General features: G+C 44.1%; 2 protein-coding genes across 2 annotated transcripts in view; one reads left to right on the top strand and one right to left on the bottom strand.

Moving 5' to 3' along the window:
- The window catches only part of ELF5 (E74 like ETS transcription factor 5), a 23,378-nt gene extending 17,085 nt beyond the window's left edge, over positions 1–6,293 (top strand). Inside the window, exons 5-7 of the mRNA XM_080930827.1 lie at positions 3,060–3,122; positions 4,473–4,668; positions 5,109–6,293. Of these exons, the coding sequence (XP_080786953.1) occupies positions 3,060–3,122; positions 4,473–4,668; positions 5,109–5,205 (356 nt within the window). The 3' untranslated portion in view covers positions 5,206–6,293. The remainder of the gene's footprint in view (positions 1–3,059; positions 3,123–4,472; positions 4,669–5,108) is intronic.
- A 3,852-nt stretch (positions 6,294–10,145) lies between these two features.
- On the bottom strand, positions 10,146–41,890 carry CAT (catalase). Its single transcript, XM_080930982.1, has 13 exons — positions 41,741–41,890; positions 31,355–31,526; positions 29,244–29,354; positions 27,995–28,125; positions 26,940–27,044; positions 25,535–25,660; positions 22,988–23,179; positions 22,369–22,521; positions 18,244–18,382; positions 14,465–14,595; positions 11,676–11,783; positions 11,444–11,527; positions 10,146–11,179 (listed from the first exon to the last, which is right to left on the bottom strand). Exons 1-13 carry the CDS (start codon positions 41,804–41,806, stop codon positions 11,114–11,116), a joined length of 1,584 nt encoding a protein of 527 aa, XP_080787108.1. The 5' UTR covers positions 41,807–41,890; the 3' UTR covers positions 10,146–11,113.
- Between the last annotated feature and the right edge of the window lie 19,058 nt (positions 41,891–60,948).

The following is a 60,948-nucleotide window of genomic DNA, read 5'->3' on the forward strand; positions in this document are numbered from 1 at the left end:
GAGACAGTAGGAGGAATATGCCTTCCCTTCATGCCACACCAGGTCCCCAGCTGCTTGGGTACAGATGTCTGTAAGGCTGGTGTTTGCAGACCTGCAGAGGTCTTTCAGAGTACTGCAACAAGCCAACAGCTCACCTCGGTGAAGGCTTTAATCAGGCACCTCGGTCATGAGGTTGGCAGTGATGTGACTCCACCTCCTCTGTCTCAGGCTCTGCCTCAACCATTAGATTAAAGAGAGAGATTTAGAACCTCCTCACCCCATGAGGGACTTCAAAGTCACCTGGCCTGGAAGAGTAGGAGCAGAGTAACCTGACCCAAAGGACAGTCTTCACCGTCTCTTATGTAATCCCTCTGCTCTGTGCCCTGCCCCCATCACATCAAATAGACCCCATGCCAAGCTCAAGGGACCACAGAAATTAAAAGCTTGCTTTCCATGGCTCTCCTTGTTGTCCGGTGAAGGCTTTTTATCGGCTCCTGGCCAGTGACTCGCCTTTGTTTATTGTTATGGCTCCACTTGCTTTTTTTATCCCCCTAAAAGATTCAATGGCACAGTGGGGAAGTCTAGAGATAGGGACAGACACACGGCACAAAAGAGCCAGTGACCACTGTTTGGACCATTTGTTAAGTGCTCACCGGGTGCCTGCGAAATACCTCGAGAAGGACATGACCTGGTTGTGAGGCTCAGCTCCAGGGTGGATAAGCTACACTCAAGTCCCAGCTTCACACCTGAGCAGAATCTTAAACTCTCTAGGCTTCAAACTCCTCCTTAGTAAAATGACATTACCCAATTGAAGGAGCTAGAGAAAAGACTATAGTAACTGAAAGGGTCTGCAACCCCATGAGAAGAACAACATTATCAACCAGCTAAGCCCACCACAGCTTCCCAGGGACTAAAACACCAACCAATGAGTTCACTGGAGAGACTCATGGCCCGAGGTGCATATACAGAAGAGGATAGCATTGTCTGGCATCAGTGGGAGGAGAGGACTTTGATCCAGCAAAGGCTTATTTTCCCATTGTAGAGGAACACCAATGTGCTGAGGTGGGAGAGCGTGTTTGGGAGAGGGAGCACCTTCATGGAGGCAATAGGAGGGGGAGGAGGGTGGGATTGGGGAAAGGGAATAACATCTGACATGTAAATGCAGAGAATATTCAATAAAAAATGAGGAAAATAAATAGATAAAATAACAATAATGTTAGCATCGCCCACCGGCATTGAGGGACCATGATGCAGCATCTGAGGCCTCTAGTGAGTATTGAGCATTTAATGGAAGGCTCCATGAAAATAACCTTTGGAGGAGGAAAGGTGATGTGGGTTTTAAAGGAAGAAGAAACACGATGTGACTCAAGAAACACATGGGTGCTTTTAGACCTCAAGGCACAGGGGTGGGGGTTTGGGGGCTGTAGCACAGGACATGGCTGCCCTTAGGTCCCAGAGAGGGGGCCCTAGCCCAGGAGGTGGGGCGAGAGTCCGCTGGGTGAGTGAGTGAGTGAAGAAAGTCACACTCCACCAAAGCCAACTAGCCTGAGATGAGAGAACGTCAGGAAGCAGAAAGAGATAAAGCTAGAGGGCTGGTGGGTTCCACTCTATGAACGGCCTGCTTAATGTGACAGGGGAGTGATATAATCCAGTGGCATAGAACACGGGGCCTGGGCAAGAGTGTACATAGTACATCCTTTCCTCCCAAGATCACGTCTATCCCTTTGTCCCATTAGTACATATCCTAGACTTTACAGTCAGCGTGAGTAACGTGGTGCAGAGGCTAAGAATAACGTTCATTTAATACCCACTGGACGCCGGCACTGGGCTAGGTACTGAGTGAATGCATAGGCAAAGACAAATCCTGCCCTCTAGTGGACACAGACTGAAAACCACTCAAATCCATGTGCCGTGTAGGTACTCAAAGGTCATTAAGAAAGGGAAGTAAATGATCCTAAGTAGAGGCCCAAAGGCACTGTGTAATTACAATTTTCATAGTGGGAGGAAACAACCCCTGGAAGGTGAATCTTAGCCCTGGGTATCTCAGAATATCATATAATTAACCACAACACTCTGTGATTCAATTCAATATTGAGTTAACTCTCTCTTCCTTCACGAATTCTCATCTCTTTGTCTTTACTGTGGCCTTTCCAGTCTGCTCTCCACAAGAGGGATCTTCTTAAAACATGGGTCGTTGAGGTAGGAGCGTAACCCGTTAAGTAGTTTGTGTAGCCTGAATGAAGCCTTGGCTTCCATCCCCAGCACGGCATACACTGAAAAAGGCAGTGTACGCCCGTCTTCCCAGCACTGGGTGAAGAGGTGGAGGCAGGAGGGTCAGCTTTCAGGGTCATCCTAAACTACAGTGAGTTCAGCTTCAGTGTGAGCAATCTAAAAACCTGCCTCCACAGCAGGCAGGGTGCACAGGGATCTCGGATCTCACTTATATAAAATCTCAAACTACCAACCAGCCTCCAAAACCATGTCTGCCACTTACCCGGGTGCAGTAGCAGCCCCCACACTCCCAGGTCAGGGGGTGTACAAGCTTCCTGGGTGCTCTAGCATGGCAAGAACTTCGAGGACACTGCCCCCACCACCTAAAATGCTGCTGCTGCTGTTGCTGCTGCTCTTCCTCTTCTTCCTCCTTCCCATCTTCTCCCTCCTCCCCCTTCTCCTTTCTCCCTCCCCCTCCTCTCCCTCTCTCCTCCTCTCCCTCCTTTCCTTCTTCTCCTTCCTCTTTTCCTCTTCCCACTGGTTCATAACGTAACTGTCTCCTCCTGTGAGATCCTCCCTCAGAAAGAAGTCACTCCCTTACCTCATTCTCTGTACAGTGTCCTGTATTGATCACATTTGAAGCAACAGGTGACTTGTCTGTTCCACCTGGGCTTCACCTGGTCACATGAGCAGGGACTGTGCCTGTGTCCTCTCTCTTGTGTTCCAGCAGGAGCCCTGTATGAGCACATCTCGTCCCTCCATCTCCTAACCACTCCTAACCACCTCCTCCCACAAAGGCCAGCAGCTAACTTCCGATCTTTGGGGTACAGCTTGAGGCTCCTCCACTACCATGGGTCCTTCTGTTTCAGATGCTGATTCCAGTTGCTTGAAAACAAGTGGCATCAAGAGCCAAGACTGTCACAACCGAACAAGTAAGGGTCTAGACACCATTTTCCTTCCCTGAAGCAGTTGCCTTTGAAACTGTTTGAGTGGGACCAGTCCCTTCCCCAGGGAGGCATGGGGGACGTCCGTGGTTGTCTTCATATACGTGATCAAAATCATGATGTTCACTTGGACACAGGATTTTAAGAATTAAAGAAATGTTCTGACTGCGTTCTATTACTGAAGGAGGGTTTTGTTTTTCCTGATCCACCCCCTGGCCTTCTCACTGAAGTACCCAGGGGAGGAGAAGGAAGGGAATTTGGGGAATTGAGTGGTCCATAAGCCTTTCTCAGCCCTGAGATCTGCCCAGAGCAGAATGGAGCCACTTACCACGCATTAACCCATTAGACCCTCAGCTCACAGTATAACACAGGTACTTCATTACACCTTTGGCACCTACAGCAACAAAAGAGAATCTGGCATTTCCAGATCCAGGAAAGCAGGGAGTCATAGCCCAGACAAGCCTTATCCATGCCCCCAAAGGCACAAGAAAAATACCAGCTCCCCGTGATAAATGAACTGCAGGATCTTAACGCAACCGTCCTGCAAGGAGTGAGCTGGTGAAAAGCCACAGGGCTGGTTGGGTAAATCTGGTGTCTCTGCATGGGGACTTTATGGTAGTTCATCAGAAGACAGACAGGCTTGGTAATCTCCATGCAGAGCGCTGCAAGTGAGAGTTGTCCAGCCCAGCAACAATTCTCTCACAGGTTAATAAGTTACCTCTCAGTATACATGCATATAGATATATATCCATATACATGTATATACATAGACATCCTTCTCTCCCTCCCCACTGCCTTTTAGCATTTCTTGTTTCTTTTAATTTTTTATGGCTATAATTACATCATTTCTCCCTTCCCTTTTCTTCCTTCTCATATACTCCTCCCCATTTTCCATTCTTCTTCAAATCTAGTCTCTTTTTTCACTACTAGTTATTGAATACATACACATACACATATACATACACATACACATATGCATACACATACACACATACATACACATATACATATATCCTGTTCAGTCCATGGAATGTTACTTGTATGTATATTTTCAGGCACTGGACAACTAATTGGTGTCCTCTTCTCTGGGGAGAGACACCTCTCCGACTCCCAACATTCCTCAGTTGCCTGTAGTTCTTTGTGTAAGACTGAGGCCTCATGGGCTTTTTTATATGCAGTTTGGCCTATTCACTGGTGTCTTCTTTGTCCAGCTCATGACTAGGCAGTCATGTTGGTGACACTTGATGGGTGTTGCTATGAGACACAGTCTCTCAAAAAAAAAAAAAAAAAAAAGACAGTTTAAGTGAAAGCTAACTTTATTCTGCTTCCTCCCCAAAGGCCTCCAAAGTTCTCACCTGTGGGAATTTGTCAGAGACTTGCTTCTGTCTCCTGAAGAAAACTGTGGCATCCTGGAATGGGAAGACAGGGAGCAGGGCATTTTCCGAGTGGTTAAGTCGGAAGCCCTGGCAAAGATGTGGGGACAGAGGAAGAAGAACGACAGGATGACGTATGAAAAGTTGAGCCGAGCCCTGAGGTAAGTGAGCAGCACCAGATGGCGTGAACCTGCAAAGACAAGTTATATAAATTAGCTGGCCAGAGACGGCTGGGCTTTCACAGCTCCTCCTCCCCCACTCTGTATGAAAGGGTCATGAGCTAAACCTCTTCTTAGTTTCAGATGGGATTATGGGTTCTAAGGTGACCCTCCATCCTGTTTGGCCTTGGCAGGGTTCCCCAGGGGGATCCTAGACATCGGTTTGCACACACACACAAACGCATGTTGAACTCACTGTGGAGAGGTTCAGTCCTCAGAAGCGTCTGGGAAGGGTTTAAGTGTAAGCTGATAACAGGGTGTGAAAATACCAGGGTAAGTTAAGCCCAACCTGTCACCTGAGAGGGCCAAGGCGTGTTTATATGCTGTTGTTTTCTTGTGTTGCAAACCTTCCCTAGATTTCTTTCTTTGGCTTGCTTTCACAGATATTACTATAAAACGGGAATTTTGGAGCGGGTTGACCGGAGGTTAGTGTACAAATTTGGAAAAAACGCACACGGGTGGCAGGAAGAGAAACTATGATCTACACCGGACACCAGGCTCACTTGATGGATTTCTGTTGTTTGAAACAATCAGATGAAACTAGACATTTGAAAGTCCTCCTCCTCCTCCCTCTCCTCCTCCCTCTCTTCCTCCCCCTCTCCCTCCCCCTCCTCCCCTTCCCCTTCCTCCTCTTCGAAACCTACAAACACACTGATAAAATTTCTGCATGTCTCAGTTTACATTTGAATTCAGTTGTTGTCTATTGGGGTGATGGCATCAGCCCTTAAGCAATGGTCTGCATCCTGAGGGGGAGGAAGGGATGGTCCTGTGGCAATTTGGTGAGACACTGTTTCCTTAATGAAGTGTTTGGAGCCAAGGTAGCCAGTGTTGTGGGTGCTGTTTCCAAAGAGGGCCCATTACACCATTGAGGACACATGATCCTCCCATTCCAGAGGTTCCGAGTAGTCAACTGAGGCAGCTCGCCTGTGGTTAGTTTTTAGGAGAAGGTAAGATATAAGACATCCTTATTTTACATGTGAAATTATCACAGTTATATTCCATAGACGGTGTTTTAATAAAAATAAAAAACTAAGCCACTAAACTGGGACCTAATTGAATGTAGCCCAAGTTAATAATAAGTTTCTTAATCAGATCACCATTTTTGACCACTTAGCCACAGCCACTTGATCCATGGCCAATCCTTCTGAACTCAACATACTTGTAATTAGTCACATTGGGAATTGCTATTGAGACTGTTATACCTTCCCCTCACTAGTGGCCAGTATCAGATCCACAGAGACCTGTTTCTAAATCACTGCTGTGCCTATGATTCAAACTGTCAACATGTTCAAATCAGAATGTATTGATTCTCTCTGAGGCTAAGAAATGTCCTAACAAGCCACGACAGCCGAATATATCAATCTCTTTCCTTTTCTAACCTGATGAATACTCGAACTTCCCAACATTACATCAATAAATGTTCATGGGTTAAAGTCTGCACTGACATTTCCTTGTCTGCCATTGGCATACAAAGTGTTAATGACCTATAACATGGTGGAGTTCCCTGAACCCTAACTTGCCCAGAGCTGGGACTGTCTTATGACAGGCACTGAATAGCAGTGCAGGCTGAAGACCTCAATGTTTAGAGTTTAACCTCAAAAGTAACTTGTTTTTTTTTTTAAAAAAAAATGTGAATTACTGTAAAATAATCTATTTTTGGATTCGTGTATTTTTCAGGTGGATATAGTTTATAAACAATGTGAATAAAATATTTAACATGCTCAAATGTCTGTGTATTGTTCAGTTCTGCAACCTGAGAAAAATTGATGGCTCATTTTCTAGAAGCTGGGAATGGAGATTTTTAAAGATCCCTCTAAAATCTAAGAAATAAGAATTCTGACTGTGACCTTCAGATATTATAAAAATTTCTACTACCAAATAGGGCTAATGGGACCAACAAAGACATTCTTTGTAGATTTACATTATTTAATGTGTATGAGTATCTGGACTATGAGCAGATGGCCAGAGTGCATACCTGTCAGTCAGGGTTTCTATTCCACAAAAAACATGACCAAGAAGCAAGTTGGGGAGGGAAGGGTTTATTCAGCTTACACTTTCATATCGCTGTTTATCATCAAAGGAAGTCAGGACTGGAACTCAAGCAGGTCAGGAAGCAGGAGCTGATGCAGAGACCATGGAGGGATGCTACTTACTGGCTTGTTTCCCTTGCTCAGCCTGCTTCTTTATAGAACCCAGGTCTACCAGCCCAGGATGGCACCATCCACAATGGGCTGGGCGCTACCCCGTTGATCACTAGTTGAGAAAATGCCTTACAGCTGGATCTCATGGAGGCATTTCCTCAACTGAGGCTCCTTTCTCTGTGATAACTCCAGCTTGTGTCAAGTTGACACAAAACCAGCCAGTACATGGACTGACTGAGTGCATGCCTGATGCCCATAGAAGTCAGAAGGTATCATATTCCCTGGAACTAGTTATGGTTGTAAGCTATCTTGTGGGTACGTTGAATGGAACCCAGGTCCTCTGCAAGAGCAACCAGTATTCTTCACTGCTGAGCCGTCTCTCCAACCCCAACAAATACATTTTTCTTTTAAATTCATGGTGTTTGTATTGTGCTTTGCTTCTTTTAAGGTTGTATGTTATTTCTTGGTGAGAATTGTCTTATTTAGGAATTTAGACATACACACACACACAAACACACACACAAACACACACACACATCACCAACACCAAAAACTTCTTTAAATAAAACTAAACAGAGCTGAATCTTAGATTTTTCAGTTCTTTTAGGCATACATTTTTTGAAACTAGGCTGAAGTTGCACCTTGGGACAAGCACTTGGTCTCTCTCCTCTTCCCACCTCTTAGAGGTGATGTGGTCAGCTGTTGCTTATTCTAGTTGGTTTTATTTGTCCATGTTGGTTTTGGCTTTTGATTTTTCCAACATTTTACATTTGGAACCTGTGATCTGGAGGCAAGTACCATGTAAAAGGCCTGAAACAAAGCCCCCAAATCAACTGAAGAGATTATCCAAGGTGTACATGCTAACTGAGAGCTTTCAGACTTTGTCCAACTCATGGCAGAACCAAGAATAAAAGAGGGTGAGGGCCTTGGGTGGACAGAACAGGCCAAAGTGACCAGTAACACGTGGCTAAGGCACACTTCTCCACCAATACAAGGCAGCTCACCAGACAACCTAGATAGAGGCCAAGATAACCCCTCCGCTGCTTACAAAACTTACAGTTTACAAAACCATCAAAGCAGACACACTGTCAGTTCCCAGCCTGCCCGAGACAAACCGTCAAAGTTTGGCTTAAGACAAGAGCAGTGCACGGTGAGTCCTGACAATGCTGGGAACCAGAAGCCAAAAGTCAGGGCACCCCCACAGCACACTGAATCGATAGGCTCTAGGAACAGAGCCACTGTAAAAGTAGCTTCTACTCATCTGGTTAGTTGCAGTTAATGCGACTGTCATCCCGGAGGCTTGCTACTGCATAAGCTCCCCCGTTCTGGTTCCTTCTGAACTCTGGCTGGCTGATTCAACTCAGCTGTTCTGGCTCAGACTCCTCTCCAAGCTGGCTGATTCCGTCTGGTTTCTCTTAGTTTCTCACTTCTGGCTCCTTCTTATTCTCTGGCTTCAGCTGCCTCTGCTGACCTGCACTGAACTGCAGGAACTCAGGAACAAACTCAACCCTACTGCACTCACTGCCCTGACTGCCTTCCAGCTCCTTAACTCTGAACTGTGCTGAACTGGCTGACTAGAACTCAGAGATCCACATGCCTCTGTCCCCTGAGTGCTGGGATTAATGGCATGTGCTGCCACATCTGGACCTAAGCTTTTCTTTACCTAGAACTTGTCTGTCCCAGGCTAGCCTTAAACTCAGAGATCTGTTTACTCCTGTCCTCTGGGATTAAAGGCATCTCTGTATCCCAGCCACTGTAGCAGTGTTTCTGAATTAAAATGCCTCTATGAGCCTCCCTAGGTTTTGCAGCTCCCGGTGGCTACCTTGGCCCCGGCCTTCTGCAGAGCCTGCTCCTTCTGTCCTCTGCTCTCTCCACTGTCACCTGGAGTGCCCGCCTGGACTATCAGGAGGCATCCACCTTGCAATCCTTCACCTAAAGATGTGGAGTCCATTAACTCACATCCCCTACACACAGCAAATGCTCCTCATCCCATGCCCTCTGCCTCAGCCAGAGAACTACCAATGGGCATAACGTGATGGCTTGAAGAGCTCTCCTACAACCCAGATTACATTCTTGGCTCTGCCAGTACTACGGGTCTCAGGGGAGTAGGCACCTCACATAGTTGTACTAGCCCCAGCCAGTACCCCAGCCTGGATCAGGCCAACGGGACCCAGGGCTGACACATCACGACTGTTGTTTGAAGCCACTGGCCTATACAGCAGGCATGACCATGTGTGTAGGCGCTGATGAACACTACCTCTCACTACATCCTCCTTAGGGATTCAGCTGCGCAGCTCTCAGGGCGTAACCTCGATGCTCCATGACTAGACAGGAAATGAAACCTAATGAGGGAAGGGAGCCGCATCAGTGTCTCTATCTTTGAAAGTCACAAGACATTTCCACAGAAACACCGAAGATGCTTCCTAGTGTTAGACCGGCAGTTCTCAGCCTGTGGGTCATAACCGTTGGAAAACACGCATTGCTGATCGTCTCAGGGACTCCCAACCATAAATTTACTTTTGTTGCTACTTCACAGCAGTAATTTTGCTACTGGCTGGTGTCTCTGTTCCTAAGACTATCAAAAGTGTGTTGTCCAGTTGTCGTGACCCACAGGTTGAGAACCTCTGCGTTAGACAGAGAGAACATGCTGGAACACATGGTTGTTAACTACCAGCTTATGTTAGAAAATAAACTATAAAGCAGAACAGTAGCTCCTAACCCCCTGACACTCTATGTATAACCCATATACATATACTTCCTACTGGCACACAGAACTCATCTTTAGAGTTTATCTTACAGACTTAATATACAGAGAACTATAGCAAGCCCCTTCTCCAGCAGGACTCAGCATTGCGTGTAAACAGGCAGACCCACTTTCTGTGTCTACACACAGCCCAGTTTCAAGGGGGACGCGGCAGTAAAAAGACAGCTCATCTCTACCAGCCAGGGACCTCAGAGTCCTCCGAAGCTACCGGCAGTTGTGAGACACACAACGCAGGCCCTGGGTACCAAAGTCACGTCCTCTGTAAAAGCAGTGCAAGTTGGTAACGTCTGAGCACTCGCTCAGTCCCCTGCAGGTTTAGGAATCCGGAAAAGCAGGCTGATGAGCAAAGGATTTAAGAACTTCCAGTCAGGACTGACAGTTGGCTTGCCAGGAGGTCATTCCGTGGCAGACACCAAGTCTTCTGGCTGCTGGAACACTCACTGTTACAGCAGACTAAGTGTTCTCTGGTGTCATATCCCACATTATGCAGAGCCAACAGACCGCAAACAGCACCCTTCCACGTAGATCATTTTATTGTAAAAATGTAAGCAAGTACAAATCACCCTATGTGAGATCACTGTGCGGTAGCATAAACAGAATTTCAAGTGGACAAAAAGAGAGTCTGATCGACTGCACAGGAATCAACATTAAGTTCCAACAGTGCTAAAGTTATTTTTGAAAGACATGGTACAAGTCTGGTTTTGCTTATAAGGACCTTAGAAAAATAAAAAAAAAAATTCTGAGCAGGCCATCTTTACCATCCCTTCATTTGAGTTCATGTGTGTGTGTTCTGTGTGTGTTGTGTATGTGTGTTGTATGTTGTGTGTGTTCTGTGTATATAGTATATATGTGTGTTGTATATTTTGTGTGTGTATGTGTGTGTTCTGTGTGTGTAGTATATGTGTGTTTTGTGTGTGTGTGTATGTGTGTAGTATATGTGTGTTGTGTGTGTGTTGTATGTTGTGTGTATGTGTGTGTTCTGTGTATATAGTATATGTGTGTTGTATGTTTTGTGTGTGTATGTGTGTGTTCTGTGTGTGTAGTATATGTGTGTTGTATGTGTGTGTTGTATGTTTTGTGTGTGTGTGTGTTCTGTGTGTGTAGTATATGTGTGTTGTGTGTGTGTGTGTGTGTTTGTGCGCTGTTTGTGTTGTATATATACCAGGCCGTGAGGTAACATGAGAATGCACCAATCATCTAATTAAATCATGTTTCTGGCCAGAAAACCTTTCTTGTAATCATTTTAAATGAATAATCCAAACAGAAGTCCTAAGTAGATCCATGTTTCTGTTAAAGGATTGTTAAGCTCTAATCTTTAATTTCCCCCTCGGGAAACATCATCAAAAGCATGGCTACCATTCGCTCTAGAAGCCCGAATTATGTTTTAAAGACGTCAGCGTGGGAGTCTGCGCTTCAGCGGGGGAGAATCCATCCAGCGGTGATTACAGGTGAGCCTGGGGCTCTGCTCCCTCAGGGAGCACCTTCACAGGTTAGCTTTTCCCTTTGCAGCCATGTGAGAGCCAGCCTGCACGTAGGTGTGAATTGCATTCTGTGTCAAAGAAAGAGAACACAAAGACAGCCAGTTAGGCACCTGGGGTTTCTCTTAAAACAACTCAGAAATCCATTCACCATGAACGATTTCATACTGCGCGGGGCTAAAATGAAGCATACGAGTTGTGCCAGTAAGTTCCTTAGAGCTCCAAGGAAATGCCTGATAACTGATGAACCGAGGAGACAATGCCAGTGGAAAGCAAGCTGTATCCGACACAGCCCAGCACGGGCTCCTCCACCAGCCACACCACTCAGGGCTCACCTTAGGCTTCTCGGAGTTGTATTTGTCCAGAAGAGCCTGGATGCGGGCCCCATAGTCAGGGTGGACGTCACTGAAATTCTTGACCTGGAGTCAAAGGAAGATACATATTAGCACCTCCTGGACAATATCCCAAAGAAAGAGTCACCTTTTCATTGCTAGGGTTCTCCCACACAGCCGCACTACCTCTAGGAGCCAGCAGGCGTCACCCTTCAGCTATCAAAGCCAGACTCACCGCTTTCTTCTGAATGAAAAGCTGAGCATCTTTCAGGTGGCTGGCAATGTTCTCACACAGGCGTTTCCTCTCCTCCTCATTCAACACTTTCGTATAGAATGTCCGCACCTGTTCAGCAACAAGAGAGCAAAATCATTCAGTCAATCAGCCAATCAACCATTTTACCATGGATAAAATTCACCCAAGAGTCTACATTCGAAATGCACAATTAAAAGCCACTGAAAAATTAGAATGAAAACTGTCGTCTGTGTCGAATTAATTGGTTTTGCATTCATTTGTTGGTAATAGCTTATAACTGATTTCCTTCTCTGTGCAGATATGTATGTGTGTATGTGTGTACAAGTGTATGTGTGTACATGTGTGTGTCCAATTTTCTCAGGATTCGTTGCTCCCACTTAGCGTCCACATGCTCAGTCTGGTGGGCAGTATCTTTCCTGGTCCTCCGCACGACACCGAGACCAGCTGTAGCCTTCTGCAATCCACAAAACCTACCAGTTGAACTTTGAACTCCTCGGAGGCATCACATCTTCACGGGGAAATATTGGTCAAGATGCCCACAGGACATAAACTTCCCGTGCACCTCCACTTGCTACTGTAACTCACTCTCATTACTGGAACTTAAAGATAACGTGCTTAGCTGAGCTGCAGTACCTCTTAGAACATTCGATATAGTCTGTCTATGGAGAGCTGAAGGTAGGCAGCCATCTATGATTGATTATTTATTTATTTATTTATTTATTTATTTATTTATTTATTTGTGTGCACAAGCATGTGCACGCATGCGCATCCCACGGCACATGTGTAGATGTTAAAGGACAACTTGTGGGTTCTTCTGTGTGGGTTCCAGAGATCAAACTCAGTTTGTCAGGCTTGGCTGCAAAGACCCTTTATCCACTGAGCCATCTCATTGCCCAAAAAGTAATTTCTGGAAGCATTTCCAGTGGTTCACCGCAGCTTCTCATGGGAGCTCATTCTTGGTCATTAAGCCGTTGCCTTGTTCTCTGAAGCTTTTTATTTTTTTTGAAAAGGAGATATATTTTCTTTTATGTATATGAATGTTTTGCCTGCCTGTACTAGAATATACGCCACATGTTTGCCTGGTGCCCATGGAGGTCAGACAAGGGTGTCACATCCCATGAAACTGAAGTGTTGGATTGTTGTGAGCCACATATGGGTGTTGGGAATTGAACCCTGGTCCTCTGCAAGAACAAGTGCCCTTAACCACTGAGCCATCTCTCCAGACCTTCTTCAAAGCATTTAATCTGCCTTTGCAATGTTCTTCATGAGAGGATAGGTCTGATATGTCACTTTTAAGGAAGTAAACACAAAGCTTCTTAGGTACTGGCCACAGGACTTTTATTATTGCGCTACTTTAAACCCGTAACGCCAGTGCCATGGCTGCTTGAAAATCTGAGTCCTACATGATGATAAAAACCTCTCACTAAAATAAGGAAGGCCGTAATAAAGCTCACATAGCAAACCTTCAAGTTCCAACAAGCAGTCTCGTTTCTAAAGGAGTTGGACAGGCTTGCTTTTTTTGACCTCAGACAAGCAAGCCCTTGGTTGTTGAGGCAACATTGCAATACATTTAATGTCCCCCATACCTCTAAAAGACAGTAACGTACCAGGAAAGGCTTACCTAGATGTGCCTTAAATACCACTATAAAATAGCACTAGCACACGCGCGCGCACACACATATCTTTCAAACAAAAACATCTTCACAGTGAGTCTATTTATGTATTTATAAATATTTCACTTGGAATCTACATTTTTAAACTGAGAAAATTAAAAACAGAATCTATTTGAATTTAAATAGCGATTTACAGACTCAAAACTCCAGAGCAACTACCTTGCCATTCTTTGGCTGGGTGTGGTGGAAGTTACACCCAGCACATCCCAGCCCACACTCTGGCTCCTGAATCCACCACTGGAAAAGCCCTCAGGGCAGTGGAACAGAACAAGCACCTGACCTAGGGCTGTTAGCAGTAGGTGGATCTGGGTAACAATACCTTCAGATTCTCTCTCAGCTCTGACAGAAACAGAAGGTGCTCGGGAAGACTAAAGCTGAGAAGAAAAGCCTCAGACGCCATGCCGGGAGCCAGCCAGCCGAGGGCGTGGCCAAGCAGCAGAAGTCAGAGGCAGAGGGGAGGGAGCGGGAGTGAGCACCTCAGAGCCAGATGCCCAGGAGCCCCGAGTGGAACCCCACACTCACTGCCACTTTTGCTGCGTTTTCCAGGATTTGGATTCAAACCCAAGGCCCTGTCCATGCAAGGCAAGCAAAGAACTGCTTTCCCAGCCCTCAACAAGTCTTGGATCGCAGGTCTAGTCCCTGGAAATTGGGCTCTCCTGCCAGGGTGTTTATGTCTTCCTTGCCCATGTCTTAGATTCTCAGACATCATTTTTCCCCAGCATCACCCAACTGTATCATTTCAATAAAGGCTGGGGGAACTGACAATGAGTCCCCATATCTGAAATCCAAAGAATATCATGAGAGCTCTTCAGCTCTAGCCAACAGAGAGACTCATTTGCTGCTAGAGCTAAGTCTTCTTCGGATTCAATTAAAGATGCACGAGACACCTTGGAAGTGGACGGTAACTCAGATGTGATGGCATATGCCTTGAGTCCCAGCACTTGAGGGAGAGAGAAGCAAAGAGGGCATATCTGAGTTCTAGGCCAGCCTGGTCTATGTGGGCCAGCAGAGCTATATGATAAGACTGGTAGGACTCTGTAATAAGGTCTGACAAGAAAAACAGCCAAGTGCCAACCGAGGAGCCAAGGAAGCCGTTACCTGAGTGACGTTGTCTTCATTAGCACTGTTGAAGCGTTTCACATCTACAGAGCACTGGGCACTGTGCTCCAGGGCCGAGCGCTGCTGCTCTGGTGCACTGAAGCTGTTGGGGTAGTAGTTGGGAGCACCACCTTTAAAAAGAAGCAGAGAGATTCTTAGGGAACTGACAAATGTCTACGAGTCATCAATAAGGGAAGGAGCAGGGCCCAGCAGTAATCGAACACACATGCATTAGGTAGGGATACAAACTCGCCACATGCTGCGGAATGACTCCTCTCTTCCTGGGTCTGGACACGTAGGCTGCCTAGCTCTGAGCCTGAGTAAAATCATCTCAAATCCGAGTCAACGCTTCAGAGGTCCACGTCTATAACATCTGGTGCTTACCTGCCCCCAGGAAGGTTCTCCAAAGATTTGATGTGGTTGCCACTGAGGTCAGGCCCAGACACACTGTAGACCTGACAGTTTCATTTGGAAGTAGGCTCCACCTAAACACTGACTCAATTGTAAAGAGCAACCTAGTTCTGTTCCCTCATTTGTAGACTTCGTCTGAAGCTCAGATGGTCACGGCTGCTGCATTATGGGAGGTGGGGATGGGGCAAAGGGTCTAGAAGCCTGAGTTTCTGTCTGTTTCCATGAGAGAACTTGACAACTCTTCACACGCCTTTAAGATTTTGGAACATCTCTCCTTAGCCGATTCTAATGCTCTCCTCAATTCTACTATGAGCATCTGATACCCTGTTTAAGGAAGATTGTAATGGCTTTGACCTTGAACTTTACAATGAAGCTGTGAAAATTATCCATGAGTTTCCTCAGTTCTTTCCTTTGGGGCTTACACAACATGAATGAGCTGCTTGAACGTATTAAGATTGCCAGCGAGCTACACCGAAGGCTATTAAAGAAGACTCCTTCAGTTTAAGGGTGAGACTCCTGTAATTGCTAATATTTAATTTGCCCTTTTATATAAATATATGTGTGTAAATCCAGTGTGACAGTTTACAACTAAGCCCTCTTACAATTTTTTTAAATTGATACTTCAACATATGGTCTGAATAATAAAAATCAATATATCAAAAAATCTATATTTCTAATATGTTAGCTTTCATTTATCTTGACTTATTGGACAAAATATTGGCAGATATAATTATACATCTTTCATGGTTCTGAGATTAAAAAAAAATAAGGCTTTTCTTTTCCTCATCTTGATTTTTTATTAGCTTTTATTTACTCTGTGTGTGCAGGTGTACTTAGACCACAAAACATTTGGACATCAGAGGACACCTTGTGGAAGTCAACTCTCCCTCCATCCACCATGTGGGTTCCAGGGTGTGAACTCAGGCCTTCAAGCTTGCAGCAGGTACCCTGAGTCCTCCGAGCAATCTTACCAGCCCCAGTTGTGGCGTATTTACTTTTCTCACGGCACGCCGCCTTGGCAGTAGGAGCAGAAGCCTGACTATCAGAGCTCATGCTGCCTGTACAAAACAATGCCTAGGAACACAAGAAGTGGCTTACAGGAAGCAGCCTGTGGCTGGAATGCTTCATGGCTCTCCTCCAGGTTATCCACTATGGATAATTCAGAGATGCCGCCTATCACAGTGATCAAGGCACCAAGGGTGTGTGCAGAGAGGAAAAAATAGCCCCATCCCATTATGGCAATGAGTTACTCAGTTTAGAACATAGCCTTGTGTAGGGAGCCGTTTGTGCTGCACCCAAACATGGTGCCGGCATCCTGCCGAGAACTCAGCAAACAGAGCTGTTGCCCAGCCAAGAGACTTAATGCGCATGCACCACATAAGTCACAGCCCACCCCAGGGGCACATGATTGAGCTACAGGAGGATGCACCAATCAGTAGCAAGAAAAGTCTCCTAGGCATGTATAGCAGTGCATTTTCTCCCCCACGTGAGGAAGGAGAGGAGGAAGACAGTGGGGAGATTGTGAGAGACCCCACGTAGAGGGATGGCGGAGAGGTGCCACGTGGAGAGGGACCCAATAGGAGAGATTGCGGGAGGTCCCGAGTGGACAGAGACTGGACAGAGAGAACGCTCGTGGGGGACTGCGCGTGAGAGGTCGTCTAGACAGTAGAACTCGGTAGGGAGTCCCCGACTCAGAGACAAGTTTCCTGCTCATGAAGCCCCTGCTCAAAGTGCTGTTCAATAAAGGTTATCCGCAGAAGAGTTTGTTTTGTTGCACGCCTGTTTCTAGCGGTGGGAAGCGTGGGCGCGTGACAGCCTTGGGGTAGCTGCATCACTACAACAAGCAAAGACGTCATCTGCCAACCACCACAATATTTCTTCCCTAGGAATTCACTCTTTGAGAGGTTTTAAGTTCTATTTTCAAGGACATCCCGACCTTTACCCAAAAGTGGGAGTTGTCTTGGAGGTTCTGGCAACTGGAAACAATTACACTCTTTCACGAGAATCTCCAGAGCACAGCCCAAATGCTCTCTAAAGTCAGGCAGAGGACTTCAACATCAGCCCCAGAGCAACTTTCTCACAAGTGTGCCAGTGGGATGTAAACATGAAATAATTAACTAGAAATGAAGCTCGAGATAAACAGGGACATCTGTGCCACGCACAGCTATGATAACAAAAGTACCACCTAAGAAGGAAAAGAAACCCAAGCCTAGAAGACCAGAAAGGCAGGAGTCAGACACGGGGAGTATCTACTACTTTGGGCCCATACCTCTGGAGTCCTAGGGGGCAGAAATACTAGATGTACTCAGTGGTGTTTGGCAGAAAGCATGCGCATTCAGGGCAGCTGAGCACAAAACGGCAGATGCAAAACAATTAGATGTGGAAGCATGGAAAAAACTTAGCAAGAAATACAGAAAGATGCAATCGTGGCCTCTGGGTGCTAGAAATGTTAAATGGGTTTTTGCCCTTTGTATTCCAAGTCGCCTTTATTGTACACATACCCTATAATATACAATATGTTTGAGTTTTGTACAGATAGCTATGGTTTCAGACATCACTGGTCAAACTTCTGTAGAGATCTATTTCTGCAGCTATTACTTAAGCATAGGCTCCCTGCATGAGATTAAGAACTAAGATATTCATTAAACTAGAATATTAAAAGAAAACACATCAACCAATTGTTCTGCCTGGCTAACCAGAATTAAGATCTGAGGCTCTCTGTGCCTTGGCATCAAGAAGGTAACTAAGACGGGAGAGCCATGCACTTGACAAATGAACCCCAAAACACTCAAATGCAGGAGAATGTCATCTTGATAAGTGACTTAGATAAAGTCAACTTGAGCAAAGAACATGGAAGAAGAGACCCCCTTGGTTTTTTTTGTTTTGTTTTGTTTTTTTCCCTCTCTCTTTTTTCCCTTCCAAATTCCAGTCAGAGCTGGTCCTCCAACTTCAGACAGAAACATGAATGTTGTGCCTCTGAATTTCCAAGCTCTCAGCAGGGTAAGAGTGACTTGAAGAACTGTGCATCCTGTGGCTCAGGCTGGATACACTCCACAGCCACAGCAGCCATTGCGTTAGGTCCCCCTCCCAGCCTTTCACTTCAGACAGACACCAAGGGTGATGTGAGGAGGGAACTCTCAAGGATAACTTAAAGTGGACAGAAACCAGGAGAGACCACGGGCAGCTCAAAACTTCCCAACTGAGGAGATCTAGGTGGCTGCCCATGCCTATATCATCACAGGAGCCTATAGAGCAAGTCACAGCACAGGAGGTCTCACCGTTTGAGAACTACTAGTCTAGCATCCCAGCCCACCCAGTCCTATGCTCTCTGCCTTTACAGGGAAGGAGTCAAATATATCCAGGCCTACCCTGGTTGTCATGCATGCACATGGGGCCATCACGCTGGTAATTGGCCACTCGAGCACGGTAAGGACAGTTCACAGGTATCTGCAGATAGTTGGGTCCCAGGCGGTGGCGGTGAGTGTCCGGGTAGGCAAAAAGGCGGCCCTACAGTAATACACAGTAGACATTAGAAATAGTCAGTTACAAAATAGTAATGAAGCTATAAGCATCATTCTAAAATTCAAAGTACATGACTACCACATAACCCTGCCTAGCTCTGACTCTTCCCACTTAGAAAGTGCATTCTCCCTAAAGAAGCCATCCCTAACCACCCCTGCCATCTGGCCAACTACTCACTTCACATCTGTCCTAGATAATGATGCCTACCCACCCCCCAGGACACAGTATTGCCTTGGCATGATATTTCACATTTCACCTCAACAGAATCCTGAAGTAATTCTCCTTCTCCCCAGCCTCTACTCCAAGGGAAAAATTGAGTCTTTGCTCTTAAAATGCAGTGTTCTACAGAGCCAGCTGTGGCATTCTACGGAGCCATCTGTGGCAATCTATGGAGCCAGCTGTAGTGTTCTACGGAGCCAGCTGTGGTGTTCTATGGAGCCAGCTGTGGCATTCTATGGAGCCAGCTGTAGTGTTCTACGGAGCCAGCTGTGGTGTTCTACGGAGCCAGCTGTGGTGTTCTACGGAGCCAGCTGTGGTGTTCTACGGAGCCAGCTGTAGTGTTCTACGGAGCCAGCTGTAGTGTTCTACAGAGCCAGCTGTAGTGTTCTACGGAGCCAGCTCAAGCGCCTCCCACACCATACGATGAATTAGACTCTGTATTATGAGATTCGCTAACAAGCATGGAGAGAAAGCTGTGGTTAGAACCACTGGCCCGTCACAGCCACAGGTAATGACTGAGGCTAACCAGGATATGCAAATTATGCCTCATGTTTCCCAAGGCAGGATGAGAACCATCTTGGCATTCCTTTTAGCAGGAAGCTTTTGGATTTGGTCTGCACTGGTCTCAATACCCAATCACTGAGCTCTTCTCGTCATGCAAGGTTTTACTCTGAGCAATTCTCCTTCCACTGCCTGGATTTTTGCCCTGACTCCTAGAAAGCATTCTTGTGTTCTTATGTATAGAGGCAAAACAAAAAAACAAGGTCAAAAATTAGAAAGGAGACTGTGAGAAGGAAAAAAGCGATCTCGAGGGAGAAGGAAGGAATACAGGAGGTAATGGAATAAATGTGGCATAAATGCTGAAGGGATTTGGGGGAAGCAGTACAGAGAAGGGGAGACTGAGAGCGGGCAGAGGAAGGACATAAAGGAGAGCAGAGGGGGGAAGGGCATATATGTGCATATAAACAAAGAATAATAGCTATATATGTGTGTGTGTTAATGAAAACTCATTAATATGTGTGCTAACTTAAAACTGATTTAAAATTTTAAAATTGAGCTACATTTTTAAAATGAGCATTAAAACATGAAAACTAAGCACGGAGGTAGAGAAGCAAATACAGGAGTTATTTTGTAACAAATCACTTACATCACAGGCCTAATGCAGTTCCACCGACTCTGCCAACACTGTTGCTAACTGAGCCTTTTCCCCACAATCACTCCAATCCATCTAGGTAACGTTTAGATGTCTGGGCATGCAAGAGTGACTCGAGCTGAGCTGGCTGCCTCCACTAGCTCCAGAAACTGTGCCCAAGGCCATTGGCAGTCTATACCAGAGTCATGGCTAGCTCCTGCATGGAGCCTCTAACACAGTGGTTCTCAATCTTCCTGATGCTGAGGCCCTTTAATACAGCTCCTCATGTCATGGTGAGAACCAACCAAAAATTATTCTTGTTGCTACTTTGTAACTCTAATTTTGCTACTGTTACAAATCATAATATAAATATCTGTGTATCTGTGTTTTCCCAATGGTCATAAGCGACCTCTGTGAAAGGCCACTGGAGTCCCAAAGAGGTTGCAGGTTGAGGACCAGTGCTCTAGCACCCCTCTAGTTTGCTCACCCTGGCAACCCTAACCCTGTCAGTGAGTGGTGGAGACAGACAGGCTAAGCGATGGGATGGGCGCAATGAGAGCTCACGCTGACAGTGATTTGCATGGAGGCCGTGCCCAAGGCTCTGCCTTTACACCACTGCTCTACCTGACCAATCAGCCCTTCCCACTCAAGCAGCCAGTCCAACTTCTTTCCAGACCCCAGCAGATAAATGACCAAGTATGGGAGCACGGAACAGCCACACCGCTGCGCGGACAGACATACACTCGGTACAGTCTGTTTCCTGCACTACTGTCTGCGAGTTACACGAAGGCCAGGCTTACCGCTTTGGGTTGTCTGATTTATTAATATGACCTTGTTTAAATGTAAACAAAGACACTACCCATCAACTCAGGAAAGGCCATAAAGAATCTTCCTAAAGACCCCTCAGACTACAGTCCCTACCCACTCAAACAACCTTTGACCTCCAGTCACCAAACTGCTAAAGGAACCCAACAGTTCTTCCCCAGCTGCATGGCTCCTCACACCCACCACAGAGTTAGAATATGTGGCTAAACAGCAGCACTATGCCTGGCTTACGTTGGCTTCCTTGTTGCACAGAATAGGCATTTGCTGTGGCCTCCTCACCCTGGGCCAGGGACTCCATTCCGATCTTCAGTGTTTGCTTTACTGTGCGACTGACCTGCTATCTAACTCCAGGTGTCGCTGTGGTCCCAAAGAACATGAACTCTGGCCATGGTGACTTAATGCACTGGTGCACCCTGCTAGCTCCACCGTCACACCATCCAGATCCCTGTGTCTACCCAGCAGGGCCGGCTGTGGGCCGGCTATACAGCTGGACTTCCTCTACTCCCCAGTACCAACCAAGCAGCTAACATGCCTGCTTTCAGCCACACACTACTCCAGTTCCCTTTCTGTCCCTAACTGCAGCCCCTTCCTCTGCCATCATCACTGAGAATTGCTCTGTTGACAGCCACCAGGCTGTGCTTCTTAAAACTGAAGGATCCTTCTATCTTCCGGGGATGGACACTGCACAATATCCAGCAATTAAAGGCTCCTGGGACAGCCTTGGCGGACATGCGCACCCTCGATCCCTCCTCCTAGGACAGAGCAGCTACTGCAGTTTAAAGACCCCAGCTCAGTGCACCTCTGCGCCTGTCCTCGTGCCCTCAAGTCTGCGTCACTTGCTGAAAACCAGCCTCGAACGCCATCTTGTCCTGAGAACTTTGTCACTGGCCCTGTCTCACACCTGTCACAGCACTCTCTGCCTCATGGCACGCTTGTCCAGTGCTTTGCAGAACCATACCAAGCGGGGTTGTACTCAACTAGGGTAATGAAAACTTTCGGAAGTATCAGATGTCCTCGGTGTCACAGGTAACACAGGCACAGAGGGCCTCGGCTTCTCTCCAAGGAGCCTGACACCTGCCAGGAATCAGAACTTACGTAAGCAGCAACCTTCAATCTCTGTAGTCTGAACTAAGGCCTGACCTTTAACCCCCGCTGAATGCTCACGGTCTAAACACACAGAAGATTGGTTGGCACAGCAATTAGTAAGCCATTTTTTTTCCTACTGACTCCTAGTCCAAAGTAGAATTGTCCCTCTTTGAACTCTTGGCACAGCAGCCTAGAAAGCTAGTTAAAGGGTGCTGAATGCCTAGTGAGATCACATGATTAAACTACTCTGCCATTAATCACAAAGCTGAGTTAATAAAGACTATCCATGGAGCTGCTTTCCTAGATAGAAAATATGCGAACATCACCTTGGAACAGGAAATGGGTAACTTATGGTGTTGGTGGTTCTAATAATTTATTATATCCTTATAGGCTGAGCTAGCCATGCTATTTTTTTTAAATAAAATATGGAGTCATTACTGTTATATCTTTTTCCGAAATCAAGTGTTCACATCTTGAAATGTTAGACACTGTATCGTGGATGTGTTTTATAAGTGGTGTAACTTAAGAGTCACCATCTAAGGATGTCTCATCCAAGTGACCGCACAGCAATTAAGCACCTCAATTAAAACCCAAGTGAGAGTTCTAGTAATTCCTCATAAAAGATCATGCCAGGTTATACACTGAGTGCACATGTACATGTGTGCACAGATGGACACCTACCTCAGAACATGTCAACTCACTGGCTTACCTGGAGCATTTTGTCAGGGCTGGGCTCAATGCCAGGGGGCATGTTGCTTGGGTCAAAAGCCATCTGTTCAACTTCAGCAAAGTAATTAACTGGATTTCTGTTTAAGACCAGTTTGCCAACTGGTATAAGAGGGTAGTCCTTGTGAGGCCAAACCTGAAAACAATGTCACATTCATAATTACCAGATAACCTGCTGGTGAATCCAAAAGGCACCCATGAAAACACCAACTTTCGGATATAATCAAACAGTGAAAATGACTCTTAACCCAATAGAAACATAATGAGAATTTCAGGTGACTGCCTTATCATTTTGCAATAGTAAGTGGTAAATATTGACCCTGGTGCAGAATCGGAGTAAATTAGCTTTTCAAAACTTGTCCCCTGCTAATAACACAGGAAGGCTCCAAAGTGACCTCAGTGAACGTCCCACAAGGACTGGAAGTGAGGCACCCACTCACAGGCACACAGACACTGCTGAGCCACCACCTCCTATCAAGCCTGCTCCCGTCACAGGCTATAATTTATACTGTTATTAATTAGTAGTGGTTGTCGTAGCAGCAGCAGGAGAACGAGGAGGAACACACAGGAAGACACAAAACAATACAGCGCTGCTGACGTACCTTGGTCAGGTCAAATGGATTAAATGGGAAAGTTTCAGCCTGCTCAAAAGTCATGACCTGGATGTAAAATGTCCAGGACGGGTAATTGCCATTGGCAATGGCGTTGAAAAGATCGCGGAGGCCATAATCCGGATCTTCCTGCGCAAGTCTTCCGGCCTCTCCAACAGGCAAGTTTTTGATGCCCTGGTCGGTCTGCAGAGTCAAAGAAAAGGAGCTCAAATGGAGTTTAGGAGAGAGGCTACAAAACATAACCAGTACACCACTGAAGGGTTCTAGGTAACACAGCCCATTAGGTTAACAAGATGACAAATCACACATCTATTGTTCAGAACCAGCACTAATGCATTCATTTATGGGAAACTATATTTATTCATGCCAATTCCTTTCAATGTCAAATTATCCCTTTCTCTCCCTTTATATATTCTACATCATTTGAATTTTTATACTATTACTTTTTAATCAGAAGAAAAAAACTGTCTTAATAGGATAAATCCTTATCCGCTAAAATAAGCAAGGGATAATAAAATAAAGGATTTTATATAGTTTTTACGTTTTTATTTTTAACTAATACATTAGAAGACCAAAACTATGCCTATTAATGGAGAATATTTACCATTCCCTTATAGCAAGACACTCAAATCCTTTCTCCCGGGTTTTTGAGATGTAGGGCAGTTACTATGCACAGCCACAGTCTCGTACAGCAGTACACTGGCGCTTCACCTCCCAGCCTCCTCACTGACTCTGATGGTCACCCTTTCTAATTTCATCTGATTCTCAAGTCCTACCAATGAAGCAGAGCAGGCCACGTCTGTCTTTCTATGCCTGGGTGGCTCACTTCACTCAACACAGTGGTCTATAGTTCCACCCATAGTCACAAAAATGGGGCGTGTCCCCTTCCACCCATAGAGGGGCCTGCCTCTCTCTGTCTGTCTCTGTCTCTCCCTCCTCCTTTTGGCTAAACAGAAGTCCACTGTATCACATCTTCTTAACCCATTCAGCATCTGATGGAGACTCTTCAAAAAACACAAGAGTGCAGACACCTCTTGGACATCCAGTATCATTTGCCTTAGATATGCACCAAGGAATTCTGGAAATTACCTAATTTCCATTTTTAAAACAGCTCAAATAAATTCCTAAAATTGTGATTAGCATATCCCTCCGTCTCTGTTGTCTTGCCTTTGTTTTAAGACATTATAGAATCAGAGTTCATCAAGCTGCCATAAGCTTCACTGTAGCTACTCCACACCAATTCTCTATGAGTAAAGGTCAACATTCTGCCTTTCCAAACAAGCCACACATACGCAAAACCATGATGTCACTTTCCCCAGGACTCCAATCTCTATAGTCAACTGGGTGACCATGTGCCTCATTCCAAAAGACTTCAGAAGCCACATGTCATGGAAACACATAGCAAAAGCAACTCTGGGAGGAACCAAAGGAGAAGGCAACTTCAGGGTTTAAAGATGAAGGCCACTGTCTGTCAGTCACCCAATATGTTCAGTGTAGCACAACAGCACAAAGCTGTTCTGATTTTAACCAAAGCTCTTAGGTTAGAAGAGAGTACCTATAAAGCAGAACAAACTAAATGAACGAATGAATGAATTTATATGCATCTCAGTCTACCTCAGGATTCTCTGCCGAACACACCTACGAGCAATCTTTTCACTGCAGACCTGTGAGCAGCTCTAGTTGCATTCCAACTTCACAATGAAAAGAACTTCCAACAGTATGTCCAGCGTCATCCGGGACAGCGAAGATCTGAGTTTAGGCTGGTCTGCCCGCAAGGCTTCCAAAGAGGCTCAGTATCCCCCCCAAGTCACTGAGTCTTCCCCTGAGTGACCTTACACAGCTCCCTTTGACAATCCAGAGACCAGCTGTTTTCTTAACATTGATCCAGGATGTAAAGGAGACACTTTTTCCACTTAATATGCCTAAATAGCTTGTTCAAATAAATATTAAATTATGACAGGGGAAGGCGTACCTTTGAGATGTTGTTAAAACGACGCAGTACTAAGCCTGGGTGTATGGGGCCTGAAAGCCCAGCTTACTCAAGAGGCTGAGGTAAAGAAGATTGTGAGTTCAAGGCCCAGCTGGCCTACCATGTGTGAAGCCCCAGGTTCAATTCCAATACCACATACAAAAGAGGAGGGAGACTTCCTTTGTCATTAGCCCACTTCCTTCTTCCCAGCTTAGCAGCAGAATTTAGAAACAAGTTTTTTAACCTTCTGAGGTGCTTCAGGAATAATGACAACTCTCTCGAGTTCACTGATAAATATTGCATATTGTAATATAAGCCAAGATCATACCAAAGACAGAAGCCATGTGCCCCAGCCTCTAACTATACGTAAGGAAGAAACCATCGGCCAACTACAGAGTTCTGATTTGAGTGGCCTGAATTTGTTCTCTGAATTGGTGGCCAACAAAAGATTCATGGTGCTATTCAATTATACCAATCCTTTGTACCCTTGGGTGGAAGTAAGAGAAAGGTGGGAGAGGCAGAGAGTTGTGTAGGCGGAGCCTTGTCCCCTCTGTCCAGACAACACGTACCTTGTAATGGAACTTGCAGTAGACTGCCTCTCCATTGGCATTAACTAGCTTGAAGGTGTGTGAACCATAGCCATTCATGTGCCGATGTCCATCCGGAATCCCTCGGTCACTGAACAGGAAAGAGACCTAAGGAACACAAATGGAAATCCTCCCATTTAAATTGAGGTATCCCAAGTTTTTACATCCGTGCATTTCCAGAAAATTCCTTCTCGACACAGAACACACCTTCTAACTTCATGGGTTATCATGATTTCACCTATAGAAAATGACAAAATGTCTATGAAGGGACGCTAAAGCAAATCTGGAAGTTAAACTAACATGTTGCTCAAACTGTAACCTTTTTATTTTTTAACATGATACTTTCATTGACTCTTTGGGAATGTCACATCCTGTACCTAAATAACACTCATTTCTCGGTCCTTCCATGTCTGTCCCCCACCCTTGTGATTTCCCCCAAAGAAATAAAAACAAACTTTAAAAATAGTAGTAGTAATTAATTAACAAAGAAAGAAAAACTAAAAATACAAGTCCAATTTGAGTTGCCGCCCATGTACTCCGTGGAATATGGAGCCCCTTAGCTAGAGCTGAGTCCTCCCTCCCATCCCAGAGCATCCCTGACAGAAGCCATCAATTGCAGACTTAATTTCCTTTCACACTTTTTAAGAGTTCTCTTTGATGCCTCCTCCCTTTTTAGACTGTTACGTTGGAGGCAAGGTGACAGTAGGGTTTGTCACAGAAGCCTTTCATGTCCCTCTTTCCCAGCTATCTCTGCGTATCATCAGTGTAACTGCAAACGTGGTTTCCTTGATCTCCACAGTCAGCCAGAGCATGGACCAGGACTTCCACATGGTTTCTGCCACCTATGAACATGGCTCCTGGCCGCAGCAGGACCACAGACCCAGACATGGTCTTCAGAGGCAGCCCAGACCACAGACGGCACCATGGTCTCGGGTGGCAACACCGGCCAATCACATCAACCTGGTCCTCACTGCCGTCATGTCTCCAGTTCCGCCTCTCACCACGGCACATATACCGCTCTGTTTTTTATCTTTCCCACCTCTCCATCACAGATTTGTTCATCGTGGTGGTTCCTATCGCCCACTGCCTCTCAAAATGTATTTTAATAGCAAAGGCTTAAGCCCTGTTTTCCTCTCGCTTCCCTACAACTCAGCTTGACCCCCCACTGGACTTTATTCCTAAAGACCCCTGAATATTAATTGATAGTGTTTCCAACCATCTAAGCATCATGCTTAGATGTTAAACTCTTTGTGACCAAAAAAATCTGAAGAAGCACCCCAAAAAGACAGAAGCCAAACCCGATAAAACAACCAAGCACAAGAACACATTACAAGGCCTAATCAGCAAAGCCACCTCAGGTGGCTTAATGGTGAAGAAGATGTCTCACCTGATGGAGAGACTCTGGACGAAGACTCCAGAAGTCCCAGACCATGTCAGGATCTTTCAGGTGAGTTTGTGGGTTTCTCTTCTGGCTATGGATAAAGGATGGAAACTAAACGGGGGGAGGGGAGAGAGAGCAAAAATAAAAATCTCAAACCTAAGTTTGTAAGAATTGTAGTGTCTTATATAATATATTATCTGTGGCTTCTTTGAGAATTTTAATTCTAAACAACACAATTCCAGAAACTTAGATTGTTAAACTTTCAAATGACATTTGTTCAGTACATATAACCAATTCTTTAGATACTCTAGTGTCAAATGCACTCAGAGCTGAAGTATATCTTTAAACACTACCACCACCAAACACACACACACACACACACACACACACACACACACACACACACACGGGGAGAGGGATATCCTCTATTGTTCTCACAGATCCTCCAGGCTTTGCAATGGAAGTTGGACTATTTCTGCCAGGTCAGTGACTCTTGACATGCCTAAGGCCAATGGTAATTATCATTTGCTCTTACAGAGACATACTAAATTCTGGGGGGAAAATTAAAGGGTGTGGTGATTTGAATAGGTTTGGCCCCCACAGATTCATGTGTTTAAATGCTTTGCCCATGGGGAGTGGCACTATTAGGAGGTGTGGCCTTGTTGGAGAAGCTGTGGCCTTACTAAAGAAAGTGTGTCACTGTGAGGGTGGGCTTTGAGGTCTCTATGCTCAAGATCTGCCCAATGTGGGAGAGTCTCCTCCTGGTTGTAGAACTCTCAGTTCTCCAGCATCACATCTCAAAGGCATGCTTCCCACCAGGATGATAATGGACTAAACCTCTGCAACTGTAAGCCAGCCCCAATGAAATGATGTCCTTTATAAGAGTTGCCTTGGTCATGGTGTCTCTTCACAGCAGTAAAACCCTAAGACAAAGGGGAACCCAAACAATCCACATTCTCTTCTTTCTCCAGGGCTTATCCTCAAATGCCAATCACTAAGGATAATTGGACGTTAACACAAATCAACAGCTCTTGTAGGAAGCAAAACAGCCCATCACCTACCAATATGGCATCCCTGATGAAGAAAATAGGGGTGTTGTTTCCCACAAGATCCCAGTTGCCATCTTCAGTGTAGAATTTCACTGCAAACCCACGAGGGTCACGAACTGTGTCAGCTGAGCCTGACTCTCCAGCTGAAAGAGTCAAACGGAAGAATGAATCACATCCAGTACACTGCAGCCAAGGAACCATAAATCACAGAGAATTAGCATCTGCCATCTTCAGTCCACTTCCTGGAAGATTAGTTATTTAAATGAAAGATTTAAATGGAAGAACGGAACGCAGCCAAGCATATTGCAACCAAGAAACCATAAATCAGAAAAATGTAGGATCTGTCATCTGGAAATGGATTCCTGGAATTCCAGAATTCCTAGAAGGAGGTTAGGTATTTTTAAATGTTTGTGGTATTTTTACTACACCCTACCTACTAATTGGGTCTAGAAATCAGACAAAAGAATGAATTGAGAGTGATAAGATAAATACCAATAGCTGACAAGATTATATCCACTGAAACAGGTAATTAAGAAAATAATTGCTAAGAGTGGAGTAATAAACAAAGCGTGAGTTCTGTGGGGCTAGAGAGATGAGTCCGCAGTTAAGAGCTGGCTGTTCTTAAGCAGAGTTAAGACTCAGGTTCAATTCCCAACACCTACACAGCAGCTCACAACCATCTAACTCCAGCTCCAGCCGATCTGAGACCCTCTCCTGGCCTCTAATGACACCAGGCATCCACATGGTATACAGGTATGTATGCAGGCAAATCATCTATACATATAAAATTAAAATGACTAAAATTTTAAGAGAGAGTGAACTGACAGAAAGTTAGTATTAAGAAAATTAGTTGCAACTACTAATTCTTTAACATAATAATAAAATGTCTTGATCATTCTGAAATAGATGAGTCCCATAGTAGATCTATAGGTTACTATAAGCAAACCACCTATATACTAAATTGCTCTACACTTAATTCTCAGCAGAAAGCAGTTGTTAGAATGGTTAATAAAGAAAAACACCACTTCATATTTCTCTTTGAGGAAATCACTTATAGAGAGTTCTTTGTAAATGTCAGAAAACTGCAATGGTAGCCCCTTTGTAGTTCAACAAACAGAACAGTAAGGCACCTCCTGTGTGTCTCCAGGGATTTTCTATACACTAAAACAGGCTGCAATTTCCTATTTTCTTAGTAGGCTTATCTTGAGAGCTAGTCAGTGTAGGCTGAAGGAACCAAAGACATGCAAACAGACTGACTCACCGACAGTGGAGAATCGAACAGCAATAGGAGTCCTCTTTCCAATGTGCTCAAACACCTTTGCCTTGGAGTATCTGGTAATATCATGGGTGACCTCGAAGTATCCAAAAGCACCTAATGAGAAAGACAAAACTCTCAGCACAGGACCATCACTCGGGCTTCAGGCCCTCAACAGGTGCCTGTGACTAGAGAAACTGAACACCCTCCCAGCACCAGCCTTCCAGGATCTTCCCATACAGTTCGGGAGAAGTGAGAGAACACAGAATGTTAGGAACCAAACACAAAGCCCTATTGTCAATGAGAGCCAAGAGGGGAAGATGGGAGCTTTGGCTGACCAAAGACAAAGGACCTCAGAGGGCCTTGAGGTAGAGGCAGGGGCCAAGAAACAACATGGAAGGACATGGGGAAGGAGTCAGTGGCTGAAAGAACAGCTGCCCAACAAGTGCTAACAGAGCAGACATGAAACAATGGGTATCTAGAAAACTGAGCCAGCAAGGCTGAATAGAAGAACACAGAAGCAAGCTGAGGAGAAAATGCTTTATCCTTCCTACACAGCTCTGTTTCTCGTTTGTTTGAAGACAGTATCTCTCTGTGCAGCCCTGGATAACCTGAAGTTCTCTATGTTGAACAGGATGGCATTGAACTCAGAGATCCACCTGCCTGAGCACTGGGATTGAAGGTGTACACCGCCACCCGCCACCTGCCACCACCTGGCTGCTAATCTTTTTCTTATTGGGCTTTTCTTTTAAACATCAATGTCATCTTTTACACCCACCATAAAAGAAGATGAAGGTTTTACAGAAGCTAGACAAAAGAGGAGATTCACCACAAACTCAGCACTCCAACATAACTATGCCCTATTTTTGGGTTCATTTCTGTATTTATCCCACAAGAGCCGTTTTTAAGGAAGCCACAGCTGTGCCCTGTGTTTCTCCAGCTGTGCTTTCACTTTCCTAAACTACATGATGGAAAACGTAATGAAAGGTTACTAATTAGTATGCGTGGTGCTGGAGAGTGAATCCTAGATTTGCTAGGTAAGCACTCCTGTATTGAGCTGAGTTATTGAGACAGAATTATCACTGCTTAGCACAGGCTGGCCTTGAACTCCATCTCTCTCTGCTTCTGCTTCCCAAGTGCTGAAACTGCAGGTGTGTGGCACACACCACACCTGGCTGCAAAGTTACTATTTTTTTGTTTGTTCTGTGTGTGTGTGCATACCACGAGCATGCACATGTGAGTATATGTATGTGCTTGTGAGTGTGAAGGTCAGAGGGGAAGTTGGATCTCCTTGCTTGCTTTCCACATTTGCTTATGTATTTATTTATTTGAGATGGATCTTTCGCTGAAACTGAGTTCACTGATCTGGCTAGGCTGGCCGACGGAAAGCTCCCTCCTGTCCACTCCCCCACACCCTCCCACCAGCGCTGAGGTTTCAGGCACACTACAGAATGCCAGCTCTTTTTACACATGGATGTGTAATCTAAACTCAGGTCACCATGGCTGTGTGGGACACACTTTACGAACTGAGCTATCTCCCCAGCTCTCAAAGTTAGGGTTTTAAAAACTGTTTTGGAGCTGGCTGCTCTTCCAGAGGACCCAGCTTCAACATCCAACACATGCATGGCAGCACAGAATGTCTGTAACTCTAGTTCTAGGGCGTCTGATGTCTTCTGCTGGCCTCCTTAGCACTAGTTTCCCATGTCGCGCACAGAAGAAATACCTTTACATGTGAAATGAATGAATATCTTTAATGTTTTATACATATGTATAACATATAAATATATATTTATATATTATATATAAATTATTTATTGTTTATATTGGTTATATGTTATATATGACTTATATATTATTACATATATTATGATATTATAAATAATAATATATGCAAATAATAAATAGTATAATAATTGATATATAAGTCTATAATTAATATGTCATTATAATAATATATAAGAATATAAAAACCTAGGCTATTGTTCTATTATCAAACAATTTTCCTTTCTTACAAAAAAGGAGATTTGGGGCTTTACCAAAGTGAGATTTTAAGGTTGCCGGGTACTTTGGAAATCCTTTGAGCCAGGTTAGGAGTGAGGAATATATATCGCTCTCACCTGCTCCTTTGGCATGCACCACTCTCTCGGGAATTCTCTCTCTGTCAAAGTGTGCCATCTCGTCGGTGAAAACCACATCCTGGACGAGGAGGGGCCCTCGGGACCCCGCCGTCATGATATTAAGTTTATCTCCTATTGGGTTCCCACCTCCGGTGGTTAGGACATCGGGTCTCTACATGACACAAAGGGAAAGTAAAGGAGTCAGTACAGCTGAACCCCTCCCTAACTGCGCATACCTGGCAACGTTTACACCTTCCTCCCGCTCCTCAAATCTCCTGTGAGCTAAGTGCTGAAATATTGCATCTGCTCTCAGAAATCCTTGTCACACCTCAGCAGCAATTCCCAAGACACTTGCTCTGGGAAGCAGAGGTGACTAATGTCAGCTACCTGGCTCAGCCGCTCCTAGAGATGGGCGCTGGATTCCACATGTGACTCCCAGATAGATACCCCTAAGGGGGAAATAAGTGCTTGATACCCAATGTCAAAACTAACAGCAAGCAGTTGCTCTTAAAGCACCTCACCAGCTGGTGCTTCCTGTGGACTGAAGTCTGTCGTGCAGAGGAGTTTTTGGACACATTGCTCTTATGACACCATGACAGGGACATTCAGAGGTGGCGCTATGGACAGATACTCTATTTCTCTCAAGCTCTGTGTGGTATTCTTCTCAATTTAAAAACAAACAAATTGCCTTTCTTTTGGCTAAAAATAATAGTTTCTGATAAGATGGATTATATTACTAATGGTCTATATATGGAAGAACACTGAGGGAAAACACCTTGGAATTTATAAAACTCAGAAACAAGATTCTCACACAAGTGCCCTACCATTTGATCTAATCTCTTAAATCATTAACAGATTTCCTCACGTGGCCTCAAGGTCATATAATCTGCCTCCAAAACAAACATGACAGGAGAAGCTTCAGGAGGCTGCAGTTCAGAAAAGAGCCCAGGGGCAAAGACTAAAAAAAAGAAGATTGCCCAACCTCAGGGGAAGTTCAGGGCAGCACTGGACTGACACAAGATTCATCAGCAATCTACAGTCTTTCATGAAAACACTGCAGTTTTATAACTGTGAGGCTCTGGGTTGGATCCCTAACCTTGACAATGACTGTAGTGAAGATTATAATCCCAGCATGCAGTGGAGATTTACCAACTACAATGAGTTGAAGGGGCTGGAGAACAGACTACATGAGCTATTTCACTTAAACTTCCCGACAATCTCATGAGACCAATGTTGTGTCCAGAGGACTGTGTGTGTGAGAGAGAGCATGTATGTGGGTCGGGTGCACACATGTAAGCATATGGAAGCTCAAAGTTGCTTTAAGCATCTTCCCTGATTGTTCAGCATTTTATTTACTGTGGCAGGTCTCGCAGTTGAACCCAGATCTCACTGATCAACAAGTGTAGCTAGCCAGCTTGCCCCAGGGAGCCCATCTTTGCCTCCTGTGATTATAGATGGCTGCCTTACCTGCCCAGCTTTTACATCAGTTCTGAGGATCTTAACCCTGGTCCTCATGACAAGTACTTTACCCACTGAGCCATCTCTCAGGCCCTTAGACGACTTTGGACAAAGGATGAATGTCCAACAAGATTACCTCCAACTTGTAACTGTTGTTACAACATTGTTGTTCTAATTTTTAACTTAGCAAAGCATCAGTTTAAAAACATTTTTTAATTTTTTAAAACTGATATTACCTAAGTCCTTTTCCTATTTATGTAAACACACACACACACATACACACAGACACATGCACACAGGTCAGAAGACAACTTGCAGAATACAGTTTTCTCCTTTTACCATGTGGGTCCTACGATCAAACTCGGTTGTCCAGATGGATGACAAGGACCTTTACCTGCTGACCCATCAAACCGGCCCTAGAAGCAGACATTCTTTAAAATGAACTTTTTAAAAGACATATGTCTGCTATTGGACAATTTTAAGAGCTAGCTCTGAGAAGGCAGCATTTGTAGTGGCACGGAACATGTTGACATCTAGCCAATAGCTACTTACTGCCACTAGCTGTCCACCCATGCCTCTTCTGAAACACTTCCTGCTTCAACCATACTATTTCCAAATCACCCACCAAATAGCTGGGTGCCAAGTCTGACAACTGTGTTCAGTCCCTAGGACCCAGGAGGTAGAAAACAGAACTCCACATACATATAAACAAACACACAAACAATACTTTAAAGAACGTCTTCCTATTTTCAATATGGAAAACCAAAGCCAAAGGAACTAAATGGAGAACCATCTCTACCAGAGACTCCACAGCCACCACACTTGGCTGAGGCCAGATGAGTACATCGCTGAACTCCCATCAGAGAAGCTGTTTCTAGCAACAGATAACAGGGACCCACAACTGGAAAACATGCACAGTGAGACTTTGGAATGCTCAACACCAAAGAGGATGTCTTCATCAAACCTCTCCCCAAGGCTCGGGATCTATGCGGAAGAGGAGGAAGGAAGACTGTAAGAGCCAGAGGTGCTGGGTAATCCCAAAACAACAGCATATCCAGAATAAACAGGGCAGATCCACATGGAACTGGGACTGCGGGCACAAGGAAGACCTGCACAGTTCAAACCAGACAAAAATCTCAGCACAGGGACAGGACAGAGCACAACGCCCACCTCCAGATAAGAGGCTGTTTTCAATTGACAGCTGCTGGGAGGGGAAAATCAGTCATCTTTAATGGAGTGACACCAAGTACATCAACTACAACCCAGGGCAGACAAGATGCCAACGCAAAATGAACTCCATGGGCTGTTGTTGTTTTCTGGTGGTTTTTGTTTTGTTTGTGTTTGTTTGCAGTTTCAAGTTTGTGTCTGACTTTTTGGATTTTTTGTTGTTTTTGCTTTGTGTTGGCTTTTGCTTTTGTTTAAGAGAATGTGAAGTTGGGTGGGATGAGGGACAAGTTAGAAAAGAGGTAAGAATAGGAACAAAATGTGTTTTATGAAAAATAAAATTTTAAAGAAAGAATATGTAAGTAACTTGTCTGTAAAGAAGACAGAGTCTTAAGTGACAGTCACATAATGGCATATGTCAACCTCCCTGGTACCTGGATCTGCGAACAGTCTAAAGAGAGCCAGATAGTCCAGGCTGGGGCTCTCACACCCTACCCCGGGCTCCATGACTTTCCCGGACTCCCAGGATACCCCAATTACTCAGTCATGACTATCTGGTCATAAAGCAAATTTGGCCTAGAGAAGAGGCAAATGGAGTAAGGTCTGAAGGAAACCAAGCTTTCCAAGGTCCTCTCACACAGGTCACATCTACTTCAGCAGTAGTTATGGGCACACAAGTGAAATGATGTCCTTAGAGGCTTGGTACCCAGGTTTTCCATCAAGGGCCAGGAGCTTAGGCACCCTAGCCTCCCTGAAGGACAGCAGGCCGTCAGCACAAAACACACACATCACTGGTATAGTTTAAACTCTGCTATCTGGTGGTGGGAACCCTTTGAAACTGGGCGTGTAGATCTATCTGGAAGTGACAGTCTTGGGCCCACAGAGAGACAATCGGGAAACTGAACACACTGCTAGATATTGGCTCTTTCGGGGGATGGGCATGTGCCATAGTGGTACTACTGAGTACTTCCTTACTTTCTGGATATACCACTGAAATATTTACTTGTGAGATGACTCTGGGTCTGAATGAAATCCCAAAAATGGAGGTGGCGCAGGTGAGGCAAAAACAAAGCACTGTCATTGCAACTTGAAGACAGGCACTGAGAAGCCCAGCCTGTGGGCCTCCTCCAGCACTGGTCTGACATCGTCCACGGTGTTGTAGGGTTTGGGGTGTGGGAGAGGAGTTTCATGAAGACTTAAAGGGGAAAGATGTCTAACAAAAGAAATATGGGAGAGTTGTTAAATAAAGGCAGAGAAAGGGTAGGAGGTGCTTTAACAGTGCTACATGCCTGTGAACCCCCACTGTGCTATGTTGGAGGTTACTGTGCTAACATGTTTACTCCAGACCAGACCAAGAGTTCAGCATGGTACGCAAAATGCGTATCTATGAGGCAAATGTCCAAATTAGAAATATTTAAAAACTCAACTTTCATGTGGGCCAGGTAATCCTAAATTCTGAATTTGGTCTCTTTGATTCTCTCTTAAATAGCAACAGGCAGGGAGTGGTGGCACAAACCTCCAATCCCAGCACTCAGGAGGCAGAGGCAGGCAGACCTCTGTGAGTTCAAGGGCAGCCTGGTCAGCTTAGCAAGTTCCAGGACAGCCAGGGCTATAGAGAGATCCTGTTTCAAAAGACAAAATAAACAAATAAACAATAATCCTCAAGCACTGGATCACACTTACACTGGGGACAGGTTCTCAAGAACAGAAGAGAGAAATGCCCAGCACTGGGGTCATGTCTGGTAGCCTTCGTGATGGGAACCTGGGCATGGCCAGATATAGTGGCCCCGCGCTCAGACTAAGGCAGGAGGATTATGAGTTCAAGGTCAAATTGGACTTTACAGTGAATTCTAGGTGAGCCACTTCCTCTCAAAAAATAAAAAATAAAAATAAAGCTAGATAAGTATGCTTTCTGGACCACAGCTAAAACTTCACACTAGAAGATACTATCCTGTAAATTGACTCATCCTTATTAAGCTACCTTGGTCACTAAGTCAGTGTGCACTCAAGAGGCAGAAATGAGCTTTCATTCGGCTATATTCTTGCCTAAATTACACTATATGGACCACCAAGAGTGCTCAATAAGGAACTAAATAAGGTATTAAAATATGCTATAAATAACTACTTGATAAACTGTTAAGCAATATAACACATGAACAGTGAAATCTAAGAGCAGAAAAACATGAAAGTGTGTGTGTGTGTTTTACATGTGTGTAGTCAGCTCCCATGAGTGTGAGTCCATTTGCATGTATAAGTGTATGAACGCCAGAGTGTGTTCCTCCATGGCTCTCTTCCTTGTTCATTTAGGCAGTGTCTTTCACTGGAGCCCACAGCTCACCAATTCAACTAGTCTGGAAAGCCAGCTCAGTCCGTCCAGGGAGTCTCATCTCCCTCCTGACATTTATGTGGATGCTGGGAATCCGAACTCAGGCCCTCACACTTCCAGAGCAAGCACCGAGCCACCTCCCCAGCTCAGGATCTATGTGCTCCATGAATGGCATAAATGGAAACTGCTGTCGTGTTTGTAGCTAAACAGTAGTTGCTAATACATCTCAAGTGTTTGCTTTCACTGCCTCAAAACCAAAACACAGTGTTAGTTTTCAAGAATTAGAAACACTTAGAATAATCCTAAATAAAGATCAAACCTATCAAGAGCACAAAACAGCGACTGCAAAAAGAATGTCTCCTCTCTTGAAACCAGATCAAAATTGTGTTAGCACTGTGACCCGTCTAGTACGAGTTTTCAAAAGGCAAAGAACAGGGGGGAGAATCTGATGAGAAAGGCCTACGAACTGAAGGGCAAGTCATCCAAGATGAAAAAGGATTCTTTTTCTTTTTGATTAGAAGCTGCAGGATCGGGGGTCCTTTAAAAAGGGAAGCTAATAACAAAAATGATAATTGTGAATTTATATTTTCTGAGTTACACTTTACAATCAGCTCCTGCTTTCTAACCTGAAGAGAAGACACAGACTAGCCTAGATCTTGGTTAGGACATAGACAGATGTGATTCCTTCGGCCATGTCTCTCCTGCTGACACACGGTGACTTAGCAGTTCCCTCTTCCTGCTTGCATAAGACATGGAAGCTCGTTCTTGTTAACTCAGCTTTCCCTCCATCCCTCTCCACCCCTCACGTTGGCACCGTGCCATCAGCCGATGCTCACTATCAGGGTTAACCACACATTCTCTCGTAGGAAACTCACGGGCAAGGCAGGCAGGCTAAGAGCTGGTAACCAGGGGGCAGAATAGAGTCAGGACTCTGATGTTCAGATTCTCCAGTGACCAGAGGTGACTTATTAAACCTAAGAATCCCAAAGGAAAAGCCCATGTGGTCTGAGGAATGGGCGACAAAACTCCTGTTTCAGTTCCACGCAAACTTCCGAGGATACCTGCAGAGTTGACTCTTCAATATATTTTGAGAGGAAGAGAGAGTTTTTTAGGCAGCCTAAGTCAAGCCCATAAAGACACTGGATTCAATACTCAATAGTCAATGGTTACAAAGCTCCCAGTTCAGTTGTCAGCAACATCTGCCCACAAGAAGACTCTATTTTGCAAACTGCTCTCAGAATGATCAGCATTCTGGTTCTGATGCCAAAGAAGGATCCGTCCAGCCTGATGCTGGACATGTGGTTCTTAAGAGAGGAGATAACAGAATGCTGGCATTTCCAACATTTACAGTTCCAGTAAAAGTTTTCTTTTTCTAAAAAAAGGATGTTTTAATGTCATAAAACTGTAACTAAGTCTTTAAAAAGAGATTGTGTGGGTTGGAGGAACGGTTCAGCAGTTAAGCATACTGACTGCTCTTCCAGAGGTCCTGAGTTCAAGTACCAGCAACCACATGGTGGCTCACAACCTGTAAGGGGATCTGATGCCCTCTTCTGGTGTGTCTGAAGACAGCAATAATGTACTCATAAAAAAAGTAACAATTTCTTTTTAAATGTGATCTCAATAACTTAAAAAAGAGAAATTGTGTTTGTTAACTCATCACATGAGAAAATACATAGATAGCTTGCTTTCTAAGAAATATGAAATGTGTATCTTAGATAACATAATAATGTGACTTCCTAGACAGAGACAGACCACATTTCCCCAGATTCCCCTATACTTAGCCCATTACAGAGGTCCAGCTAAGGCAGTTAGAAGTGAGCCTGATCCCAAATCTCCCCAGATGCCCTTCTCCATACACCTAACATTTCTGTGGCTGACAACTGATGCCTCAAGTACGTTAGGGGGTCTTGTTATTTACCTATAATACTTATTTTTATGTGTGTGTTACCATCTTGTCTGCATACATGTATAGGCACTATGAGGGTAGACTGTCCACAGAGGCCAGAATTGACTGTTAGATCCCTGTAACTGGAGTTGCAGACCATGTGGGGGCTGATAACCCAGGTCCTATGCTGAAGAAGCCATCTCTCCTGGTGCTTCAAGTACTTAGAACCTTGTGCTAACCAATGGGAAGCTTCCTTCAGCTGCGGTCCTCAGGAGCTATAAGGGACAAAACATCCCTGTTTCTTTCAACCTCAAACCACTCTGAACCATATGGTGGCGGGGGGGGGGGGAGGAAGGAGGAGGAGGAGGAGGAGGAGGAAGAGGAGGAGGAGGAGGAGGAGGAGGAGGAGGAGGAGGAGGAGGAGGAGGAGGAGGAGGAGGAGGAGGAGGAGGAGGAGGAGGAGGAGGAGGAGGAGGAGGAGGAGGAGGAGGAGGAGAAGAAGAAGAAGAAGAAGAAGAAGAAGAAGAAGAAGAAGAAGAAGAAGAAGAAGAAGAAGAAGAAGAAGAAGAAGAAGAAGAAGAAGAAGAAGAAGAAGAAGAAAAAGAAGAAATTTCTAATGGGTTTATGCCAAAACCACAGAGAGCAATGATCAACTAAAGGTCTGGCAAGACCGAAAGCTGATAGGAAGCAAGGCACCCGGAACGTCCATGTTGCTGATGGACGTGTGAAAAGGTACAACCACTCGGGAAGATGACTGAGCAGTTTGCTGCTAAGACAGAAATTGGCCCTATAACCCAGTAAATCCTATAATCCCAATAGTTTGGGGTTTTGTCTTATTCATTAGGACAGGATTCTTGCCATGAAACTCAGGCTGACTTCAAACTGGTGATCCACCTGCCTCATCCTTAGGACTGGAATCACAGGTACGTAGCAGCACATTCAGCTAGAATTTTCTAGGAAAATAATCAAAACGTGGGTGCATAAAATGACAGGTATAAGAGTTTTCTTTCATATCAGGCTGTTGAGATGGCTCGGTGGTTAAGAACACTGACTGCTCTTCCAGAGGTCCTGAGTTCAGTTCCCAGCAACCACAAGGTGGCTCACAACCATCTGTAATGTGATCTGATGCCCTCTTCTGGTGTGTCTGAAGAAAGCGACAGTGTACTCACATACATAAAATAAATAAATAAATATCTTTTTTTTTTAAAAAAAAAAAAGGGTTTTCACATCAACTTTATTTATAATAATCCAAACTTGGTAATAACCCAGGTGCTCAGCAATAATACGAGCAAACAGTGGTCTAATCTCATAACGAAGTACTATATTGTGTGGAATGGTCTAACTGCTGATACACGGCCCAATATGAATAACTGGAAAGTATTTTTACGGAACAGCAACAACAAGAAACCGTTGTACAAAAACCCATAAATCAATGGTTAAAACACACACACATTCATTTGTGTGAGAGTCAGAGGACAGCCTCAGGTGTCAGCCCTCACCTTCACACTTGTTCATGGTGTTTCTCTACTGTGTACACCAGGTGAGCTGGCCTGTGAACTTCTAGATGCTCTCCTGTCTGCCTCCCAGTCCCATAAAGTAACACTGGGGCTCCACGGTACACATTACCGTGGCAGGGTTTACATGGATCGTGGTGATTCAAACTCACACCTTCCCACTTTAACAGACAGCCCCTTGCCTACTGAGCCATCTCCTCAGTCCAGCTGCAGATATCTTAACAGGGGCTTGGGAGGCAATTGTCTATGTGTGTATTAAACCTTGCTGAGCAGAACACAGAAATCTACATGATTCACTATACGTAAATATCACTGTAACCCTGCACATGCGCACCACACTCTCCACTCACATCCCTGGAGTGTTCAGGGATAATGTATACTGTTGAAGAGATACACTTTTTTAAAAAATCACTCATTTCCTGGATGAATAAAGGGATAGGGAGATGGATAATCTTATAAAAGAAGTAATTGTGTGACACGGAAAGTGGACACTTGAGTGTGCGCTGCAGCTCTTTTCGGTATTTCTGAATTCTCCACTCTTCACAATCAAGTATTCCAGCTTATCTAGGCCACTCAGCACATGATCATTTCCTTCCAGAAGGTAGGGGAGTCTCCTCCTAGAAATGTTTATTCAGAGTAAGCCGCACAAATTGAGGAAGAAAACATCGGTGTCACCGACAATAAGTGAAAAGAGGAAAGAGCAACAACTTAATGATTTTCCCCAAACTGGTCTCAAAAGAAACAGGACACCTTTAAGAACACGTGTACTTTCTTTTCTAAAAAAAATCTCACTCCACAGCCCAAGTGTTACTCAGTTCACAAGTATCCGTGACAGCATGAAGCAGGCTTTAGAACCACTGGGTACCCAACAGGTCCTGGCTCTAAGGAGCTCAGTTCCAATCTTGACTCTACCACTAACTAGTTGTATGTCCCTGTCTCTGGTTCACTTGAAGAACTCAGAAAAAAAAAATCTTAACGGACCTAGCTGTAAATAATGAAGGACAATGGGGCCAAGAGCCTTAGAGAAGAAAATCAGCATTTTCCCAAACTTGGGATCACTAAACATTGATCTCCTAGTCCACCCACAAGAGCAGGGTTTTAAGGAAGAAAGAGCAAACGGGGAAATTCTCTCTCATCCCCACCCCTGCCCTATTAACCAGAAGCCATGGCACCATGCAGTAACATCTGCTCCAACTTCTCTAAGATGCCCATGCCAGGAACGTCCCTACCGAGTTTACTGAAATCACCACTATCTTTGAGGACACTCTTACAGTGTCATCTGCTTGGGATGTCTAGCAGCCAACGCCGGCATTCACTACACTCCACAGCTTGTCTGCAATCGCAACTAAATGGTAATCATCTGTTTACACATCTTGCCTCTCAGTGATGACTCTAAACTTCTCCAGGGTGTGGTCTTATCTCACAGGAATACTTGTACTCCTTGTCCAGCACCGAGGTGCTCAAATGGCACATACAGGTACTCAAAATTCTGTGAATCAAAGTGATGATTACTGTCTAAAGTCATTGCCAGTTCTAAAATACCAAGTCTGATGCTCCTCGGTGCCAATGAAATAACAATGTAAAAATGCTTTTATTTAATCGTCGAATGTTGTGTGTTCTGCATGTCACCATGAATGATGCTAGAGGCACAGGCCCAGGTACCTCCCAAACACCAATGTGTGCAGATCTAAGATTTCACAAACACAAAGCAAGGAGCTGGCACTAACTTCCTGGCTCACAGCTACTTCTCTCTGCCTCTTTGCCCAGGCAGCTCCACGTCTCCCTCAAGCTGTGACCTATGTCCCAGCTGGCACAAATGCCAAACTCGGAGCCATACCACCCGGCCCCTGATGCAAGCGACAAGTCCTGAAGGCCCGCAGCCCCATGCCCTCTCCGCAGAGAGGAACGGTCCTTGGGACAGAAAGCAGCCATCCGAGCGCAGCCAGCGGTGCTGCCCCAGCGTAGGCCACCCAGGGGGAGCCCGTGCCGTTACTCGCTGCCTCCCACTTTCTCGTGAGGCTCTAGGGAACACAGGGTACCTGGGAGGCCCGCTGCTCCTTCCACTGCTTCATCTGGTCGCTGGCTGGGTCCCGGCTGTCCGCCATGGTGTAAGATTGCGGAACTGCAGAGCTATGGAAGGTGAGACAGCAGAGAAAGACACGCAGTCTCCACCCGGGGCAGGGAATCGTGTCGGTCAGGGCGGCTGGAGTAGTGACTTCAGGCTCCGCCAATCAGCACCGCCCCTCCCCAGATGGCCGTCTTCTGATTGGTCACTGGAACTCTAGAAGGGACGCGATTGGACGGAGGGTGGGGCGAGCTGTGGGGGCTCCGGGAGGTAGACCCCGGAATGGGAAGAGATTGGCAGAGACGGAAGGCGGTACAGGAACCCTGGCAGAGTTAAGAGTTCAGGGTCCAATTCCTCTGTGCAAAGTTTTCTCGCTTTGCTTACTTTGTTTGCTACTTATTGGTGTGTGGTTCTTTTTCTTCCTTCTCTCAGATTATCATTTACCAAATTGTATACCAATAATTTATTGTAAAAACAGTCAGTAACTGTTTTAATCTTACTACAGATCGGTGCGGATCTCCTCTGTGAGAGGGAAAAGTCTGACTTGTGACTTGGCCCACTGTGTCAAAGTGGCCTGTATTGACTGCAGTGATCGGCGCCTCCATTTTCTCCCCTGGCACGGAAGAATAATGAAAAGCTCTTTGTCTTTGGGGAAAGGGGGGATCTACGCAGGGTCTGAGGATGTGGCTCAAAAGGTTGAGTGTTTGTCTAGCATGCACAAAACCCTGAGATTAGTCACCGGAGCCATATAAACTGCGCGGTGGCGCAAGTTGTTACTCCCAGACCTCCGGAGGTAGAATCTAAAGAATCAGAAGTCAGAGGTCATCTTTAGCTACATAGTCCCTTTGAGACCAGACTGGGATATATAAGACTTTGTCTTAAAAAAGAAAAAAAAAAATACTAAATTAGAAAGTAAAACATGTAGTAATGTTTGTAAATATTTGGTGACTCTGCAGGATATTTTTTATTTCAATCAGTAGGCTGAATATTTTCTCTCAGTTGCTAGAATTTATCTATAAACACCTTGATGCACATGTGTAGATGCCATCATTTTCAAAATAAACCTTCTCAACTTTCATCTTGATTACGGGCTGTGGACATTTCAAAGCTTGTTCTTGATTTGATAAAGATGTGGTAAAGTTGTAAGTTTCGAAGTTCCTGGGGAAACAGTCACAAATTCATCTTATCAATGTTGTTTTTCCTATATTGTTCTTAACACAATTGTAAAAATCCCATTCACTGTGCCATTTGCTTGGTGTCTTTGCTAATCAACATCTACACTGTCCCTATGTGAAGCCCATAAAGGCAGTGACTGAAACCTCTAATATCCCATGGGACCAGCAAAATAAATCAGTGGGAAAAGTCATTTACTGCCTGGCCTAGAACCCAAAGTTTAATCCCCAAGACCCATGAGGTAGAAGGAAAGAACTACCTGTCCCTGTCAAATGTCTTCTCTCTCCTTCTCTCTCTCTCTCTCTCTCTCTCTCTCTCTCACACACACACACACATAGCTGAGACTATAACTCAGTGGCAGAGTATTCACCTAACATATGTGAAGCCCCACCACAAAAAGAAAACATAAATAAATAAAAATTAAAAAATGTGGAGCTAGCTGAGTGAATGGGGGAACTCACTGCCAAGCCTGACAACCCAAATTCAATACCCAGGCCCCACGTGAGAGACAAAGAAAACTGACATCCAAAAGCTTGTCCTTGACCACTGCACTTACACACACACACACACACACACAGAGAGAGAGAGAGAGAGAGAGAGAGAGAGTTAATTTACTAATTAAATGTGACACCAATTTTAAGTTAGAACTCCTTGTCAGGGACTGTTCGACTATTAGGGTTTCTTTATCTTTTTTTTAAAACACATTTGCTGAGTTAACCCAACAACAGTGTAAGTTAGATACTAATACTGCAATCTTTTAGATGGGCTGGGAAGCTGAGGTACAGGAGGGTAAATAAGAACTCGCTCCAAGTCGCACAATTACAGACAGACACCATCAAAATTCCAGCCCTGCCTGCTCACCTCCAGAGCCTGCTGCTTGTTAAGTCAGTCAGTGTTTCGGGAAGGGGCAAAGCAGACTCTTCGTCTAGCTAGAGCACACCTGAACAAGGGAAGCAAAAGAGGCCTGATCTGTGTTCTTCAATCTTTGTATGGACATGTCTTGTTTGATTTGGGGCTCTTTTTTTTTTTCCTTTCTCCTCTGTTTCTGTTACTGTTGCCTTAGATTCTTACAGAGTTATTTCCACAGAAACAAAAAAAAAAAAAAAAAAGGAGAAACCAGGCAGGCTCTGATCTTGTCCTGTCTTGTGTTTAAAAGAAGGTGTGTGCTTACAACAGTGTCATTGAATGTATACTGGCTGCCTGAGCAGAATCCCTACCCATCATTTATTTTTAGGATTACAAGTCAAGCCAATCGTGGTTTAGGCAGAGACATCTCTAAAGATCTCCTATAGCTTCACGTAGTTGAAACCTGATCCCTCTGGTTCTTCAAGGTAATTCAACAGACCAGCTTGTTCTTGTTTTATTCATATAAAATGAGTATTTTGTTGGCATTGAATAAAGTTGCTGTTTCGGAAAGGCTATCCTCTGTTCAGAGCTCAGTGAAATAAAATACACTGGCACAATTAAACCGTAGTGTTATTAATCGTGGTATCGGGACATCCAAAGCCTAAATGGGCAAGAGAAGAGACCAGACCTTCAGTTAGGGGATCTCTATGGGAAAAGTTTCCCTCCTCAGTAGTGGAAGTGTGTATACGCCTTGGGTGATGGGGATGAGGGAACCCCAGGAACATCCACACCAACCAGAGTGGTTATTCACCTAGGCCTTGAGTCCACCCACTCGATTCCGTTCTCTTCACTGTAGCTTTAAGAGGTTAAGCTGCGGAAGTGGAGGGGCTGGACGCACGTTAGAAAAGAGAAGTATTTTGCTTTACAATGCGCCTTGGCTGTGAGGGAAGGGTGCAGATGCCTCCCCAGCACCATCCATAGTCCACCATGGGCCAGGCCTGAGCAGCCAGAGAAGACAGATTCTAATTCTAAAGACATTAGTTTCCTGAATGGCTGTGGCTTGGAGGGACTGTTTGACCTCAGCCTGCCGCTCTAACACTTAGGAGAGCCCAGGCTTACCTTCGTGTCTATTTATGGGCACAGATCCTGAGGTGTGCAGATCCACGTGCCCTCGCTCTCCATGCCTCGTGCACCATGGATGCTACTAAGCCAGATTGGAGGAAGGGGAAACACAGACACCAGGAGGGAACTTGTTTCTACTGCTTTTCTTTTTCACATGTAAAGCATATGTGTAAGGCTTAGAAACTATAGACTAATATACCCCTCCCCAAATCACAGATGGCATTAAATGTCCTTCTTACCAATGTTTTATCTCTTACACATGCATGAGGGTCAGTGAGAGAGGCTAAAAATGGATCGTGTAGGCAATGTAACTGCTTTATTATACTTTTCCTAATTGTGTTCGTTTGTGAGACACGTTCTTGGGTATTCTGGGCTGGCCTCTAATTCTCTGTGTAGCTGAAGATGACATCGAACCTCTGATACTGTCCCTCTCATATCAGTTGCTTTCCTGTTGCTGGGATAAAATACCATGACTAAAAGCAACTTTCAGAAGACATCATCTATTTTGACTTATGGTTCCAGAGAGATAAAAGTTGATAATGCAGGGGGTGGGGAGCGATGGCAAGGAGCAGGCATTATGAGGCAGAAGCAGAAAACGAAGAGCTCCCATCAGGAGGCAGAGAGGGAGGGAGAGAGAGAGAGAGAGAGAGAGAGAGAGAGAACTGGATGTGAGATGCAGCTACCTACATATTCTCAAAGCCCATCCCAGTAACATGCTTCCTCCCGTGAGGCCCAGCCTCCTCAGCGTCCCCCAGACACCACCACCAGCTGGGGACCAAGTGCTCAAATGCATGAGCCTGTGTGGGGTATTTCTTATTCTAAGGACCAGACTCCAGCTCTCTAGGACTGGGGCTTCCAAGTGTGTGTTATGATGCTGGGGACGGCTTTGTCCATGCCAGGCGAGCATTCTACCAACTGAACACGTCCTCAGCCCCACGTCCTCCTTTCTTACTTAGCATCCCAGGATGAAGTTTTTCCCAACTTGTTTCTATATCTCCAAAAAGAAAATCGTCTTCCCTCCCCACAGTTACACAATTTGCAAAGCAGGTTTCTTCACTTGCTCCTCCCCTTACTCTGGACATTAATTTTTCTACTATAACAGAGTAATTACTTCCTGTGTTTGCTGTCACTTCTTTGAGGCTCATTTCCAGTGGTCACCTTTGGTTCCAATCATGTGAACATGCTAAGGCTCCTGCAACATTTGACCTGCCGTTCTCATGTTCAGGTGTACGTGGCTGCAGTCCTGTCACTAGGGAGGTAGAGGATGATCTGGAGTCCAAAGCTAGATAAATTCCAGATCAGCCAGGCTACCGAAGACCCTGTTTCCAACCCCACCAGGATCTAATAGGGTTACATATTTTACTGAATTCCTCAGGACAGAAATATGCCTCGTGTATTACATTCAGCCACCACCATAGTCGTACAGAATCCACACAACCTGCAGCCACGCCCTAGGCTTAAGTGAGCACCCAGTACGGCAGCTAGTGTCTGCAATAGGGTATATACAGACAAACCCAGGAAAGCCACTGATCTCGAGAGGAAATAGGGAAAGCCGTTGTTGAATCACGGAGCACAACACAGAGCACGGAGATTATGGCTCGCCCGTTGTGGGGTTCTGAACCGTTTCTCCCAGATCCCCTTGCAGCCTAACTTCATTAACGGTGTATTGTGGTGTCTCACAGACTGGGAGAGCAAGCAGACAGACATCTATAACTGAGGTGCATCCTTGTTGGCTTTGCCAGGACACTGACCTCTGTGTTTAACATTGGTTCTGGCTCCTGCTGCTGAGTCACTGTTCCTCCTGTCAGCTGCCATCCTGAACTGCTGTGTGAGAGTGTCACATTTAATGGCTGGGATGGTGTGTCTGGCTTAGAGTTGGATTATTGTTTGGTTGATTGGTCTTTTCATTTTTTGCCCCAGTGTCAGGTATTTTGATTGGCGCTCCTGTTTGTGCTGTAAAGTGGTGTACCTATGCGTGGCCCCGTGCTGAACTCAGAAACCAGACAAACCTGACACAACATCACTGGCAAATCAACACACTGAATACAGACTGGGAGGATAGGCTGTAACTCAGTAGGAATACTTGCCTGCATATGCAAGGTAGATGCTGGATCCAAACCCCAGTGGCAGTTGGGTGGAGCATTCAATGTGAGTGAGGTATCTATGAAAACATAAACAGTTGGTTATAAAAACAAAGGTCCTGTGTGAAGCCATTGGTCGTAGCTAGTGTGTGGGAGAACAGGTGCCTCTGTCCTTTATTTCCATAAATTCAGATCAACAGGGCTTTGAGAAGCAATCCCACATTAGCATCAGGGCACTTGGTGTGGGATCTAACCTTGGCTAGTTCATGATCTCAGACAAGTTGTTTAGTCCTGTGCTCATGGGTGTGTAGGTGTGCACTGCAGGCAAGAAGCAACGTTTTTGTTTCTATTTTGTGTGCAATGTCTGTGAGCACTTGTGTGTGTGCGTGTGTATGTGTGTTGCGTGTGTGTTGGGGTGTGGGTGTATGTACTCATGCCTTTACATGAGGAGGATGGAGCAGGATATTTTACCCTATTTTTCTTCCCTTTACTTTTTTTTAAGATATGGCCCTTCATGGACTCCAAAACTCAACATTTCCTAAGGTGGACCAGCAAGCTCCCAGGATCCTTGTGGCTCTGCCTCCCAAGGCTGGTGGGACAGGGAAGAGCAGCGATGCCTTGCATTCTATATAGGTGCTGGGGATTTGAACTCTGGTCCTTATGTACTGAGCCAATGTTCCAGCTTACTTTTCAAGATGAGATCACTCACGGGCCTGAATCTCTAAATAAGCCCCAGGCATCTGTTTCTGCTTCCCCAGCGCTGGGATTGTATGCATGTGCCTCCACACTTGGCTTCTTCAAACATGGTTCTGGGCAGCTGGAGAGATGGCTCAGTGATTAAGAGCACGGACTGTTCTTCCAGAGGTCCTGAGTTCAATTCCCAGCAACTATATGGTAGTTTACAACCATCTGTAACAGGGTCTGATACCTTCTTCTGGTGTGTCTGAAGAGAGCGACAGTGTACTCGCATTTAATTAATTAATTACATTTAAAACATGTTTCTGGGGATTGAACTCAGGTCCTCATGCTTCCAAGGTGAGCACTTCACTGACTGAGCCATATTGCTTTAATCTAAACTTCCATTTAATCGGAGCTCAAAACATCTATATTAGTTATAAAAGAATTCTCAATGTTTATTTCCCTCACACAAAATGTCTCAGACACAAAAGGTTCCAGGGTAGTTAGGCAATTCTGCCATCCATCTCTTAGACCAGGGTCAGATTACATGCTCACAACTGCATGCCAACCACTGGGAATATAGTCAAAGGCACAAAGGCCCAGTCGTTTGCAGAGCCCAACCTGTAAACTGCATACTTCATTGCTGCTTACATCCCTTCCCACTGGCCAGAATGCAGGAAACTGGGACACATATTCACTGGCTAATCATGTGTTAGCAAAACTGAAACATTTTGTTGTAAAAAAAAAAATATATTGTTAGTCAGCTGGCAACATCAGCCACATTGACCTGCTGGAACTATTGTGAGCGCTAATGGGGAAAATACTTAAGAGAATCAGTTGTGAGTAATCTCAGTTACAAGGATTTTCATTGCTCTTTATCCTATGTGGGTTTTTATAGGCTATTTCTGCCCTTTAGAAAATCTAACCAGTTCTGCCATAGGATATTACATCTTGTTTATCATTGTAGGGAACACTCTAGTTAAGACTCTGCCTCTGGCCACTGCATACATGGCTACAAAGTTACATTGTAATGAACTATCTATGTGCTGACCCAAACTTGGTCCCACCCACACATTTTCCTTTCAGAGAAGATTGTAACAAAACTCCTACTAGGCACTCATATTGCTCCTACTAGGACCCGGCTCCAGGGGTGTTCCAGTAGTAACCTACTTAATTATGAGTCTAATGATCTTCACCTCCCAAAGCCATGTGGGTAATTAGTGATGAAGTCAGAATTTAGACAAGGCTGAAGCCCTGGAGATAAAATCACAACTCTTACATTGTTCTTCCTGCAGCAAAGTAGGCAGGCAGCCCTCAGTTGAGCTTCCGTGTACTTAGAATATTCCTAACACATTGTGCGGTCTCCTGCCCACCTAGGACCTAGCTTTGTAGGAAGCCATGTTTTGTGATCACAACGGAGTAAGATCACAGGATGATGGCACTGAAAGAAAGCATGAAAAGTGGCAGTGGATGTATTTGTGAGAGCCAGTGGGGTTGCGGGACCTACGCCACACATCACACATAAGAGGGGGACATAAGAGGAGCCAGGAAAGACAGCTGGAGATCACAGCCTTGCTGAGCAAGAGGATGAAAGAAAAGCTCTTTAGCAAAGAGCAGGGGGTGACTGGGACCTCTACGGTGGGATGATGACTTTTCCCTGAGAAAACATGTTCAGGTAAAGACTCCATTTCTACCAGGTAAGAGGATCTGATGACCCACTTCTCCAAAGCTCCTGCTCCAGAACGTCTGACATAAACAGATTCAATTCTGAGACTTTGTGACATGAAGCAATCATCTCCTAATTGAGCCAAATGTCAAAAGCAGTTAGTTGCCTCATGAAAACAAAGGTCAATTATAATGGTTTAAAAAAAAATGATGTCTACAGACACAAATGGGTCAGAGATCATCTGTATGTGAATGACTGGATACATACAAAGACAGCAAGCAAACATTTATCCAAAAACCAAGATCAAAGGTGAACAGGAGTTTACTGGCTTGTACTGCTTTGGTTTGCTCTTTTTGCAATCTTAGGATTATATCAAAGTAAAATGCATCCCCTAAAATGTAACTATATTCCTTGAGGCATTCATTTGCCAGCATTTTCTCAGACAATACCTGAATGATAAAATATCTGACAACTGACTAAGAAGCGGAACGGGGCCCAAAGAATGCCATATATAGGTTAGGGTTTCTAGATGAAGACAGGAAGTGAAGAAAGTGGAACTCCAGCTTTACACACGTCTGAACTTGTACCTGAAACGTTTTCACAGAAACAAGTCGACAGATAAAGAGAGAACTTTAAAAAGCAGGAAGGAATAAACACAGATAGCCAGGTGAGCGATTCTGAGAAACGGCTGTAAGATTCCCTTAAACTGTCTATGTATTATGAGATTCCACCTGTTAACACTTATAAAACTCCAAAGCCCCCTGACAGTGAGCACTTAAGCTTATCCCTTATTATTTTCCTGAGGAAAGCACTCACTTGACAATGAACACGTGCTTCTGGCTTTTTCATTACTATATAATCAGTCATGTGTTTAGTAAATATCAGCTACTGTCCTAACACGGCCTGATTTTATCCACCTTTGGTGGTGTTTAGAACATGCCCCTATCTTGCTTCAGGCTCACACTGTTAGGCTGAGAGAGTACCCTGTTTGTCGTTCTGTGGACAGAAACCCAGACCCCAAGTCTTGACTCATGGAGTTGATCGTGTAGAAGAAAGGTACTCTGCCTCGTACCAACACATACTTCTCAGACATGTGCTCCTGTTATCGGAGTGTCTGCGGTATCAGTCAGTCATGGAGTAAACCCTGATGAAGTATCTCGATTTTCAAAGAAGACTAAGGCCACTGCCATCCACCACAAACACAAGCTGCCTGTACTTAACACAAGCCACAGTCATCAGAGAAAAAGGAGCTGCAGTTAAGAATGTGCCTCTATGAGATCCAGCTGTAAGTCATTTTCTCAATTAGTGAGCATGGGGCAGGGCCCAGCCCATTGTAAATGGTGTCATCCTTGGACTGGTTGTCCTGGGTTCTATAAGAAAGCATGCTGAGGAAGCCATGAGGAACAAGCCAGTAAACAGCACCCCTCCATGACCTCTGGACCAGCTCCTGCCTCCAGGTTCCTGCCCTGTGTGAGTTCTTGTTCTGACTTCATTTGGTGATGAACAGCAATGTGGAATATAAACCCTTTCCTTCCTAACTTGCTTTTTGGTCATGGCGTTTCATCGGAGTAATAGAAACCCTAACAAAGACAGTGCCCAAAATACCATACACTGAATCCCCTAGAGAACATCAAGGTTAGAAACATGACTCAGCAGTGTGGATCTCGGAGTACAGGATCTGGGAATTCAGCAAAACACGTGGTCAAAAACCTTGCTTTGGAAAGACAAGCAAAGAGAAAGTATGTGCTTAGTTACCAGCAAAAGCAGGTTATATCCCGTGAGTGTGTGTGTGCGCGTGTGTCTGTGTGTCTGTGTGCTGCCTCTCTCCAACACACCAACATGATAGTCTCATGACAAACATCTAAAAATATACGTAACTATCAGAAAATGATATATACCATTTAAAAATGATAGTCTGTCAGCCCACAAGTTGTAGGACCAAAGCCCAGTTATTCTTTGCTTCTCTTTCAAGATGCATACTTTAAAATATAGAAACAGGAAAAAAGCGGAAGAAGAAGAGGAAGGAAAATTACGAGTTGAAGAGCCCTCTACCCTGTGCTAGATGGCTCAACTTCCACTCCCAGCCATTTCGCCGACCTTTGCATCTGTGAATGGCTACGTGCAGGAAATGATGGACAGCAACAGCATCGGTGCAGCAAACGCTGTGCACACGCTCCTTTCCTCCAGAGCACTAGATGTTTATGAGCAGAGAGCGAGGCAGACTAATACATACCTTAAGTGCGGACTTTGGAGGAAACAGAAATGATGATAGAAACTAGTCAGCTCTAGTCTGAGACAAGCACTGGGTACTAGGAGGATCATGGTGTATCAAAGCAGAGCCCAGGGAGTGGACAAAAACATGGGGCTTGAGATGGCTTCCCGAGAAGCACAGCTCTCCAGGGGCAGAGGAAGGCCTGGAGCCCACACTGCTCTACAGGGAAAGTGGTTTCTGCCTGTGAATAGGCACAATGGGACAACACCCTCTTAGAGTAACAGTTGTCTAGGAAATAACACAACTAAAGACTGTACCGCATTCCATCACAACCGCATCTAAGGAGTTTCAGCTGGTTAGAACCACGACTCGGAATGACCCGTTTGCCAAAACCTCACATCTAACTGAAACTTGTTTCCCAGTCAATGAGCCGTGACACCTTTTTTGACTAACGTACATCCCTGTGGACGCCTCCCTTGCTAGGCACAGTGCTAGGGTGTTGTTTCATTTTGGTTTGCTCTGCTTTGTCTTGAGGTACTGGGGATGGAACCCAAGGTCTGGTGAATCTAAGTGAGCACTCCATTACTGACTAGTATCTCCATCCCTCTCCTTTCTGGTTTTTAAATCCTTAATTTGTGGCAATTAAGGGTTTTTGTTGTTCTTCTTCTTTTTCTTATTCAACAAAAACCTTAGCTTTTTTTCCAAGTGCTGCGGCTCCTCTGTGTATAGTGGTAAGGTAAAGGTAAGGTAAGGGATAATTCCACGTTATTCCTTTAGAAGCTAAAGGTCACTCCGGCCCCAGAAAGCCTTATAAAACCAACAGAAGTCTGGAGAGATAAGCCAGCATTTCCTAGTGTCAGTATAGAGGGAAATCAACTGCAAGGAAGTGAATACAGAGCAGTGGTCCTGTCACTCCTGGAGTTGCAGCTGCTGCTCCTGGGATGCACCACACCCCAGCACCTTGGAGTCACTGTTTACAACAGCAGTGGGAAGACAGGAAAACCTGGCTTGCTAAAACTGTCAGCACAGTTCTTCCCATGGAGCCCACGTCAATCTGCCAGTGGCATTGCTGGGCTCTGCCATTTTTTTCTAACAGACTGCACTACTGTCGCCATGAAAACTGCCAGTTCATTTTATTTCGTTTCCAGTGTATCTACAATCTTCAGCTGCCCTACCTGGAGTTCATCTCCTGGTCACTGATACATCCAGCATTTGGAAGACCAACTACCCCAATTTGCCTGGAGCCAAGTGGTTTCTTGAGACATGAGACTTTCATTATTAAAATAGAAATATTTGGTTTTTCTTTTCTTCTTCCTTCCTTCCTTTCTGTTTTCTTTCTCTTTTTTTCTTTCTTTCTTTCTCTCCCCAACCCCAAAACAGAGTTTTTCTGTGTAACTTTAGCTGTCCTGAAACTCACTCTGCAGTCCAGGCTTGCCTTGAACTCAGACACCTGCCTGCCTCTGCCTTCCTAGTGCTAGGATTAAAGGCCTGCACCATGGCCACCCAGCTGGACATTTGCTCATTCTAGTACCAGAACTGCAAAACCTGTCACTGGCTTCTGCCTTGGAATTCAAGATAGGCATGGCACCTGCACTGCTGGCTCATGCCTGTGATCTAGCACTCAGGGGGCAGAGGCAGGGGGATATTGAGTTTAAGGTTACATGGAAAGACCTTGTTTTTTAAAATGGTAGGGAAGCAAAGCACCTTCTATTACAATACATAGTGACAGCAAATTTGTTCTTTGCTTTCGGTATTCTGCTTAGCTTTGGAAAACACTTGGATCTCACTGTGCAGAACTATGCATCCTTACACGGCCACAGTGCCTTGCCTGAGTCTTTTCACGTCTTCCCACAGATATGTCGTCTTCAATCCAAGCCTGACCATGTCACTAAGCCCCACTTACCACAATCTTAAAAATATGCTGCTATATCATGCTGACTGCTAAAAGGGGAGTGGTGTTTTCAAATAATTTTTTAGAGACAGAGAAAAACCTTTAGAGTAGAAAGGCCTTAATCTCACCAAAAAGATTTCTTTTAAGAATCAAAAATGGAGCCAGGCCCTGTAACTAATTTTTTTCAAAACCTATTTTTAATGAAGGACCTTAAATGCTTTAACCTTCCTTTTAGCCCACCACCCACCAGAGGTAGTGGAAGAGAAAGAATGCTGGGGAAGTGGACCTGTTTAGAAATGGTTCTTTGGAGCAACTCCCATCTGTATTGTCAGGAAATCAGAGGTTCAGTTCACAGGTCAACAACGGCAGCTTGATTCACTAGAAAACACCTCGTGGAAATGTCAGCAGCCCAGTTCTGTAGAGTCAGGTCAGCAGCAGCAGTGGTGGCATGACCTAGCAGAAACAGCCAGCCCTCAGCCTCCGCACATGTCAGCAGGAGGGACCAGAGAGGAATGCCAAGAAAAGTTCTCGGCTGTGCCTCTCTCAGTGAAGTAAAGATCAGTGAAGATGAGAGACCAACAAGTCTTGCACAACTAGCTCTAAGCAAGCCAAGCTCAGCTCCATCACTGTCTGTTGAGTCCTATTTATATCCTCTAAACCTTATATGTTCTCCACGGATCTTGCTTCAGCAAGTGTCTTGGCTCAGCATGAACACCCGTCTCAGCTGATATCACTATGCCAATCAACCCAAATCCTCAGAGGCAGCAAGAAACTGCAGCACACCACCAGAAGGTTTTTGTTTGTTTGTATGTTTGTTTGGTGTTTCTCTGTATGGAGTCCCAACAAATGGAGCTCAACTATGCAATATAAGGTGGACCGATATATGTGTGTTGTTAGTAAAGAATCCTTCATCACAAGCTTACTTTAGCAGAACATCCTTTCTCCTGTGTCTGCTTCAGCTAAACATTCCTTCATGAGTCTGCCTTAGCCTTTCATCTGAGTTCACTTCAGCTAAATGTTCCTTCATATGTTTGCCCCAGCAAAAAACATGATCCAACACAACTGACTTTCCAAAGAACCTCAAAGTTTCCACTTCAAGGCATAGTGGTGCACACCTTTAATCCCAGCACTTAGGAGGCAGATGCAGGAAGATCTTTATGAGTTCAAGACCAGCCTGGTCTACAAGGTGAGTTCCAGAACAATCAGGCTTAAAAAAAAAAAAAAAAAAAAAAAAAAAAACAATGGTCCATCTCAAGGCTTATCAGGTAAGGTAAGAGCACATTACTGGCTTAGCCTGACGACCTAAGTTCCATTCCTGGGACCCAGAAGGAAGGAACCAACTCCTACAAGTTGTCCTCTGACCTTCACTCTTGCAATGTAACACATGCACCACCGACCCAGTGCCACAAATGTAAACAAATAATGTAATTAAAATATTTTATTAAAATATAGGACCTGGGGCTTTACTTCAGTGGTAGACTGCTCTTCTAAAAGCCTATATATGCTTACTTTACATAGAAAATGGAGAAAAACAAAAAATAATGTCCAAAATCCCATATCTTAAGACAAATAGAGTATTATCATGTGTAGCACTTAGCTATATATCTTTCTATTTTTATCTATACCTATATTTTCCCTGGATATAGGAGATCTCAAATAAATTGAGATTATATATAAATGTTATATACATGCATATTTTAATAACTTACTCCTTTTATTTTTTCATTTATAATAAATATCTTTCCACAGTGATAAATAATCTTTGTTGATAGACTTGTATCCCATGATTTCATGATAATCCATGGATCTCTAAATTAGATGTTTAGCCTGATAGGTCACCAAAGAACTTCTCCACAGAGAATCTGCTGAAATGGCTCCCCCCCCCCCCGCCCAAAGGGTTACCTTCATTTCATTTTGTTGACTCTCCCACTCAACACCCCCCCAAAATCTTCTATGATTACAATTTTCCACAATAGTTGACAGCATTCCATAAAATATCTAGAAATGGGACTTAACTAAATAACATCGAAAAGAGGATATAGAAAAATCCAGAAGTCCCCTGGCAGTGATTCCTATGCTGTAGACAGAAAACCTTTCCCAAAAGCAAGAACAATGGGGAGAAAGTAAGTCAACTGCTGAACATTGGCAGTGACGTACAAACCAAAGGAAAAACAAAACTTCATAAGAGCTGAGTAAACAACCCAGCAGTCATGAAGGCACAAGAGAAAGCTACCTTTAAGATACGAATAAGAAGCAGGTATGAAAGGGGCTCTCCAGAACTTGAAGGTTACAAGAGGTAATAAAGCAGAAAGACAAAAAAAAAAAAAAATAAAGCAGAAAGACATGAAAAGTCATAAGAAACAAATTCACATATTTTATGCCATGTGGAACCATAGGAATAATATTAACACTTGGGGGAGAGGGTACAAGATGAAACCAAGATGTGAGAGATCTCAAGATCTGCAAATGATTTGTGTTCAGACCTGTGCCTAGTTCCTTTATGTCTACCTGGGTAGCCCCTCATCAATATATGATTTTTATTAGCCAATACCTTCTCTTCTTTGCATAGATAAGTTTGAGTTGAATTTTTTCATTATTTTAACTGCATAAATCTGCCAATACAGAAGTGCCCCAAAGCTGGGCAGTTTACATAACAGATATGTAATCCCAAGATGTGGAATCATTTGATGTATAAAGTTAGACAATGCATTATGCTTGCCTGAAATTCAATAGAGTGTTCTTTTTTAATTTTTAAACTTATTTACTTATATTAGTACACTATAGCTGTCTTCATACACACCAGAAGAGGGCATCAGATCCCATTACAGATTGTTGTGAGCCACCATGTGGTTGCTGGGAATTGAACTCAGAACCTCTGGAAGAGCAGTCAGTGCTCTTAACCATTGAGCCATCTATCCAGCCCCTGAAAATTATTTTAAAGAGAGTATATTCAAGAACCTCAAGGAAGAAATGAAGCAATAGCCATACTTTAAAAATATTATAAAGATAGAAAAGCCATATTAAATTAAGAAAAACCAGATAAAAAAATAAACAATTTAACATCCTGTAAATAAAAGATACAGCTATATGAGGTTTTAAAAAAATGAACTAAATATACAAGCCATCTTCTTTGCATGGTACTGTCAATGAAAACTTTTGCATGACAGAGCCATATCCTAATGTTGTATGGTACTATGACAAATGAACACAGTTCTGATATGCACAGGTTCAGTTAACATGGTACCATACACTCCAGCAAAGACAAAATCAAGGCCAGAATTAGTGAATTTTGTAAGTTATACAAAGCTATACTAAATTAATAACCAAAAATAAGAAGAATAAACAACTTAACATCCTGTAAGTAAAAAAAAATACAGCTATGAAAGGTAAAAATGAGGGCTAAAAAGATGACTCAGTGGTTAAGGGGGTATACTGCTATTACAGAGGGCTTAAATTCAGTTCTTAGCACCTATGCTGGACAGCTTATAACCATCTGCAACTTCAGATCCAGGGCATCCAACACTGTCTTCTGGTCTTCATGGGTACTCATACTCATGCCCACATACACCCAGAAAGATTTACATATAACATAATTAAAATAAAATAAATCTTTTAAAAAATAAAATATGAATGAGAGATTAAGAGAAATGAATATTAGATTAGTGGAGAGGGAATATAACAAATGTATTAGGGTCTCCAGAAGGAAATAATGACATAGAGCTTTTAGATTATAAAGCAAACATTATGCAGAAAGAAGTGTTGAGTTTGGTATGGAAGCTGAGAAAACCTACTTCAGACATAGAAGCTTAAAATAAAAGGTATATTTTCTGAGCATTCAGAGAGGCAGCCAGTTTGGAATTTAAATTGTGTCCCCAAAGGGAAATTGTACAAAATTTTAAAAACATGAGACCACAAAGCAAGGGGGAGCATGGGGGAGCTTCAATGTTATCCAATTATATTTTGACATTATGGGTTAAGCAAGGGAGTACCCATTGGAGACTGAGCTGAATCCAGGGCACCTGGCTTCAAGGTCCTTAATTTGTTTTTTCAGACTTTAGGTCCTAAGCTCAGAGTGATGGGGGGACAAGAGAGTGAGTTAGCTGCATGTATTCCATTGGGAAATAAAAGGCAATTTGATTATATATTTTTATAGCTTATGCACCTTGGTTTAGATAACAATTTCTATATTCCTTACCAGTCGACAGACAATTAAGAAAACATTTGGAGAAGTGGGATAAGTGTTTGTTCTTAGGCCTAGAAACACGAACTTGTTTGACCTTGCCAGCAAGTTGGAGAAGTTGGCCCTGAGATGGCTGGACTCAAACAACTGTGTACAATAGAAGTTGTTCAGCTATAGGAAAGTCTCCAGCTCCCCTAGAGCCTGGGACCTTGAATTTAGTTTCTCCCTATGATTAAATGAAATCTAAAAATGAAATGGTAGTACTTAAAATAATTTATTTTGCTTGTTCCCAACAGAATGATATATTAAAATAAGATCAACCATGACACGGTATAGCAAAGTTGTAGAACAAAAGGATTTAAAGAAGAAAAAATGTAAGCACTAACAAAATGCAAAGATAGTAACATGATTTAAAATATCCTAATGGCAGACCACCCTTCACAGCAGAATACACTCAAAGACCATAGAGGAGTGTCTTCTAGCATTAAAGAAAGAGAGCAACATAAGTTTTTATACCCAGCTAAACAGCACTGCCATAACAAAGCTATTTAAAACCTGATGAGTGCTTAATGAGTGAATAATTTGGGGGGTACTTTAGCAAAAGAATGGGTGGGGGAGAACAAAGAGGAATGCAATAAACAAAAAATTAAGCCTATGAAAAAGACTTCAACGAGACTACTCAGACAGTTTGACGTGTGTCCCCTAAGAACCAGAAACATAGAGCAATATATGTCTAACTCTCAGGAGAACACTAATGCAACTTAGGGAACATAGTAGAGACTATCTGAAACACAACACACCTTCCACACAAAACCGAAGAGCTTGGCCCTAGCAATTCTAGAGGAATTGGCAGTAGTATGAAGGGAACAAGAATCACAGGAATTCAGCAGGGATTCCTTAATGACTCCATGAAAGTGCTAGTGAGAAAGATTCATGCAGGGAATCTGAAATAATCTTATAATAATTCTGGTCAGGAACTTTTCTATCCACAGTTCCTTTCCTTTCTCTTTTTATTTCAAAGAAGGGTTCAGTAAGAACAACTACTAGGCAGACAAAGAGGGTATCAGGAAAGAAAGAAGTATCTTATTATGTTTTCCCTCCCTGGAGTATACATTCTAACCTGCTGAAGGTCCAAAGTGGAAGAAGAGAAAAAAACACAAACATCATAGAGAACTGAATTTAGAACTTCCTGTGACCACTGTTTATTTTATTATCTGTCAGCACTGGCTGACTTCCAGCTTTCATCAAGAAGTAGATAAGGCGCCATCTCCATTGAGGAAGTTTAACAAGAGATAAACATAAAGTTTCTTTTGATACACCAGTTACAAGAATTTCAAATTGTACTAGAAATTGTGGCCAGAGATCTAAAATAAACCAGTAGGCCCCAACCTTGTTTATGAACAGCATCCATGTATCAATGAACCTTGATCAACCTACACCAGAGGAACTTCTCTCTTCCATTTCACATCTCAGTACTCCCAAAAGGGAGGAAATCCTTTTTCCCATAGTTCATTCTTGCTTTCTTTTCCAAGATGAATAATGATGATCTAATCCACCTTAACCTCCCCATGGGGAGTATAATCTGCCTAGTGAGTCACATAAGCAAGTGATGCTTACAGTGAATGTCTTCAATTGGTTAATGAGACCTTTGGTCTTCAGAAAGAGAGAGAGACAGCATCCTTGAGTCTACCCATGTTTAACTTGAATAGTTTCTTTGAATACTACCAGATCTTTGCCACATTCTTTTCTCCAATAAAAACAGTTTGGTGACAATGTGGCTCCTAGTGTGACTTCATCAGAGATGTAATCTGGGTTTTGCTTAATCTTTTGTCAGTTTAAATAAAAAGACATTAGTACCTTCTGATAGCAAGAAAATTTTAGGCATACAGTATTTACATTAAAAATTTAGGGCAAACAATGTGTTTACCAAAGGCATATTATACTCAGGATATGAAATACCTCAAGTTATTTCTCTCATGCACACACTTCAAGCACCAGTTGCATGAAAGAAGATTTCCCCACAAATCAAGAAGTTCTTCAGCAGTCATTAGCTTAGATATCTTACATTCTAAGCCACTTCTGGCACCCCAAGTACCTGTTGGTACAATCAGATACCATGAGATAGGAGCTCTACCCTTAGGCACTGTCCTCTCTTCACATGCCAACTGTGAGTGACAGGTTGCTTTAATCTGTGCTTCTGACCAACTGGATATAAGTTGCTACTACCTCCTCAAGTCTGATTCCTCAAGTCTTATCTGCTGGGAAACCCTTATAGTGCTGATTGGTTAAAAAGATTACAGAAAAGACAAACCAAGGACCAGATGGAAGCGTTGAAAGTATCAAGTTTTGCTCGGCCACTTGAGTAAAGGCTACTCTAGATAACGCAAAGGAGCAGGATTCAGCCACTAAAAGGCAATTTCTATTATAAAATGGTCCTTTATGATGTCAAGCTAGAGAGATGGTGAGTCACTGCTTTGCTGCTATCTAAGTCTGTGCACTTGTGGAAACGTGACTCTTCCTAATCTCTTCTATGACTGCCCCTAACTGCTACCTCCTACGCTCTTCACCTTTCTCTGCCTTCCTTCGGGTCCCTTCCTTAGTTCTCACTTCTCTATAGTGCCTTGAATACTTTTCCATTTCTGATTGAAACGGTCACATAACCAAATGTCAAAGAGTCTCTCTATCATGTCTGAGCTGGCAGAGTAAGAAGTTCCCCAAGATCAAATAGAAGAGAAATGAGCTGGTAGGGCTTTCATGTATTTTTGCTAAGTCATGGTGACTCTGAACCTGAGCTGCAAGCATTACAATTAAAATTCAGCTGTAAAACATGTATTGCAACAGGGTATTGTGAGACATGGTAATGTAGAGTATACCTACAGGCTGAGGCAGTAGGGCAACGGGTTTGAAACCACCCTGGGCTACAGACAGCCCTTGTTTCTAACAAAACAAGCAAACAAGACAGTGCAGAGCAGAGACTGCCCATGACAGGAACCAGAGACACCAGCTTTTAGGAGGAATTGGGGGACTGGGCAGGTTTGTTGATGAACATCAGAAGAATCCACGGTCAGGTACATGAGAAGGACAGGACCTGAGCCCAGGCACCAGCTTTTAAAGTACAAACATTTCCTTGGACTCTTGAGTCCAAGATGACTTGCCAACCTTGAGACTGAGATACAACATTCACAAACCAGCTATTATTTAAATCTAACCCTATTAACTACCTGCTTGAGACAGAAACGTGTTGCCCAAAGATGCTGTATAAACTCTCAGGATCATCGACAAGATGGAGCTGGTATTTATTCTTCAACCTGAAGCTTTGTTGCTAAATGCAAT

The sequence above is a fragment of the Micromys minutus genome (genome assembly GCF_963924665.1).
Source record: "Micromys minutus genome assembly, chromosome: 17".
Lineage (NCBI taxonomy): Eukaryota > Metazoa > Chordata > Mammalia > Rodentia > Muridae > Micromys > Micromys minutus.

Excerpts from the sequence above, each read along its gene's own strand:
- CAT (XM_080930982.1), bottom strand. The coding sequence starts at position 41,806 with ATGGCGGACAGCCGGGACCCAGCCAGCGACCAGATGAAGCAGTGGAAG. Across the intron at positions 18,383-22,368 it reads GCCCTGACAAAATGCTCCAG|GGCCGCCTTTTTGCCTACCC; the intron begins GTAAGCCAGTGA and ends GTATTACTGTAG. Across the intron at positions 11,784-14,464 it reads ATGAAGACAACGTCACTCAG|GTGCGGACATTCTATACGAA; the intron begins GTAACGGCTTCC and ends GTTGCTGAACAG.